Here is a 72,089-nt window from a genome sequence, read left to right as displayed (position 1 = left end):
TTTTGTGCCTTGGTTGCCCCTCTATACAATGAGATAATAATATTTTTCTTCTCCCACCTTTTGTCCATCTTGTCTAGTTAGATTGTCAGCTCTTTGGGGATAGGACAGTTGCTTAGCACAATAGGGACCTGATTTCAAATGGGACACTCCTGTCACCCAATGAATGATCCTTTAGAAGTCGGAATGTTTGTGGGGGGTTTACCTGTACTGAATATGTGTGCGGCACTGGAATGTGCATTTTACAATCTGTAAACAGAGGAGGTGCATCCACTACTATTGCCCATGGGGCAGGTGCTGGTGCGACATCAGAAGAGTCCACAAATCCACCTAGAGCAAAGGACTAAAGATCAGTCAGAAAAGACAGTGGTGCATTAGGGAGGATGGGAGGTTAGCATGGAATGGACAAAAACATCACCAGGCACCCCCTTTCACACGTGCGTTTCAGTGCTAGTGGAAGGTGCCAGGTTGATGGTAGTGAAGGAAACTGAGGGAAGCCGCTTATTCACAAAACAAATACAATTTAGACAGTGGCAGTTCAGATCTTATCCATTATAGCCCACCTTCCCAGGGGTGAGAGGTGCCAATTAGTACTGACTGGTGTCATGGTTCCTCTGATGCCAGCCTCTGTTTACTGGGCGGAGACCCACCTACTCATTCAAGAAAGACTACTGAATCCGTCAGCTGGGAAGGACTTTAGGTCTCTGCTAATCTGTGCTACATTCAAGTCCAAAACACATCAGAGTCATTGCACCACAGGAGGAGTTGCACCTTAGGAGGCATAAACCCTCTGTCAGATCTCCAGTGCTCAGAAGGAACATGGAAGCTGTGCCGTCTTTAAACATGTTGCCACCTCTTCCCTTCTCCTCTAGTAGCATGTTCTCTAATGCTGGAGATCAATGCCTGGCTTCATCCCATTTGGAATCATTTTCCTACAATTGTCGCTTGCCCTTTCACAGGGTGGATGGAGGAAAGCTCCTTGAACTTACCACCCCCAAGCCAACCCTTTACAGAGGCCAATCTGTTTTAATTAGATGAGAAAATGTCCCCAATTTAAAGCTTATATTTGCAACCATATGAGGTTGTATAACCTCAGTGTATTCAATTCTCTTCTCTTTCCCTTTGTACACCCATATCCCGGTCTCTAGACAATCTTCCCCCCTCTCCCCTTCTCCTTTTCTCTCTGAAGGCAGGAAGATGTTACAATCCATTTTACTCTGAGGTCAAAGTAAACTGGCCTCACTGTGCTTGAGCTAGTATGGAAGTTAATTGTATATCAGGAACTATGACTCCAGTGAGCAACTTCTGATATGTTAACAAACCTGCATCTGTCAGTGGAAATTGAAGCAAAGGAACATGCTGTTTCCTGAACTGGACTTTTTTTTTTTAATTATAAAAGACAATTACAATAAATGGTGGGAAAGGTTCTAAATGAATCTATTGCCCCAGCTTATATTTAGCTTGTGTGAATAACTCTGGGACCTGATCCACAGCCCACTGAAGTCCATGTAAATACTCCCATTCATTTACTGGGCTTTGCATCAGGCCCAGAGCAAACCAGCTTAGAAGAATCAAAAATATTAGTGGGCACATACAATGGACTGGCAGGAAGTTAGCTTTCACTTAGCTGGCCCCCATGATAACATTCACCTTCCACTTCCAATTTTCCTCACTTTTTCCTCTCCCTTCACCTTCCATTCTCCTCCATCTCTCTTCTTCCACTCTTGTCTTCTCCTACCTCTGTTTCTCCCCGACTTCCTCTCTCTCTTTCTTTTCCTTTCCTCTCTTCCCACCCTTCAACTGGCACTTTTATCTGATCTTCCCTCCCCATCATCTACCTCTTTGCTTCTCTCTCCCCAAAATAATACATACACAGAAATATTTTCCAATGGTTTTTCATTTAGGGAGGTGGGGATTGGACTAAAATGCCGGAATGGGATGCCAAACATATCATCACTGAGTTACTACAGGAGCACTAGCTTAAGCAGACTCACCTTGTTTCACTATCCAAAAGCCAAAGAGAAAATAAATGTCACAAAAGTTGACAGGCAAAGAAAAATAAATTATAATTTTTAAATCTTTTGATCTCCACCAATTTGGGCTGGATTTAAACTCGCCACCTAAACAGGTGAAAGGCTTAGTTATAAATCCGGTTCTCCATGCCTCTGAAATCAGGCCCTAGGAGACCTCAAGTTGGATTCCAAAACTGAGGCAATCAGAATCAGTAGCCATTTTTGAAAATATTGCCCCTTATGATTCTGCTAGTCTGTGTGCAGTTAAGGAGCATGTGGTCACTCGTTAAATCCATAAATCTACTAAGATAGTCATTCCCTGCCATAGTACATTCTACAGTGTTCACTCCGCTAAGTAAGAGCGCTAATATGCTTACCATTATAAGGCTCGCTGATCGGGAATGTTTCTCTGGTTTCAGTGAAGGTTTGCAGACGATACTGATAAGACCAAACAAAAGTCAACTTCAATGTAAAGCTGCTTCTTATTCTCTGCTAGGAGGTGAAGCAATTCTGGGCTTAATCCTGCTCCCTTTAAAAACAATGGTACAACCTATATTGACTTCAAGGAGAGTAGAATTGGTTCCTGCGTTTGGGTAATCAGAGCTGTTCTGATTTCAAAAGCAAGAGCTAGACAGAGCAATAAAATAGTTAAATTAATAAATGATTGCACTGTGGAGTAATAGCATGGAGAATGCTGTGTTCATCTGAGGCATAAGCAGTCTTGATATCACAGAGACATGCTAGCATGAGGCTGGGTGGGAGTGACCTGTGCTAAAAGTCATAGGTGAAACTTGGTGAAGATGCACATTGAGGGGCTCACTGCACTAGCATAAGTCACTTCAGTATTTGTTTTCTTTGCTGCTGCCTAACCACAATACTGATATCTTCCAGTCCAGTCATGTCTTCCAGTCCACCATGAAGAATCTATGAGATCAAGAACTTTTCAGACCAATTTTACATTTAGGGAAAAATTCATTCTCTTCTCTGGGATGTACTTTAGACACACACACACACACACACACACACACACACACACAGAGTCTCCTTAGTATAACGAGAGGAAGCACCATATTTTGGAGCAAAGGAAAATCTAACGGGCCTATCTTAGCTGTAAATGGCCAATTTTAGTGTGCATGTGTCTGGAGGGGGTGAGTTATGAAATGGGACCACTTTCAAATTGGTAACATGACAAATGCTGATTTTTTGAGGTTTTACATTTCGTTGCAAATATCTTGCCTACCTTCCCGTGATGAGTGTCTGTACGAGCCCTTGTCTACAATGGGGGGGTGGAGAAATCGATCTAAGTTACACAACTTCAGCTACATGAATAATATAGCTGAAGTCGACATACTTAGATCGATTTACCGTGGTGTCTTCACCGCGGTGAGTCCACTGCTGCCGCTCCACCATCGACTCCGCCTGCACCTCTTGAGGCTGGAGTACAGGAGTCGACAGGAGAGTGCTTGGGGATCAATTTATCGCATCTAGACTAGACATGATAAATTGATCCCCATTGGATCAATCACTGCCCATCAATCCAGCAGGTAGCATAGACATACCCTGAAACCGTAGATCGTTGCAGTTGGTATAGGAATAAGCCTATCAACTAAGCCTGCCATGCAATGCTAAATCTGGTCAGCTGTTTTCAATACTATTTGTACTTACTCTTAATGTGTTGAGCGGAGTCAGGTTCTGGACCACCATATGTTTTGCAGGGGCAATCAGATAGCAGCACTTATTGGCTATGTACTGTACTAAGGCTTCTCTGGCTACATGATCAGAAATAGCTAGAATGCTGGAAAAGGAAAGAAAAAATGTTTTGGTAAAAACTGGACAATTCACTTCACTCCCTGAGATTGAGGAAGAGGGGAAAAAATGTAAAACCATTGGCTACCATTTTCTTAAGTGGCTAGCAATATGGCATGCTTCATCTTTAGGTGCCTTGCTAAAGACACATTTGAAAAGGGTCTGATTTCTGAGGCTGCTGAGCCCCTCTGAAAAATCAAGTTGCTTTAAAATATCTTGTTGAGCCCCTAAAATTTGAGGTGCTCTAACTCACAAGTTACTTATGAAAATCATGGCCCTCACCCTAGATTACAGTTGTTTGTAAAGTCTGGACTAATTTGACGGTACACTGATGTTTCTGATGGCAAATAAAGGTCAGGAAAGGTCCAGATCAAATCCCTGAATCCAAAAACTCCTGAACATTGGGGCCATAAAAAAATTCAGATCTGATCAGACTCAGAGCCAAATTCCCAGATGTTCAGAATCAGTGTTTGAATTCAACAGAGCATAGAGATCAGTTCGAGCTGTTACTCTAATGCAAGGTTTGGACTCAGGATTCTGGTTCAGTGTCACCTCTTTTCTCTATGCTCTTTCTCTGGGCTAGATGGACTTTTGGTCTGACCCAGTATGGCCGTTCTTATGTTCTGTTTTCTTTTCCAGGGTAAGGTGAAAATGCGTTGTTCTGTTTTAGAAGATGTTTCTCTTCATAATGCTGCTGTTTTAAAGCAATGTGCACAAGGCTGTAGAAAGACAGGCAAAGGACAATTCTATAAGCTGCTAGTCAAAGATACTTAATGGGCTAAGCTCCCATTGACTTCAGTGGGATTAGAATCGGGTCCAAACTCAGATAACAGCAATCAGCATCCAAGCAATATGATAGATAGTATCCAGCATTAACCTATCTAGGTAAATACATCAATAAAACGTGGAAATTCAGGCTATGAATTTTACACTATGATTCCACCATCTTCCACAGACAATAATGTAAATGTGAGTTCAAAAAGAGTTTGCGCTCCCACACTGGAAACAGCACCTAAAAGGCATCTTACCTCCACTCTATCTGAGGTGGAATGGCATCACTGTGCTCTCCTTCAGGCAGCTGATCAGTTGGGGGAGGTAAACCTTTGTTTCCTACAGTGAAATAACAGCAAGAAAAGTTGAATTTAATAACTTGCATTGGCATAGTTCAATTTTCTGCTAGTTTGGGAAGATGCAGATGATGAGTTCAGAACTCTGCTTCTTATAATATAACTTGCTGGCTTTACTGATACCTCATCCTCCTGTGTCTTTTATTAGTCTCATTTACCTGTAGTATTGTATCATAACCTAGATCTTTGACTGTCTTTTTATTGTGTATCTCTTCAAGGCTAGCACAATAAAGATCTGTTCCTTGATTACTTTAACACTGTCTGCAATAGGCGGTTATTTAAAAGTGACAGACATTGCCCTGGACAAACAACCCTCATGTACTGTGGGAGATTGTACCAACCGTAGTCTCCTGAATCTTCCCCTTCATCTTCAGTGGCCCCATCCATCAGCTCCAAGGGGGGCGCACTGGGTTGTTCATGGGGTGAAGAATAAGGAGCAGGGGCATCTGCAACACATGAGTTAAAGAGAAGTGAATTCTGGTAGGGATCTAAAAGTACATACAGTAGACTGACAGTGCTTTGCAAGGAAACAGCCATTAACAATACAATAAAAACATCAAGAGGAGAGAACATATGAAGTCATTAATACCAGTTTGAAGTAATGATGGGAAACCTTCAGCAGAAGGTTCCAGGAAATGTGCTGTATTGATTAGATCTGGATTGGAAGTGATGTCTTCACAACAATGGTGTAGTTTGCAGACCAGTATACTGCAAGTTCCCAATCAGTTTGTCCTATCTCTATGGTACTTGTGGGTCACCAAGAACCATGTGTTTCTGCAAAATGATTAGTCCATATCTGAATTAGTTACCATTCCAGAACTGAATGTTTGGCTTGACTAGTCCTTCTAGGGTGTATTAACCATAGATCCCATGGACTGGGATACCCATGTGAACTGCCTAAGAAATGCCACAGAAGTAGAGGGCCATGGTATTGTGATGATGCAGAAGATGTGGGTTAAGGGGCAGTCTCAAAATTTCTGACTTTTAGGTTAATAGAGATCAGCCACATTGCAAAAATAACAGGATTGATCTTTGAATTACAAGATGGCCCCTTTCTGGACTATATAAAAACATATTATTCAATCATTCCCTTCTAGTCAGTCTATGAAGTGTTAGATGGTGGCCACAGGTAAGACTGTGCGGGTGGGAATCTCAAAGCAGTGAATGGGATCAAGCAAAATGAGGCAAAAGGCAGCACTGGAGCTGTCTATCTATCTAATCTAGCTCTCTAGTAGTCAAGGGAGGAAGGCAAAAATCTTTCATAGGAATCCACTCTAGCAGATCTGCCCAGCCAAAAGTACTTAACAACCCAGAGAGTTTACAAAGTCAATTGCTAAACTAACTTATTTCAGTAGCAAACAAACCTCCTCACTGTATTCAGAGTAAATTGACTGAGAGAGCAAAGTCCAAAGAGAATAAAAAACAATCACTGTTAATTTGTCTCAGAAACATCTCTGCCATGTTTCTGAGTACAGGAAGCAGATGTCAAGTTTGTTCTTTAAGCTCAGGAAGGTGTGGCAATGAGCAACACAGAATGCCACAGGACTCTTCCTCCTTTAACGGGAACTTTTGGGTTACTGCAGGTCAGAAACGTGGCAATATTGTTCTCATAAATATGCAGGCAGTGTGCTGTATACTTATACAGTTTGTACAGTATCTGCAGCACATGCCTGGCATATTCTTGGTTTTGTTACCCTTTACTATTGGTCAGCTTTATGCTACATGGTTAGCCACAATGCTGAGGAAGGAAAGGCCATTTTGTCTTTAAGGAACATGATTGTGAACATCTAGATTTTATTCTTTGCAACAGGTTTGTTTTCCATGTGCCCTTGGGAAAAACCCCTTAACTCCTCCATGCCTCAGTCTCCTCATCTGTAAAATGGACAGAATTCTATTTACGTGCCCACATCCACATTAGTGTAAGATCATCGCAAAATCAGCACACCATTTAGCACAGTTTAACAGCCTCTGCTCAAGATAGCTTCAGGACTGGACTAGTAGGAATGCTGCAAGTTACAGACATAGGTGCACTGGCAGAGCTGAGTGAGAGAAAGTTCCACAGCATCTGCCTTGTAACATGCCTGGCTCCATCTGGCACTATTAGTCACTCACTTTCAGAAGCATTAAATTTACTCACAAACTTTAAGTTAACTAAGGGCCCTGTTTGCACTGGTTACGGCCCCATGAAAATGTCCTGACGTCACTGGAGTTGTGCAGTGTGTAATTCTTGGCCCAGAATAACTAAAATAAGAGACTGGAATGCATGAATTTTTGCTTGTCTCACTTACCTGGTGTGCTGCAGATGTGACAGTGGTCTCTATCTTGCATCCTCTGCTGTACGGGGAAGACTCCTAACCTACTGTGACTCCAAATGAGTCAAGTCGACCGTGCTAGATAATATACCTAGGTCTGTTGTTAATATAACTGGATCTGTTGTTGCTGTTGTAAAACGTATTTTCACAATGTCAAAGAATGGGTAAATATTTGAATATGACTCCACCTTCTTTGAAAGTGCAGCTCAGGCATGGTAAAGGACAGGGGACTTTTTAGAGGGGAACAAGCATAACCATGTGGAGTTTCACAATGTGAGCTGCAATCATGACGATCAGCATGCCTGACTGCAAAAGGAAAAGCACTGACCGTCATGTGCTTTATGTGTCTCTCAGAAGAAAGCCTCAAACCTTCCTTCAGGTACACAGCATTTATCATTCAGGGCAGACCCTAAGAATTTGCAACATATTAGTATTTTCATGTACTATGAACTGTTATGTGCTTGGGTTATTCTTGTCTGACATACCAGCACGATGTCATTAAGAATGCTTCCAAAAACACACACAAAATCAAAACCTGGTCTATTTTAATTGTTACCGTTATTGCATACGATTTTTGAAGCTCAATGTTGTTCTTATTGAAGTCAACAAGGTGGGACAATGGTCTTTTCTTTTGTTTTCCTCATTTTTTAGACAGGACAGCAAACAAAGCTAAGGATTGTGGGTTGTTTAGCTCCTCGCAAATCTTGCTTGAAAACAGCCTGCTCAGTAGTTTAGATCTAATCTCAGGTAAACAGCTGCTAATTTACAAATACCATTGTCCATACCTTGTGCAACAGAGGGAGAAAGGAGACATTCACTTCCCAAATTCAGATGGTTTTCATTTCTGTTTGGAAGAATGCAAACAAAGAATATAATGAAACAAGCCCTCTGCTAGGAGAAGGGGATGCACAGCAAGGTCATGATTCATTATGATGTAGGATTAATGGTATTTATTACCCGCTTGCCCCTGGAGGCGGCCCCAACAGGATGAAGGTTGAGACACATGGCAGCGCAATTTAGGAGAAACTCATCCTGCTATTGCCTGTGCTGTGCTCTGCTTGTTGGGTGTGTTACTCTGAGTTGTGAGAATGTGGCAAAAAAAAAAAAAGCCCTGTGAATCGTCTATTGCATTTTTAAACCAATATGAATGTGTTCGCACCCCTTTTGCAAATCCTCCGGGAATTAGATTAGTGGTTGGCTGGAATGCTCGTGGAAACCGAGTTGGGTTTTTACTTTACATAAAAGTAAACAGAAGCCAGCTTCACCTCCTTAAAATGTTTCTTAACTGTGATTACCATAGCAAGTGCTTGCATAATATTGATTTTTTTTTCTCCTGCTAGCAATCTCACTACAAAACTGTCATTAATCATTCATTGGAAGCCAGTTCTGTTTTCAAGCCCTTAATCACTGGATTTTCCGTACTAACTTAACTGGTTGCACAATATCCTGTACAATGAGTGGATGGATGGAACAGCACTCTCCTGCTGAGGCCTCTCCTATTCCTGGCATGCCCCCAAAGCTGTGGGGCAATGGGGTAGAATGGCACAGAACTGGCTATCCACCGACTGCGCAAGCCAAAGATTCTCCCATTCCAGGGTAATCACCAGTTGCCTGATAAAGCAGTTGTATGGTCTCCTTGCCTTAGCAAAGTGGTACAGAGACTGTATTGTGGCCAAAGGTCTAGCCTAGTCTGAATTAAAAACCCAATAGTCAATCAGGTAGTCACCCGTGCAAGTCTTTAACCTGCTTTTTATCCCCTGTATAATTGTTCTGCTTTGTCCAGATACAAAGAGAGAGATTTCCAGCCTATTTGTGGGTCTTAAACCCCAGCACTCCTGTATGCTTTGCTGGAAGTTGTGCAGGTCTATGTGAGCTGAGAATATGCTTTCTAAATTAAACTGCTTCCCTCTGATATTTTGGTTGGTGTCTTGGTTCTCACCTGGGCTGAATCATTTTATAGCAGCTGTGAGCAACTATTTTAAGTCTCTCCTTTGCACGACTTTACTGGGGAAGTTTCTAAAACAGAGACTGAGGGATAGGAGTGTTGTATGTGAAGGTCACATCAGAACAAACTCATAGCATTTGATGGATGAAAAATGAGCAATGGGGACCTGAAGAGCAAAGGTGGTTTTGAATGATATATGGGGCCTTTCACTAGTAATTCATATGCAATCTGGGCCACAAGTGACAGACATCAATTGACTGTTGATGAACCATAGTTGGTAAAGATGATTTTTGGTATCTCGGTTCAGTTCCAAGAGGTCAGGTGTCCACATCATATTAAAGAATCATCACAATCAATGTGCCTAGCAGAGAAGGCAAGGACTGAGTGGCAATGAAGAATGAACAACTCTCATACATCTAGAGGTGGTCTCTCCAGGCCGGGCCTCAGGGGCACAGTGTGGATGTTTGCAGTGCCAGGGATCAAACTGTAACTGGGCAAAAGATAAATAAATGACTTCAGTGTTATCAGACTGGAACTTTTTGAAAGAACTACAAATGTGGCAGAGGCATAATGTCCAGAGGTGGATCATGAATTTCCCAGTGTTTAAGTGTTTCATATCCAAAGTTTTGGTTTGGCTCTACTTCAGCCTTCAAACTGTACTGAGCTACAGTTCAAAAGGCACAATATATAGAGAAGGGCAGGGTACACTAAAGCAACCTGTACCATACACTAAGCCAGGGGTAGGCAACCTATGGCACGGGTGCCGAAGGCGGCACGCAAGCTGATTTTTCAGTGGCACTCATGCTGCCTGGGTCCTGGTCATCAGTCCGGGGAGCTCTGCATTTTAATTCAATTTTAAATGAAGCATCTTAAACATTTTAAAAGCCTTATTTACTTGACATACAATAATAGTTTAGTTAAATGTTATAGACTTATAGAAAGAGACCTTCTAAAAACATTCAAATGTGTTACTTGCACGCAAACCCATAAATTGGAGTGAATGAATGAAGACGCGGCACAGCACTTCTGAAAGGTTGCGACCCCTGCACTAAGCTGTTCAGACGTCTTGTTTTAATGCATAGTGCCCCTTTCTTCCTTTTGTAGATCACTCCACCACTGATGGGTGGATATTTTTTAATCTTGATTCCAAGGGTGTGGAAACCTAAGACTTTCCCTTTATTGTTTGTATTTAACAATGTAGGTATAATACGATGTATTAAACACATAGCCGAATCTGTGTTGTAAATTTTAAAGTAACTTTGCTAGATGCTTGAAGCAGAGCTTACAGACACTTTGTAAACCAAAGTCTATAATGTTGTCATAAGTACCTTACCCTTGATAATAATTCTTTATTTCTTAAGCATTTCTCTAACAATCTCCATAAAAACCTCAACAAGAAGACCCAAAGACATAACATACCATAAAAAATAGCATAAAAAACTACTGATTTGAAAAAGGTCAAACCAGCAAACATGTCTGAGGTTTTTTATAGACATTGGATAATTTGCTGATTTAAAAAAGAGAACATGTCTGAGGTTTTTTATAGGCATTGGATAATTTGCTCTTGGTACCTGCTTAGAATCATTCCAGATGTCTGATTCTAAAAAGGAAATCCAAATAAGGTTAAAAATAAAAGGAGGAAGATTCCAAAATGGACTGTAAAGGTAATACCATTGCTATGACTAACAGTCCTGGCAGGCCAAATTTTTATCTCCTTTACACCCGTGTGATCTCTGAGTCACTGCCCAGAAGTCAACGGAGTTAGAGATAACCGTGTGTTGTTATAAATGAATGATGTGTGAATCTTAGAATGTTTATCTGAATCTCTGAAAAGGCTGTGCAGGAATTTTCCTAGCATTTCTGGTACTTCCTGCTCCCAGCTGGACTAGAAACATTGCAAAAATAGCCTCTCATCACATCCCAGGGAGAAGCATGTAATACAGAGGGGTGCAGAGCTTAAAATAAGGGGGAAAAGAAGTTAACTGAAACCTTATTCTAGTTAGCTGGCAGAGAGCTAAGAGAGACAATTTAACCTGTTCTGAAAACAGACTCCCCGACAGCATACATCATTGTCAAGGGAAACACTTGCAATGTTAGCCCAGATTATCAACTGGTGTAAAATAGCATAGGCTTCAATGGAGATACTTATTTGTACCAAGTGAGGATCTGGCCCATTGTGCTTCAAAGGATAAATGTATGCCTCCTGTTATTATTAGTAATGGAAGTTGCACATTTAAGTTAACATCCCAAGCACAGCACTGTTCAACAGATGGAAGGGGAACAAGGATAGCCCTACTTTAAGAAGGGTTAAAATGTACCACAATGTCCAGTTCCAAGCTGCATTTTGCAAAAATAATTGTGAGTCTTCACGTGATTCTTAAGCATCCTTTTGAAGGAAAACTACTGTGTTGTTCTATAATTAATACTCTAAACACAGTAATAGCATTGTTACATGCAGTTTTTAGGTATGTAACTGTACTGCAATCCTCAACTGTGAATTTCATTGTTTTTGATGAGTTTCATATAGGACTACATTTTCAAACCAGGGCATATTGCTACAGTGATAAAATGTGGGATTTTAAAGGTCTATCCACTGCAACCACATCTGAGAATATGGCCATTCACCTTCATAGACTATATGGTTTTGCCCCTAGTCTTGGGAAAGCGTCCATCATGCCTCACTCAGGAAAGATTTTATTTATCCTGAACAGCAAAAACCAGGAGTTTTTGATGGAAACTGTAACTGACTCATATACATATCATGGGATGAAGACATCGTTATACAACATAAAAAAGGCAATGCTGAGAATACTAACTGGCATTCACTAGAACTTTCCAGAGTTGGATGAAAAACTCCCTCTGACTTAGCAACAGCATAAACTGATAGAAAACTGTTTCGTTTTAAAAACATTACTCTTAACATTTAAAAACCAACTGAGACATTTCTACAAATTCTCCCCAAATTTTTACTTTTATTTGGATTAGAAAAACAAAAGTTTCATAGCTCACTTAATCAGCAACCTCCCTCTCTCTGCATTACTGTATTAAAATTGCATGCAGCAACTGTACGATTCCATGATTTTTCCAACATAGCAGAATGTTTGTACCTCTCCTTCACAAAAATACATTATTTCTTAAGCTCACCCAATCTGCAGCTCTTGCTCCATTGTTGTTGAAAGACACTGACTGCTGTTTGCTCAAGAAATGACACTTCCTGTGCTGTTGGTTAGCTCCCCCAAGGCCTCACACTTGGAGGAAGTTGCAGTGTCTGTACTAAATCTGCAAGTACAGGATCGCACAAATTCCTGTAGGGTTTCAACATGCCATCCCCCTAGTTTTAATCAGCAAGAGCCAGCTATTTAAAAAGTTGCTCTCTAAAGGCTTGATCCTGTGCCCAATTTAAAGACTCCCACCGACTTCAACAGGGATAAGGGCCTAGATCTCTTGGTCACTGACTGCTTCAGCCCACGGGGGTGTCTAGACTAGAGTAAAAACACATATTTCTAAAACTGTAGTCCAGACAAGCCCGCTTTTCCTTTTTCTGATCTGGGCCCCTGAATTTGTTACCTTGGAAACTCCTAGCTCTGATCTGAATGGGCTATATTGGAGGGTCTCACATTAACCCTGCTTTAGCGCAGCTGCTCTGCAACAGAAAAGAACCGCTATGGATTTATGTGGGGACGACTTCTCTGCAAACCCCATCCACACGAGCAGGCTTACTCTACAGCCCTTAATGACCATCTGGATGCTGTTACAGCATGGTGTCTCTGGGGCCAGTCATTCTACATATGAAGTGTTTCATATTGCATACTTCTCATGACAGTTCCCTGGGGTATCCTAGGTTGCAAGGCACCTTGCTATTACCTGCCCTTAACCTCTGACAACACAAGCGCCACCTGCCAGGCCTCTGCAGACCTTGCTCTCTCTGTTCAGGTTAGTGATAGCGACTCTCTAACCCGAGTCCTCCAAGTGTCCCTTTGCAGTGCTCTGTCCCTGTTCCACTGAACGTTCACAGAACTCTTTGATGCGCTGCTCCCAAAGCTTGGAAGAGTCAGCTTGGGATCACTACTTTGCATAACACGCAGTACACAGATATGGTTATAGTGAAAACAAGAATAAAGCTTATTATCAAAGGACAGAGATTCCAATAATAGGAAGTAAGAATATTGGAAACAAATGGTTCCATATCAAACAAAATCAAAATACACTTTCTAGAGCCTAAACTTAAATCACCAAACAGGCTTATCTCTTTCACCAACAGAAGTTGGTCCAATAAAAGATATTAACTCACCCACCTTGACTCTCTAATATCCTGGGACCGACACAGATACAACTACACTGCAGAAGATATTTCCCTGTCTCATATAAGATAGCTTAAAAAGTCTTTTCCCAGTATTTTCAGCCAGGTTGGCTGAGATCCTGCTTTCATAAAATCAAGCCCCCTGGCAGCTTGTCCTCACAGACTGGAGGATGCCTGGGAGGTCCATCTTACCTACATAGACCAGGCCAGACCTTTGATGTTCATCCGAAAATAGGATTCCAGTCTCCCTCTGTTGTTTACCTCTTCCTGTTCATCTCCTTCCACAGCATCCACAAGCTCTTCATTAGCATTTGTCTCCCTCGCTAATAGACTTCTATTGTTGAGATTCACAGTGGTCCACCACCCACTTTGTCTGGAGAAGTTTGTTGCATGGCATGCTAACTTTGTGTGACCTGCCTTTAACTGCAAGGCCTAGAGAACATAATTTTCAGCATATACACACAACTCCTCACGTTTTCAATATGTACATTTTATAATAACTGTGAGGACCAGTGTGACATAGGCTTTCAGCAGGGACTTTATCTTTATCTATCCCTGTACCCATATGTACCCCTAAGCCATCTGCCAGTTGGCATCCTTGGGTCACACATATATTTGAGTCGTTACATGCATTTTATTAACACTTTTGGTATAACAGTTCAGACTCTAAAATGGTAAACTCCCTGGAGTAGGATTATTTGCTTGGCAAAATTGTTAGTAAGCAGCATATTGCATACACCACCTGATGGAAAGATTTCAAGATTGAGTCCCAGATTCTGATCTCATTGATACAGGCAAATTCCAGGATAAGTCTCTTAGGCCTGATTCTTCTCTCTCTATAAGTGGTATACAAGTGCAATTCCAGTGAATTTCAGTGGAGTTAGACCAGAATCTGGCTGTGCACAGCCAGCCCATGGGAACCTCCACCAAAAACTCAAACTGCAGCTCTCCAGGCTTGAGAAAGTTTGGCTAACTTTTGTTTTTCATTTTCTTAGGCCTCTGTACATTATGGTTCTCTAAGTGGCAAAATGGCAATATGGCCGCTATTTCTACTTTACATCCACCTCCATCAGAAACAACAAGTTCTGCTGGCAAAATTTTGTCTTGGGAAATCCAGCCCAAATAGGGAGAACAAAGATTTATGAATAGCTAAGTCAAAAAAGGTGGAGATTTGTCATCTGAGCAGCACAGACCATGGCGACACTCTCTCACTCTCATGCACATTCAGAGCAATTCCATTGAAGTTACGCATTGAAGACACAAAATGTTTAATTAAAGTCAATGTACATCGTGTTACACTTGTTTAAAATGGGTGTGAATGAGAACAGAAAAAGGCCCCATCGGCTTGTTGGCAGAAAAAGGGGAACCATTTGTGTTTGTATTGATAAAATCATACACTAGATGGCACTGCAGAACTAATAAATGGTACATTGAAACTAGCAGATAAGAAATTACTATTGGAAGCGAGCCTTATACTATTATTTATTCATAAATGTATTATTACAATAAACTAAACACATTTTCCTCCCTTGCAGACATACCTTGAAAACTGGCAACTGGTGTTGCTCTTTGCTCTTTCCATATATTGTAGTGCCATCAACATTTATGGGAAAAGTAAATCTGACGTGATGAAATATCTTTCCAGTTTTAAAAAGACAGGATATATAGTCTAGGACAATAATGTAGTAAAACCTCATTCTGTGTCTCTTGTTTTAAATGTTGTATTGCTTATCTGTATATGCACCTAAACAATATTCCTCCTATGCTCTTCCCTGAAAAGATGTGGGGTAAAATTTTCAAAAGCTCCTAAGGCCCATTTTCAAAACAGACTTAGGACCCTGAGACCCACTGACTTTCAGTGGGACTTAGGTTCTTTAATTGCTTAAGGCTGTTTTGGGGATTTAGGTTAAGTAAATCTATGAAAGGGATGGATGCTCCATTTCATAGAGGATTTCAAGATCTCAAATTTGGCTTCATTTCAAATTGGAATGCAAACCAAATCTTTTTAAATTCTCTGCAAAGGAAGATTTTGAAGAATTTCCCCTGTCAGGTGGGCCAAAATGTTTTAGTTTTGACTTCAAAAAAATACTTTATAATACAAAATAAAAACAATTCAAAACAAAATGTGGTTTCAAAGTAAAACAAAAAATATCAAAACTTTTTCCCAGTTTTCTTCCACAATTAAATTCCAGCAAAATTGACCTGATTTAGCAGAGCATTTTTATTTTGACAGCACTATATATTGTGATGGACTATGGTTTTCTTGAAGTTTCACCAGACAGACAGCTCTACTTCTAAATCACTGAGGCACTTTTGAAAAAATAACATTTGATTGGCTGAAAAGATCCTGGTTAAAGATTTTAAAAACAAAGACTATCCAAAAATACCACAAGGAGAACCATTCAGAGCCATATTTTTTAAATTATTCAGCCTGTTCAAATTTTTCCAGCACACATACACATTCGTCTGGGAAAGATGGGATTGGGGCAAAGGAGTAGCTAGTTTAGCCACATAATACTGCTGTTGAAAAATCAGACAAATTACATTAATTTCAGATTCTGATCTTAGTTTCATTGATGTAAATACAGAATAATTTTTCTGAAGTCAATGGAGCTCATTGAGATTTATAATCAAAATGCTCACCCCAGACACTTGTATCAATTCTAATACAGAACAAGCCCTCTTTTACCTTAGATGTATAAGCAAAGGGTACCAGAGTCTGTTAAATTCTGATCCATTTCCCATCCTAACTTACATTCACTATCAGAAAAGAGGTGCTTTCTAAACATCCCTGAATTTAAAGCTGACTGTTTATAATTGGTGAAGTGTTACAAACATACTAATAAGATTAGTGCTGTGGCATCAAAAATAACCCGATCCTGACTCCTGGTATCAGAAGCTCAATTATTCTGTTTATGGTGACTAATACTTTGGGTTTTCATCGCAGAAGTCATTTGCAGCAATAAATTGGTCTGAAAGTGGTTTTTGCTCAGAAAATATTAGGTAAGAAACACTGTTACCCAAGTAAATATTAAACGTAGGTTAACATTTTCAAAAGCACCTAAGTGACTTAGGAGTCCATGTTTAATGAGACGAGGGTGCTTTTGAAAATTTTACCCATGCAGTCATTAGCACTGGTTCGTCTAGGTCACTTCCAAGTGAGTCACCAAACCTGATGGCCTTTCCCTGTCCTATGCAAAATTGGTTAGTGATTTCAGTCCTTTTCCTAGAGGACAAAACCAGCAAAATTGGATTGTAAACTCTTACTTAGATTGTAAGTTCTTTTGGGCAGGGGCTCACTTTTTGTTCTGGATTTGTACAGTGCCTAGCACAGTGGGGTCCTGGTCCATGAGTGGGGCTCCCGTGCAACACAACTAATAGTAATAACAATCAACTGACACCAGTTAGAACTATTGACTATCTTAGCAGAGGACAAAGACTGAGTGGTATGGCAGCTGGGCTACCATCTTAGCCCCAGAGTTGATCCCTCCAGGTCAAGGTTAGGACACACTGACAATGTGTTAGCAGAACAGGAGGATGTTTAAACTCCCATGGCTTATACTGGATATGTGAACAAATAGCTTCTCTGGAGCTCTGATCACAATCACTAAATCCCACTTCACTATTTAAAAGAACAATGCAGTCCACCCTGGTTATATCCCATCTACAAAAACTGGATTTGACAAGCACGTGCAAGTAAACACTTGGGCATTAGTACTATGGTGTTGTTGGCACAACTGCCCAGATAAATTTATTCTTTACAGGAATACTACCTAGTCATCTTTTATTACTATGACATTTGTACAGAAAGAGAAACTATAGATGTGTGTGTGTGTGTATCACAGTCACATGGCAAATGAGGTATGATCCAAACATGCTGAAAACTCAGCAGCAAGAAAGATTAGAATTTGATAGTGGGTGATTAACAATATGCATTAAAGACCTGATCCACTGAAGTCATGGAAAGATTCATATTGACTTCAAAAGGCTTTTTGGTCATGTCCTATATGCTTAATTTTAAAAAAAAATCCACAATTTGTCCTATTTCCTTCTCTGTTTAGCTTCATTTGGAGATTCTATTAGAAGAGTTAAAATGCTGCCTCTGTGTTTCCCACAGACAAGATTATTGATGGCTGAACCAACAAGCCAAGCACTGCAGTGGAGACAGACATTCTAAAAGTGTCAGATGCGTCACTACCATCCACATGCTGTTTGCTGAGCTAGTCGCAAATTCTGAAGGTTCACAACAAAACCTTTTCAACTTGTGCCTGGTACCATATTATCACTGAACTCTCAGTTGTGGTAAGAATAAAAGAATCCACAAACAACAAAGAGAAATGTGTAGTCAGCATTACTGGAGTGCAGCCACATACTAACCACCACTGCTTGATCCACTCCGATGTTAGTATCTTCAGTCCAAAATTTGGTTTGATTTACACTGGTCCAACTTCACTGAAGTCAGTGGGTTTCCCTAATGTAACACAGAGCAGACTGTTGGGTCACATCATTTTTACTACTACTGATAATGGAGGACAAAGATCTAGGACCTGTTTTCCTTGTATTTCCTTACTCATAAAAATTTAGACCTTATTAACACCAGGAGACCCAGTGAAGCCTGAGTAAAAGTGGATTAGGCCAGGCCCACACAAAGTGTAGAAACTGAATGGTATTGTAATCCAAAATTGAGTTTGCATTTACCAGTGGCAAGGGTGGGACGGGGAGATCCACAGCAAACCCCCAGCGGCCTACAGAGACTGTGACATACATATAGGATACAGTCCTGGAACAGAATAATCAACTTGACAAACCTTTTGCTCCCCTGTTTTCTTCCTGCTGCAGCCTGCCCCATACATGCAAATCAATGAACTTCTATTGACCAAAACAAAACCAAAATAGCACTAGATTAATCCTTTCCTTGTATGTTTCTGGACAACAGCCATTGGCCTTGGCATTCTGAGAAGAGATCAGTCAGTCACATAATGGAGCAGCAGCACTTTTCGGGGTAGTTCTCTGCATACACCCTATTTTCATCTCCATACACATAATAGGAATACTGTTTCCCTTGCCATTCGTATTCCACTTTAGTAAGAGGAATCAGCTCAATAGTTTGCCTCTGGAATAAAGAGAGAGACAGAAAATACAAGGATAATGAAGCTAAATCTATACAATACAGGAGCATTTGTAAGCTTTCTTGGTGGCCTTTTCAAAAGCACTTTATGTAGCGCTATGCATGTTTGAAGACCAGTGTAAACGTTAAAAAAATTAATCCACACCACACCCCTGGGTAAGAAAGCATGATAAGTCCCATTTTGCACATGTGGAAACTGATGCACATAGAGACATGAGGTGACCTACCCACAGGCAATCAATGGCAGAGTTGAGAGTCTAACCCAGGGAGTTCCTGTCTCCCAGTACCACATCCTATCTCACTGGCAGTTCTCTTATGCTCACTTCTAATAATACTGCATTTGTCTTTATTATTACACTCGCCCCCCATCCCCACCCCCATTCCAAATCAAATTAAAGATGTTTTAAAGGTCTTGGTGTGCAGACACTTAAGAAAATCCAGTCCCTTTAAAGTTAATAGTCATTGTCCACCTAATGGAAAATCTTTTGCGCTGGTGCTTGAAGAATGGTTTCAAATGGTTCAATAAAAAAGGGCACAGTGAGACTTGCATAAATGCTAAGCTGCTACAGTCTGATGTCCACAAACTAGTTGCTTTGCCTCCTCTTGTTAGACGTGGGCTGTAGTGCACTCACCTGTCTCAGTATACGAGATGTGGATGCAAACTGAGTGTGATGTTGCACAAGAGCATTTTGGGAAGCCTGACTTATGGAAGGATCAGGAAAATTCACAACAGGGTGAACCTGGAGAAATGGAAAACATTTAAGACACACAAATAGGAAGGAGATCACAATTACTTCCAAATATCAGGCCAGTCTCAGTCCTGAGGTCTCTCGTGACCTATCTCCACAGGGACACTCAGGAAAATTAATCTGAATTAACTACAGGTGGGAATTTTAAGTGGATAATGTTAAACTTCATTAAACCTGTGTGTGGACACCGTAATTCAGAATTAAAGTGGCTGTAATTTGGTTTAGCTCAATTCATTTCCAGAGTGAATTACGGCCACTTCAGTTCTCAATTACAGTGCATTCAGACAGGGCTTTAATGCCGTTTAACTAATCCATTTAAAATTTAACCCATAGTCAATTCAGATTAATTTTCCTGAGTGTCGCAGTGGAGACAAACCTCACTCACATGAGTAATCTTTATTCACAGCAGTGGAACAGATCAATGGAGCTATGCCAGTTTACATCAATAAGGATCTGGCCAGTGAGGTCAATGGAATTGCTTGCATAAAGAAAAGCGACTCACGTGAGTATGGTTTTGTAGGACATTTTGTACCAGCTGTAAAGAAAACAAAAGCATTCTTCCTTAGTATCTTTTTCAGCAGTCTTCACTGCTGCTAGGTGTTGCAGTTGCTAAAAACTAAGGGCCCGTCTGTGCTAGGTTTCAAAAGGGGGTTAGTCACACTAGTGCAAGCCATGTCTTACACCATCTACACTGGGGCAGAAAGTATACACAAACCCTACAGGCTAAATCTTGAAAAGCAATATGCTCTGGATTTCCAGGGTAGTCACCTAATTGCACTTGATTGTGGATTCCTTGGCAGGATCTACAAGAATCACTGCTATCAACTGCAGGAAATCAATATGTATCATTCATTTTGTAGCTCCTCCAAAAGTGGGTGGTTAAGAAGGACTTGGAGTGTGTTATGAAATACCAAGCCACCTCAAACATGCGTGCTGCTATTATTATTATTTGTATTATGGCCGCACCTAGAAGCCCCAGACATGGGTTCAAACACAGAACCAGTCTGAGATTAACAAACTATGATAGGTGCTATGCAGGGGTGCCAGGTCCCTGGAGAACCTCTAAAGGGTTAGCCACCAGGAGGATCAGAAGACATTGCATTTATATTTGCTATTTAAAAGCTCCTGCAAATATGTAACCATGAGAGGAACAAAGCTGCAAAATTTAGATCTGGATTTCCAACATCACAAAGCCGGATGCTGTTTAGGTCTGGGTTTTTTCTTTGGGACCATCTCTAATGTAAACTGCATGTAACTAAATATATTTGACATTTATTTTTTTGCATGTGAGCGCTGGGAATTTATATGAGCCCAGTGACTATAAACCCATACACTGCTAGCCCAATAGATATATAACCGACAGGCCAAATGCAGGGAAAGTGTGGCTTTCAATCCACAGGTGTAGAAATGGGACGACATTATCTGCTAGTGTTAATTAGCACAGCTTAAATGGAACGGCATCAGTTTATGCTAACAGAGGATTTGGCCCATTTTTGTGGGAAATAGAATGAGATCCATGTTGCAGGGATTTACAGGACTTTCCCCTGGTCTGAATAGTAAAAGGTGTTGAACATCTCTCACTCCCATTGACTTCATTTGGGATTTGCGGGTGAGCAGCACCTCTGGTCATCAAGCCAAAGAGGTGAACTGATACACACACAAAATATCCCAAACCAGCAATTGGCCCTGAGTCCTTTCATAAAAGGAAAATCCTACTGTAGATGACATTTGAGAATTAACTAATTTAGTTACATTAGTAACCAGAAAAACAGAGCGCTGCATTCTCAAACGTCTTTTTCCTCTTTTGATACTTTAAATTCTTAGTAAACTCCACCTCAGGCTATGTGAGTTGTTCTGTTTCCAGACCTGTCATTTTGCTACTTCAAGAGGTGATAGAGTCTAGAATTTCATTACCATGGACTGTTCATCAACAAACATCTTCAGCCCAGTGACTTTCTTGAAGCGATCAGCAGGAAACCCAGATCTTTGGTCCGCCACGTATTCAAAAATGTTATTCTTCCTATAGGAACAAGGACACAAATATTGCCACCTATTGTACCTCCCCTTACTCAAATGGATTTTAGATGGCCCTTCTTTATGTGTTTCTTGTGCTACAAAAACATCAAACTCCACAAGGCAGAGTTGTTAAATAAGCTCTCTGATCTGTACTGAGGTTCCTGGTGGTAGAGCTTTAAACATAACACATGGTATTCTTTGTACTTTTCTAATGATAATATGGAGGCATGCTATGCTAAAATGCAAACTTTGAGACTTTGGCATTCAAATTCCAGTTGTAGTGGATCCAACTGAAATGCTAAGATGGTTTATTTATATTTGTTCTTTGGAACAATCCTCTTACAAAATCCATCAAGTGATATTAAAATAAAATGCCTTTAAAAATTACAAATATTAAAATAACAATGGCTGAACATTTTTAAGTCAGTGACTGGGCCAACAGAGGATAACAGGGGTTTAATTCAGACCAATGTAAAACAATCTGGGAACTCTAACCCAATCTGGGGCCTGAGAAGTTGAAGAAGATACTGCACTACAGAAGATTAGCAAAGGGAGAGGATACAAAGCAAGAGGTAAGACTGCTGTTCTGCAAGGCACTTGTTAGATCACCCTGTCTGGTACTCCATGTACTACCTTGGGCATTGAATCAGGGAAGGACATTTCTCCTCCTTCATATGAAACACAGTGTAGAACAATGAGGATCTCATTAATTAAATAAGCAGGGAATAACTCTCCTATTCTCTACTGTCGCTCTTCCTTAAGAAGTCATCAATGATTAAACAGCCAGTGATGTGATACTGAGTCTAGTCCTAATCTATGTTTCTGGTACAACATCAGAGAGATGAGCTGCTGACATGCCCATAGCTTTGATCCTATCTTGGTACAGAGCCACAACTAAGCTTTCAACTTCACTGTGATTATTGTACATTTTCATGAAGCTTGTCTCCTCCAACATAGAATCATAGATTATTAGGGTCAGAAGGGACCTCAGGAGATCATCCAGTCCAACCCCCTGCTCAAAGCAGGACCAGTCCCCAAATGGCTCCCTCAAGAATTGAACTCACAACCCTGGGTTTAGCAGCCCAATGCTCAAACCACTGAGCTACCCCTCCCCCCATCATGCCTAAGATGCTGCTCTCTTCTGGAGCTTTCTGGTAAATTTCAACAGACTTTTGGAAATGATAATTAGCTGGTATGGATTTGTGTATAGCCCACCTTTGTGAAACTGCTAATGTTCTTGGAATCCTAACAGCCCCCTTCCCGAGGGAAAGCAATACATCACAATCTGGCCTGTCAGACCATTGCCGATTTAACCCTGTATGCACCACGGTAAGGACGAAGGAGCTTTTCTGTAATTATTTAAAGTTTTATTAGACTTGCCATTTGACTTGAAGCTCAATGTAGTACAGCAACTGTCCTATTCCTGCACAAGTTATGCAGGTTTCGTGGCCTGAACCAGAACAACTGTCGCATCTGTAAACAAAAAGATGATAATTACAGTGGATGGTGAGAAACTATTACCACACTGATTTCGGATACATACACTGTGTGCGTGCATGCACACATATACATCACACTTCATTTGGCATCACACTGGAGATCCAGTCCAGCCGAGGCTTACTATTTGCCATCGTGTCTACTACGAGGAGTTGTCTCACTGAAGAACATGACCTCAGTAAAGTCACCGATCTATTGACTCATGGTAGTAAGTACTTTATCCGTTAGTAAGTTGTCATAGCTTTCCTACTCAGTTCTGAACCTTAGAGTTCAGAAAATAAGATGCTAGCATGAAACCTCCAAGCTTAATTACCAGCTTAGATCTGATATCGCTGCCACCAGACAGGAATTTCAGTGCCTGCCTCACTCTGTCTCCCCCCAAAACCGCCCTGGACCCCAAACTCAGATCCCTGGTCTCACAATCAAGGGAAATAACCCACTTCCTTTCCCCCTCTTAACCTCTTCCCAGGCTTCCCCTCGCTGGTTTACCCTGGAAATACTGTACTTAAAACTCCTTGAATACAAAACAAAGGACAATTCACCTTCCCCCTCCTTCTGTTTCCCCTCCCAGTTCCTGGAGAGAACAGTAACCTGCACAGAGATTCCTATCCCCTTGGCCTCAACTAAAAAGAAAATCAACAAGGGTTTTAAAAAAAAGATTAAGCTTTATAAAAAAGAAAGAAAAAGACATAAATGGTCATCTGTATAAGTTGAAATATACAGGGTAGCGTTAAAAAAAAGATGAAAAAAACAGCTTATCCAAAAAGATACAATTAAAACCATTCCAGCAAAATACCACACTGTAAACAAACACAATAAAACCTATATTGTTTACCTGTACTTACATCTGGGAAACAGAAGATTATAAGCCTGAAGTAGAAAGATCTCTCCTTAGAGCCGAGAGCACAAAGTCACAGACAATTAAGACAACACCCAAAAATTCTCCTTCCAGCTTTTGAAAATCGTTCCTGATGGTCCTCTGTCAGGTGTGTTCCCTTTGTTAACCTTTACTACAGGTAAAGAACATTAACCCTTAGCTATCTATTTATGACATAAGTATTTATATATTGGTCCTAATCGGTATTTTATATGTATGGTAAGCCATGGAGTCTACTCTCTGTTCCAGTCACAAGTTTATTCCCACTTAGCCTGATTCTATGAGTGTTCCAGCAGAACTAGACAGCTTCACTGCAATTCTAGGTAGCTAATGCCACCAAAGCACTGGGAAACATTGTCCAAGCACAAGGTTCAGTTTCATGTACAAGTGGTTCTACCACTGAGGCACTGCCACCCGCTCAGAAAAATGAGATGTTAATCACAGTAAACACTGACACTATTCGCAGCTGTGAATTTCAAAGAATAGTCTTCCAGAGCTAGGCTGCAGCTGGGTTGAACTCTCCCACTACCCTCCTGCCTTGGAGAGAATTGCTTCCCTGTAACTCATGGTTCCCTAGGAAGCCTCTTGAAGGCAGTAAATCTTCACAAACGACAAGGAGTGTCAACAGAGGCTTGCAGGCAGGAAGTAACCAGTGGAGGGAAACTCCATGCTACGCAAAGAATGGAGAGGAGCTTACTCCTAGGTGGGAAGGAAGCTGGGATGGATCTACAGTCTAGTTTTGAAGAGCGCACTAAAAAACTCCGGATCAGCCCCAGCCCCAGAATGAATATTACATTTTGCTATTCCAGCAGGAGTTTCAACGGCAACAGCTGGATTTCATTGATTATCCTGGGCAGCCGCAGCCAGTACTGAGGGGCATTTTCACAAACAACCAATACCTGTACAGCTACGTTGGCTAGCTGAGCCCACCTAAGAATCTGACCTTGAACTGTCCCTGAATGTAGCATTATTCCACCCCTGCTGCCAGACGGCCATAGTTTTGAGGCTGATGCTAATTAAAATATGCTTGTCAGGTGGCTTCTCCTTGAGTATTGACTCACCTGCTCCTCCAGAACCTCTGCAGTGTGTGCACCAGTCCTCACTCAGTTGTTCTCCCGAGCCGTGACAAATCCAGCACCATACCTGCATTAATTAGATGGAAACTCAGAGCCATATTACTTTGCCAGACAGTTTGCCGCTGTTGCAACCTTCATTTCCTCACGGTGGAAACAGATTGTAACTTATAAGACTTACAGATCTTTAAGTCCGAGAAGGGGTCATTAGATCTCTAATCTGTATAACACAGGCCATAGATTTCACAGAGTTACCCCTGTATTGAGTCCTGTAATGTGTTTGACCAAAGAACTCCTAATAAGCATAAATAAATCTTTAGGCCCTACTTCAAATGTCCATTGCACTCAGCACCTTACTGCACAAGTAGTCCCCATGAGCTGCTTGAGAGATGCTTAGATCTCTGAGCTCTTTGTGACAGACTGTCTTTTTGTTCTGTGTTTGTACAGCGCTACGCCACCTAGGGTCCTGGTCCAGACAGAGACTCCGAGCACTCTACAATCATACAATATAAATAACAATATGCTATAAAACAGAGCACATCCAATTGTGAACTCTTCACAGCCAACCTCACTCGCCTTCTAACCTCCAAAGCTATTTGATTTCGGATCTTCGCCTGGTCTTATCGACACCTTTCCCCAGAATGAATTCAGTCCTAAACCAAGATCCCCTTAGCCATGGTTACTCACCGTTCCTCTTCATCACAGTTTGTGCAGCGAATTGTACCCGAACATTGACAATTATGGCAGCCCTTAAATCAAAGGAAAAATTTTAAAGGCAGTCAGTGTTTGACATTCTTTAAGTAGCTGTTTATGTTACTACCTGGACACCTCTTGGTATCCCCTCCCCCCCCCCCCCCCCCCAAAAAAGACAATAAGATTTTTTTTTTCTTCTTTTGTGGAAACATTCTAGAGAAACCTCATTCTTTACACTTTTATAAGGCCTTTCATTCAAGGTTCTTAAAGCTACCTACAGCCTAATTACAACTACCCTTCTACAGGTGGAATTGGGAGAGAAGTTATTAAGTGTGTCTTCTGTTTTGCAAAGTAGCTGTAAGCTCATTGGTGCCAACACCCCAAGGTCCATCCAATCAGGTGAGAGAGTGATTTTGAATGACAGCCCAAGTAAGCACTTCTATAATTTGTTTGAAGTAAGGCTAAAACATTCAGCCCATGTTTATACTAGGGAATTTTAGGAGGGGAAGCTGTCACCAGTGATAACACTGGTTCAACTAGACCCTGGGGTAGCACTAGTGAGAGCCTTGGTGTAGACAAAAAATCATGATAAACCAGTATTAGCACAGGTGGTAGAGAAGCAAGAAGGGAACAGTCTATGTGAGAGCATGAATGCTCAGTCTGTATGCTGGAGCTCTCATCGGGCAGGTCTACATCTGTGAGTTACAATCTGCTCTTTGCTTACGGATTCTAATTTCCCTCCCAAAGAAAATCTCCACACAAATAAATTAACTAGGATACCATGTTCTGTGACTCTGTCAGTTCATTTCTTTCCCTATAAGGGGATAACTGGAATTCAAACATTCCTGACTACAATGAAGCACTTATGGATTATTGTAACAGATAGGTAAACTGAGGCACAGAGCAGAACTTGCCCAAAGTGAGACTGTGTCAGAGCTGGGACTAGCACTCAGGAGTAATGATCCCCAGCTCACTTGCTTTACCCATTAGACAATAATACCTTCCATATCACAGCATATATTAGACTCCTATTCAGTTTGCTCTTCGTCTTTCTTCATGGCAGTGTATTGCCCATTTTACCCCCTCTCACTTCTCCCCACCTTTAAGAAGTAAGGTTTAAATGGTGGAAGAGGTCAGATATTTAAAGTGAGATAACGCTCTCAAAATTCCTTTCTTATTACAGAAGCAAGGGAAAGAAAAATATCTATTAAATCACATCCCATTAAAATGTCCCAAAGCATCTCTTTTCCTGGACTATACCACTGCTTTCCCAAAAGACAGGGCTTTTTCTCACCAAATACCAGTCCCTCTTGGGCACGATTTTACAAAACACAAAAAAATGGCTCAAGGGAAGCAGAAAGTGATGCTTCCATATTTGGATAACAATTTTAAATAGAAATAAAAACGTTCAAAAAACAAATAACTCTCTTGCTTATAAATTAAATTATTTGGGATTCTAATAGCGCTAATTCATCTTGATATAAAAATGATCCTAAACCTGCCACATACCTTTAACAAACTTATCCAGTCCTGTAGGTTCAATCTCTCTCTCTCTCTCTCTGAAATAATACCTCACTCCTATAAAGCACTTTTCCCTCATAGATCTAAGACCACTTTACAAAGGAGGTAAGTATCAGCTATGGTTATATTAGCTTTTACACTCCACATATACACACATTGGGCTTGATTCATGATTGTCCTAAGAACCCTAAATGGGAATGGGGTATCTCCTGACCTGCAGATGGTGCAATACTGGCATAACTGGCTCTATGCGTCTTCCCCTCCACTCTGCACTGAAGCCCTCACAGTAGAGTGTGCATCAGAGGGATTCTTTAGAAGTGAAAGTGGCTACCGTGTTCCCCTGCCCCAGCTATCATAAAAGCCCATTAGGGAAGCAGGTTTACACAGCTCAGTTCAAATTAGAGCAGCCCTGAGGCTGAGGATGTCCCCAGCTGGTCAAAGACAGAGGAGCATAAACTCTGGCAAATGAAGTATAAAAATATAAGTCAGAAGGCCAAAAAAGAACCTGAAGAACAGCTAGACAGAGTATTAGCAAAAAAAGTATTAGCAAAAAAAATTTAAATATATCAGAAGCAGGAAGCCTGCTAAACAACCAATGGGGCCACTGGACAATCGAGATGCTAAAGGAGCACTCATGGTTGATAAGGCCATTGCAGAGAAATGAGATGAATTATTTGCATTGGTCTTCACAGCTGACGATGTGAGGGAGATTCCCAAACCTGAGCCATTCTTTTTAGGTGACAAGTCTGAGGAACTGTCCCAGACTAAGGTGTCATTAGAGGAGGTTTTGGAACAAATTGATAAACTAAATAGTAATAAGTCAAGAAGATCAGATGGTATTCCCCCCAAAGAGTTCTGAAGGAATTCAAACGTGAAATTTCAGGACTAATAACTGTAGTCTGTAACCTATCATTTAAATCAGCATCCATACCAAATGACTGAAGGATAGCTAATGTGACGCCAATTATTAAAAAAAGGCTCCAGAGGTGACCGAGGCAAATACAGGCCAGTAAGCCTGACTTCAGTGCTGGCCAAACTGGTTGAAACTACAGTAAAGAATAAAATTGTCAGATACATAGATGAATATAATTTGTTCAGGAAGAGTCAACATGGTTTTTGTAAAGGGAAATCATGCCTCACCAATCTACACGAATTCTTTGAGTGGGTCGACAGGCATGTAGACAAGGGGGATCCAGTGGATACAGTGCATTTAGATTTTCATAAAGACTTTGACAAAGTCCCTCTCCAAAGGCTCTTAAGCAAAGTAAACAATCATGGAGTAAGAGGGAAGGTCCTCTCATGGATTGGTAACTGGTTAAAAGATAGGAAACAATGGGTAAGAATAAATGGTCAGGTTTCAGAATGGAGAGATGTAAATTCTGGTGTCCCCCAGGGGTCTGTACTGGCCCAGTCCTATTCAAATATTCATAAATGATCTGGAAAAAGGGGTAAACAGTGAAGTGGCAAAATTTGGAGATGATACAAAACTACTCAAGATAGTTAAGTCCCAGGCAGACTGCGAAGAGCTACAAAAGGATCTCTCAAAACTGGGTGAGTGAGCAACAAAATGGCAGATGAAATTCAGTGTTGATAAATGCACATTGGAAAACATAATCCCAACTGTACATATAAAATGATGGGGTCTAAATTGGCTGTTACCAGTCAAGAAAGAGATCTTGGAGTCATTGTGAATAGTTCTCTGAAAACATCCACTAATTGTGCAGCGGCAGTCAAAATGGTGAACGAACACTGGGAATCATTAAGAAAGGGATAGATAATAAGGCAGAAAATATCATATTGCCTCTATATAAATCCATGGTATGGCCACATCTTCAATACTGTGTGCAGATGTGGTCGCCCTATCTCATAAAAGATACATTGGAATTGAAAAAGATTCAGAAAAGGGCAACAAAATGATTAGGGGTATGGACACGTGTTGCCAATGAGGATGAGATTAATAAACTGGATTTTTCAGCATGAGTGGTGTGAGAAAGTAAATAGGGTTATTTTCTCCTTCCATAACACAAGAACAAGGGGTCACCAAATGAAATTAATAGGCAGAAGGTTTAAAACAAACAAAAGGAAGTATTTTTTCACACGAGCCACAGTTAACCTACTGAACTTCTTGCCAGAGGATGTTGTGAAGGCCAAGTCTATAACAGGGTTCAAAAAAGAACTAGATACTTCATGGAGCATAGGTCCATAAATGACTATTAGCCAGTGCAGGAATGATGGTCCCTAGCCTCTGTCTACCAAAGCTGGGAATGGCAACAGGGGATGGATCACTTGATGATTACCTGTTCTGTTCATTCCCTCTGGGCACCTGGCACTGGCCACGTGTGGAGAACGGTACTGGCATGATACTTGGTCGACCCATATGGCGTTACTTATGTCTTATATGGTTGGTGTCAAAAGTAACTTAAAGCTGCCTTAGGCATCACTCAGTCCCGTGAATGAAATGTGGCCCCTTATAACAGTGGTCTCTCATAAGATGGGGCCCCTCCTATAGGGAAATACAGAGGAACATTTGGGGAGGTGCAGCAGGGCCCCAACTCTGCTCCAGCCCAACTCCGCCTCAGCACTGGTTTCTGTCCCCAGCTGCGCCCAGCCTTGTCTCCTGGCTTCCGACCCAGCCAAACTCCGGCCATAGCATTGACCCTGGCCCAACTGTGGCCATGCTCCTGACTCTGCTCCTAATGTGCTTGGGTTGGGCCGGGCAGGGTCGGAAGGGCACACAGTGAAAAATTTGGGGTACCATGCATTATAAGTTTGCTCGTGCACCACCGAAGTCAATGGCAAAATATTCCACTGACTTGAGTGGGCAGTAGGGACCAAGTACATACGTGTGTAGATTGCAGGGGAAATGAAACATATTGGTCTAATCTTCTATTCAAATCAGAGTCAAAAGGAGTGGATGCTCCTGTCTCTGCAAATAAGTCGGTCTTTCTAGTAGTATTAATATGTGCTCAGAGTAGAAGTTTTGCAGACTGAATCTCAGCACCTAGCACACTGCAGCTTTAGCGAGCATATAGCACTTTTGAGTACCTTCAAATTTTACACCAGCTCACTAGGAAAAACAAACGCATCATTAACTCCCTTTGTTTTTGCTGTTGTATCTGCCGAAGATAGATATCACCAGAGCCGCATCATAAAACTACAAATGGCCAGTATCAAATTCACAGAAATACATCCATCATAAAAATGAATAAGTGTCCTAAGTTTCCCATACAGCCAATTCTGAGTGGGGCTGTGTGCCTGCAACGTTGTGAGACAGGATAGCAGCACCCCCAGGATTTCCACAGCTATTTAAAGCTGGGAAAAGATATTCATGTTTGTGACATTCAGGAGTATGCCTAACAGTTTAAATGCCTCTTGTTAATAAAGCAGACCTTGGTTATAGAGCAGCTAGTCTATCACACTCATAGTCCCTAAATGGAGACTAAATGCTGGCACAGTGGCTGTGCACTCAGAAACAGCTGTCACGCCTTTCTGGTCTGATAAAATGCTTGATCTTGCAACTCTTACTAAGTTTACTCGGTGTGATAATTCTTACCCATCTAGTATTCCCACTGAGGTCGGGCAAGTGGATGTTATGAGTATAATAATATATCTCACTGAAAGGTGACAGGGCCAGAGAGTTAATAACTGATCTGACCCATGGCGTGAACTTTTAAAAAATGGTTAGCAAGATGTGTAATGAATAGAGCTTTGAAATGCAAGTCTGCATTGTTAGAGGTAGAAGGGGAGGTGTTTGTCTAGGTCTTGGATGCCAGCAAACAAGTCTGTCTATTGCTATTAGTTTTAATTCAAAGATCAAAAAGGATATTGAGTTTAAGATGATACTTGAGTGAAATAGTATTATTGTCTATGTGTCTCTTGAGGTGTGGTAACCTGTATCTTGACTGTTTAATGGATAAATCTCTGTGCTAATTGCCAGGATGTTGGGAGGAGTTAAGCCTATGTTTTTCAGCCGAAGGCTGCTGGAAATGTAATAGAAGCCGGACACCGATCCTTCTTCATCTCAGATCTGCTTTGGGTTTCAAGAGGGGGAACCTTAAGCCACAAGGAGCCACCCTGAATATGGACATTGGATTATAACCTATGGACTATTCTAAAGACTTTTGGCAACTACAAACTCACCTCTACTATGTATCTGAACCTTAAGAATTGAATTCAAATCTTATTGTCGTATTGATCTTTTAACCAACACTCTCTCCTCTTTTCTTTCTAATAAATTTTAGCTTAGTTAATAAGAATTTAGCTATAGCAGTATTTTGGTAAGATCTAAGTTAAATTGGACCTGGGTATGTGGCTATTCCTTTGGGATTGGAAGAACCTTTCTTTTATATGATGAGATAAGATTTTCAGAAATCATCATCATTGTTTGACAAGTGTGTCTGGACGGAGGCCTGAGGCTGGGCACTTTAAGGGAACTGCGTGGTTTAAACTTCTAAGTAACCAGTGAGGTACAATAGAAGCTGTTTTGTGCTGGCTTGGTAAATCTAAGTAGTGGAATAACCACCAGCATTTGGGATTTGTCTGCCCTGTTTTGTCTGCAGTTCACCCTGATTGAGTGACCTCAGCTGGCTCCCACGGGCAGCACTGTCACAGCAAGTGGGGATTAATCACGTGAGTAAGGGTTGCAGGATCAGAGCCTAGAACCCATTTTGTTGAGCAACAGCACATAGCTTGGGACAGCTGCCTTCACTTCTCTCTCTTGGAGGATGGAGTTTTCAAAATCACTTAGCACTGGCCTCACTCTGCTCCCATTGAACTCTCTCTTAAAAACCCCATTAACTTCAGTGAGAATACAGCTAGGCCATCACAGTGCTTTTGTAAATCCCACCATTTTCTTGTGAGACTATTGACAATTTAACTTCCACCTGTAAAATCAGCGGCCATGAGCTGAGAAGACTCTCCCCTAACCTCTCATTCAAAGATCAGAAAATACCTGTTGGCTAGATGCTTGTTTCTGTGGTACATTTCTATTGATAGAAACAATGGCAGAATGTGACTGAGATGCCATAGAAAAATACCGGACTGCGATGGGGTGTTCACCCCACACTTGCCATGAAAGGGTTAATGAAGACTAAGAAGGGAGCTAATTAATTCAACAGGCCACCAGTGACAAAATCAGGTGGCTAAGTAATTCCTGGATTGAGTGAGGGAGTCCAGCGTGGGCAGAACAAGCTGGGTTTGGGCTATAAAGGCAGGAAATTGGCAGCAGAAAGGGGCTGCTGGGAAAGTCTGCAGTCATTCCCCAGGAGAAAGGAGGTGTGTTTGGGCTGGCAAACCAGTGATAGGAGAAGACAGGAAGGCAGGACCGGGCTCAGGAAAAGGCAGTAAGGTCTAAGACAGAACAAAACCTGACTGGTGGCAAGAGGATCCCTGAGGCAAAACCTAGAGTAGTGGTTCCCCTGCCAGCCACTGAGGGAGTGGCGGTACGAGGAAGTGAACAGGAAGACTGCCTAGCACTGCTGGCAAGGAAAGATTTTCCAGCTCTGGAAGGGAAACCATTTTGTGACCTGGCCAAAGGGCCAACTCGTGATGAGGCAGCAGCAGCTCATGGAGCAAGAGAAGGGCCACAGGCCCCGAGAGGGAGGCAGAGGATGGCATGCAACTGCAGGAAGGAGCGTGAGCCTCGCGAGCTATTCCCAGAGTGACCAGGAGAAGGTACCATCCTAACAGTGAGTGGAGCACCCTGTTACACAGTCTCATTCATTTTTAAATATATGTATTTATATAAATGTAAACTCACCAAAGCACACGATGAGGAGATTTATCATCAGTTAAGCACTGGAATAAATTGCCTAGGGAGGCTGCGGAATCTCCATCATCGGAGATTTTTAAGAGCAAGTTAGACAAACACCTGTCAGGGATAGTCTAGATAATACTTAATCCTGCCTTGAGTGCAGGGAACTGGACTAGATGACCTATCGAAGTCCCTTCCAGTCCTACAATTCTATGATTCTATGATTACAATACCTTTAATGAAGACGTGTGAGGCACTTTGAATCTGGTTATGTTGTCTGTGAACATGGTAGGAACTTCCACTTGTATAGTCCATGGCAAAGGAGCTGGCCCAAGCAAAAAAGAGTCAACAAATTCACCTGAAGCAGAGACAAAACTGTACTGAGTATGAACATCAGATATTTCCTGACACCTGCAATTAAATCATGTCACACCTGTATCTGTTATGTTGATCCCAGTTAACGTGATTAACTAAAATAAATATCACTTTTATGTCAAAGAGTTCCTTGTTTATCAACCATAATTTCTTTCCAAAAAGGAAAATTTTATAGAGTATTTTGCAAACACAAACAAATCCAGCTAAAATATTCAACCAAAATGGTGTTAATGCATCATAGTCAAATTTCCTCTGAGAAATTAAGATTACAAAAATCGTTGTTTCCAAAATTCAGTGAAAAACACTTCTTGTGAGCTCTAATACTGCAAACACTTTTCTGCATTCTTATCTTTACTACTATGGGTAGTCCCAATTGAAATCAAGGTTAGCAAAGTTAAGCAAACGCCTAAGTGTTTGCAGGATAAGGAACTTATTAGTTACAAGCAATTGTGTTCAATAAATCTTGGCTTCATGTCCCCAATGAATGGAATGGGTAGTGGTTATGAAAAAGAAAAATAAATCCCTAAACTGAGAGACAGTCAAGTAAAATCCTTTTTTTCCTTTTTTTTTTTTTTTGTGCTCTGCTTCCCTCAGGAGGAATAGAATCACTCCACACCAGTTTGACAAACCCCCAAATCAAAATCCTCCATGATTACTAGAGCCAGTCAAAAAGAGGTTGCAAAATATCTTGAAATTTTCAGTCACCCATTCACCCATTTTGCAAGTTGCAAAAAGGAGTGATTACTGTTTGTTTGAAATTTTTCATAAAATCAAGAATTTTCAGGGCTTAGGTCTTTGATCTCCCTTCCCAGGCCTTTTTTTTCTCCATCAGCCCCCACCTCTCTTTTTCCCCTTTCTTTTTCTTCTCCCTCCATTCCTTTCTTTTTTTTTCTTTTGGCTGTCAAAAAGAGGAGGAAAAGGAAAAAACAAAAACTGAGGAAAAACTGAAAACTGAAAATGATTCATTCCCAGTTAAATGAATAAATCAGAAATTTTATTAAAGATTTTGGGGGGGCAAAATTTTCCATTTTTGGAAAAAAAAAGGCCATTTTTCAAGAAAAATGTTTGCTTTGAAAAATTTCAACCAACTCTATATGACGTGTTGCTTGAAGTCTACCAGAACCCAAATCTCTTCTGGTTTGCCAACTCCTAATAATTCTGAAATGTTGGCTGTCACCTAGTTTCTATAACATTTGCCTTACGATGTACTGCAGTGTTCCCCCCATTTACACTAAAACTATGAATTAGGCACAAAGTCCTCAGTAAGCTCCAGTACACACCAGAACGTTCACATTCCTATGGAGTTAGAACGCTTCCTTCAAGAATCTCGTTTATTTCAACTTCCAAACTACATAAATCACATACCCTACTCATAAATTAACTGGCTTATTGTGCTTAAGGTGTGTAATGAATTGTCACCGTATTTTTATCCAGGCATGTGTTTTATTTTATTTTCAATAACTGCAGTTCGGCAGCTGAGGAGGAAGGTAACTTTTCTCGTGCACATTTTTCATTAGTTTTTGGCAGAAATGCACAACACAACAGTTAGACCTGTACCATAGAAGACGCCGCTCTCACAAGATTCTTACTTGACATCAGAATCCTACTTACCCTTGTAAGGTGTTGTCTTCCACTCACGTGATCTGGATTCAGTGAAGGTCTCTAGCCGATACTAAAAAATTAATTAATTAACATGCAACAAAAACCTCTAACAAACTCAAAGTGGGAGTGATTGGGCATTCAAAGCACTGGGACTGCAATCTGGAGTTTAAGAAAGCAGATTTACACTAGCCAAAATAATGACCAGTCTCACTGTTGACAGAGTGAGGTGGTATCTTCATAGAATGCTGTATTATGGGCCTGAGCTGAAGTCTATCAAATTCAACAGGAGACTTTCCATTGTTATCAATGGTCTTTTGATCAGGCCCCATATTTGCTCTATACCAGCGGTTCTCCACCCACAGCCTGCAGGCCGCATGTGGCCCTGTTAGCACATAGCTGCAGCCCAGCACACCCATGTGCCAAAGGCCATGGGCTACGGGCTCCTGGCTGCCTTGCTGCATGGCGGGCTCCGGGGTCGGGGTCCTGGCTGCACCCTGACCCCTTGCGGTGGGGTCTGGGCAGTCAGCTACCCTGCCGCACGGTCTGCTCTGGGGTCCAAGCTGCTGGCTACTGCCCAGCCCTGCATGGCAGGGTCTGGGGTCAGGGTCCTGGTTGCCCCTTGGTCCCACACAGCTGGGTCAGGGGTCCCTGCACAGCATGGTCTGGGGTCAGGGTCCCTGCCCTACACCCAGCTCTCTGCTCCTGGCCCCACTCTGTGGAGGGGTCTCTGGGCAGAGGCTGCAGAGCATAGAGGCTTGTGGGGGTGGGATTAGGTGGGGGACACTGTGGTTCTCAACCTGCAGCCCAGGTAACACTATATGGGCTGCATATGCAGCCCACAGTGAGAAATAGGTTAAGAACTGCTGCTCTATGCTCTAAAAACCAAAAATGCCAATAAGACCATTGCACCTGCTCTATTTAATTTCCCTATTTCTTTTTGTTTTAGTCATTCGCTTCTTCTTTATTTACCTTCTCATTTGGCTATTTTCCTCATATCCCCTCCCTCTCTTCTATTCCCACATACTTTTCCTCTTCACTTTAGTTTCACCTAATGCTAGCTATCTATGGGTTTCTAGAGGACAAGTCGCCATGGAATATTTGCTGTTGTCTGGAATTCAGTGATTGGTCCTATTAATTAACAATGGCTCTATCCAAAAGTTGATTCTCTCTCTGACATTGTCTATGCTGTCAGTTTTTCAGTTCAGAATATCACCCACTGTTCACTGCCAATGGCGCAACTGCAATGGTTCTAGTAGTGGTGGCTACCTATGTAGACTGGCTGCTGACCTTTTCACCCCCAGTCCTTACCCTATTTGGATCAGGAATCAAAATGGAATATATACTTTTAAAAAACTTGACACTGGCAAAAAGGTCCATAGCAATGGAATCAAATTATGAACCTACATTTTCCAGATTCTAAACCAAGCCATCATTGAAAAGTTACGAAGTGGAAGTAGCTCTTTGCTGTCATTCTAAAGATTACGTTCCTTTATGATTCCCCAGATGTTCAGAGCGTGGAAACACAATTCCAAACTGAAGCTAGCCCCACCATCCCAATGGGAGTTTCTCAGTAAGGGGCTATTGGGTGGGTAAGAGTAATGTGCAGCACTTGGTAGCTGTCTGATCCCAGTCAAATGCCCAGCTCCTACTGAAGTTAATGGACAAACTCATTGAGCTGCAAAAGATGAACATACTCTGTAGGTGCTGAATGGCTGCAGAGTCCGAAACACCATTTCCTTGGCAGGGGCCGAGCTGTAGCAGCACGTACTGGCTGCGTACTCTATAAGAGCTTCTTTGGCTGCATCTTCTGAAACAGCAGGAATGCTACCGGAAAGAGATAAGAAAGCGTGGACCGCTTTGTAATTGGCTTTCAATTTTCAGAGCAACTTTGACATCCCAACATCACACATTCTCCCATAAAAGACCTCTCCCTAATTTACACAGCACTCCACTGCACTGACAGAAAAATGCTGGATAAGATGACAGGTTTGGAAAAACCTAGATGCTCTTAGAGATTCAAATCCCAGCCAGGGTAACTCAAGCCTTCATCTCTCTCAAGTAGAGAGGCAGTTTAGGATGAGAGGTGTTTAGGATGCAACATTAACAAGTGAGGTCCTGTCAGAATGTCATGGACACTGGCACCTGATTTTCAACTATCAGGTCAGCATGTATTTGAGAACGTGAACACTTATGCCTATTGTGCACCTCAGATGTGTGCATGTAAAATCCCTGAATTCGCTCACCTGTGGCTAAGTGCATGCTTATCTACTCAGCAGCATATGCTGATCATGGCTTTGTGCACACATATCTTGATGTGTAAGGTAGGCACTCACATGCTGGCTGGCAGAGCTGAAAATGGGGAAGGCCTAATGCTCCCATAGCACCATTGATAAGAGCAGTGTCTGACCCCACGTCACTGGCCAAAAAATTCCCTCTGCTCTCTTGTGTGCAGTGTGCCAGTTGGCTGCCACCCTCTCATCAGCGGCAGGGCCGGCTCCAGGCACCAGCTTAGCAAGCAGGTGCTTGAGGCAGCCACTCCGGAGAAGGGCAGCTGGTCCAGGTATTCGGCGGCAATTTGGCGGAAGGTCCCTCACTCCCGCTCAGACACAAAGGACCTCCCGCTGAATTGCCGCAGATCGCAATCTCAGCTTTTTTTTTCCTTTTTTGTCTGCTTGGGGCAGCCAAACCCCTGGAGCCGGCCCTGATCAGCGGCGTTGATTGCGCTTAGTTTGCAAAGGATGCAAGGTAACTCTTAATCATCATCATTACATTTGAAAGCACATCTTACTTCCAGTCTGTTTGAGCTGGAGGGAGACCACCTCCGCGATCAGTCACCAGATCTGATGGAGGCGGTAAACCTTTTCCTCCTGCGAGAAATGAAAAGGCAGAAGTTGGTATTTTACAGGTTTAGAGAGACACACTAATTTGCTACTTGTCCTTCAATTCCTGTCTGCTTTTGAAATAAGGCCAAAATCACTGGTTTGTGTCTTGTTCTAATGAACAGCCTCTGACCAGCACAGGACACACACAAAATATCAGAGGAAAACTGATCTTTTAGAGAAAAAGAGAGAAATCAGGGGTACATTCATTGGATGGTTCAGCAGGGATAGAGAGGCAATAGTTTGGCACAGCAGGGGTAAAGGGTTGTGGCATAGGTCGGGGTAACTTGCAACTCTTGGCAGCTGCTTGATCCCAGTGGAATCTCTCTCCCATCCTATCACTTGGGAAAATGCCTCAGATAATAAGATTACATTCAGGAATATAGAAAATACAGTGTCAATCAACTGGTACAAAATGCTCTACACTGACTTCGTTTTAAAGAGACAGTCTCAGGAAAAAAGAATAGTCTGTGGGTTTATGTACTAACCACCATCATCCAGAGCTGTGCCTTCATAGCCAGAGACATCGTCCATGGGATAAGCAGGGGGAGCAGATGGTTCTTCTTCACTAGTAATGTCATCAGGAACGATGGCACCTACAGCATAAAGAGTTTAGCAATAGAAAGTTGTCATAATGTCCTCACTCAAACATGCAATGAACCAGCTAGGGTCCTGGATATACAGAATGCTTTATATTGGGCCCATTTCTCCTCCCAGTCACATCAGAGCTGAACTAGCATAAAACTGGTGTGAGAGGAGACTCAGACTGCTAGTCTTTAATCAAATAAGTGTTTGAGATATGCAAGGAAGTTTTGCCATAAAAACGGTAGCAATGGGTGACCTCTGTCATGCACGTGGAAACTACTGATGAGTAAACTTCCATAAGGTTTGGGGTGTGGCCAGGATAAACACCTATGAATCGAGATGTCTGCTTGACTCTCTTCGAAATAAGAGTCTGCAAAATAGGCCTGAAAATCTTATAAGAAAATCTGTGTTCCTGTGATTCTGTTTGATTCTCACTGCAACGGAAGTACCACAAAAGCCTCTCCTGTGGTATTTCATTCCTTTTGCTTATGGCTTAAGACAGAATGAGAACTCACAGAGATTAAGTCAACTCAGGGAAAAATACTATCTGAGCACTTTTTCGTTTTAATCCAACCAAAATTTCAGTAAAGTTTTGGACAGAGATTTGAATCAATGCTTACCAGAGCAAGTTGATGAAATCTGAATGTCGGTAGCTGAAACTGACATTTAAGGAGGACTCAGAGCCTGTTTGAATACACTTGTAGCAAACTATGACTCATGTTACTCAGTAGTAGAAATACTGTTTCAGGAATGACACTGAGGAACTCTAGAGGGACCCATGCCTACCCTTGTTATCTATCACAAGCAGGAACTGAAGATGGAGAGAAAGAAAATAAATAGATCCTTATGACCAGAGAACTGAGCTCTTGTGAAGAAATGAAAGTCTCTTGCACGCTCTCATTCTGAATTTTGGCATAGTGGTTCAATTGCAATTGTTTAATTGCAAGCATTTTAATTGCTGAACCACAAACACAATTCACTCAGCAGGAAGGAATGTACATTACTTTATGCTGCTTCCCATTAACTAACTAGATGTTGGCGTTTATTCACAAAAATGGGAAGAAATCTGCATTTAAGAGGACAATGCATTATGCAATTTGTGCATTAATCTCTTCATGACTCCGCACTCCTTCTGCGGAGTCAAAATTCCCACTGACTTCAAGTAAGGAGTGCAGGATTGGGAACGCTCAGTTGAAAAGGGACCCTGGCAGCTCCAGTCAGCACTGCTGACTGGGCTGTTAAGAGTCTGGTTGGCGGCACTGCAGGGCTGGCAGACTCTCTAACTTCGCTCCACACGGCTCCCAGAAGCAGCTGGCATGTCCAACCCTAATCCTGCGCACAGGGGCAGCCAGGTGGCTCCACGCCCATGGGTGCTGCCCCTGCAGCTCCCATTGGCTGTGGTTCCTGGCCAATGGGAGCTGCTGAGCCACCGCTTGGGGTGGGGGCAGCGCACAGAGCTTTCCTGATCACTCTTGCACTTAGGGGCTGGCCATTTCTGGAAGCTGCGCAGAGCCAGGTACAGAGCCTGCCTTAGCTCTGCTGTGCCGCCAACCGGGAGCTGCCTGAGGTAAGCACCATCTGGGTGGAGCCCGCACCCCACATGCAAACTCCCTGCCTCAGCCCTGAGCACCCGCCCATCCAAATCCCCTCCCAGTGCCCGCACCCCGAATCCTCTCCCATGCCCAAACTCCTTGCCCCAGCTCAGAACCCCCCCCACACTCCGAACCCCTCAGCCTCAGTCCACAACCCTCTCCTACACCCCAAACCCTTCATCCACAGCCCCACCCCAAAGTCACAACCCAAGCCAGGGCCCTCACCCCCTCCCGCACCTCAACCCCCTGCCCCAGCCCAGTAAAAGTGACTGACAGTGGGAGAGAACAAGCGACAGGGGGAGGGGGATGGAGTCAGTGGGGGATGGGACCATGGGGAAGGGGCGGGGCCTCTGGGGAATGGGCAGGGTAAGGGCTGGGGCAAGGGTGTTCAGTTTTGTGCGATTAGAAAGTTGGCAACCCTAGATTGGGTCCATTCTGATCTCCCTGGCAAAGACTGACATCCAAGAACTGACTCAGCCAGCAACGCAAACATCAGTGTCATCGGCGTCATTGATTGCTAGGGTTTCATACCAAAATATCCTTCAGCAGAGGCATGAGACATCTGATCAACAGCTCCATAACTCTGGCTGGAAACTCTGATCAAAAAAAGTAAAAGAAAACAGGCAATCTGAGTGTTAAGGAATAAACAGGTAGAAAGACGGCAATAGGGAACTGGACATGGAGAAATGAGAGACCTGGAGCAATAGTGAAGGGCAAATGTAGAGAGATCGCAAGAAGAATCTCTTTGCTCTAAAGACATTTTACGGATTCTTTGGAATTTATGGAAACACTGATATGCTTTGTGCTCAGCACTTTTGAAAATCAGGCCACTTATTTAGGTAGCTAAATCAGGATCTGAGTAACTAATTTATGCATTGACTTTTGTAAATCTCAGCCACTGTGCCTAATTTGGACAGAGACATTTTTTTCCCCTTTAAAGCACCCTGGCCATACCAGTCCAGAGTATGCTTTATAACTGAGAAGGCATGAACTGCTGTAGCTTTGCATTTCATATGCCAAGATATTATTTTATTTAGGAGACTACTGAACCTAGGCTGCAAAACAATATGACACACTTAGCTTGATGGATACTCCTATATAAATTCCAAAAGGCCGTTATGATGCCACTTAATATCCATTCTTTATTGGGAAATATTTTCAAGATCACAAATGACCTCAAATTATAGACATACTACTCAAGATGCTCCACCAAAAGCCTTCATTTGCATTTCCCTGCTGACACCTAGTTTTGGGGGTGTAAAATCTGTCTGAAAAAATTGATCTGCACTGGAAAGTTGTACCAAATCAGTGTCGTATTAGCCTGTGCAATAACACTGACATTTTGCATGTCTTAATAACTTCTGTGTTAGAGAATCACTATGCTTGTCCACAAAGTGAGAAAGTTTTTCACTGTTTGAAGGATGCATTTAAAAACTATTATATTAGAAACTTAACACACAAGCAAAACCACCTTTATGTAAGCAAAATTAGGAGCCATATAATACATCAGGGGTTGGCAACCTTTCAGAAGTGGTGTGCCGAGTCTTCATTTATTCACTCTAATTTAAGGTTCGAGTGCCGGAAATACATTTTAACATTTTTAGAAGATCTCTTTCTGTAAGTCTATAATATATAACTAAACTATTGTTGTATGTAAAGTAAATAAGGTTTTTAAAATGTTTAAGAAACTTCGTTTAAAATTAAATTAAAATGCAGAGCCCCCTTGACTGGTGGCCAGGACTTTGGCATTGTGAGTGCCACTGAAAATCAGCTCTTGTGCCGCCTTCGGCACGCATGCCATAGGTTGCCTACCCCTGTAATACATTAATGGAGGTAAAGTAATTCTATAGTTTCATGATCAACACTTGAAAAGCAGCAAGTCTCAGCTCAGTGTATCTACTGAATACTCAAAAAGAACAGGAGTACTTGTGGCACCTTAGAGACTAACAAATTTATTTGAGCATAAGCTTTCGTGGGCTATAGCCCACTTCATCGGACGCATAGAATGGAACATATAGTGAGGAGATATATACATTCTATGCATCTGATGAAGTGGGCTGTAGCCCACAAAAGCTTATGCTCAAATAACTTTGTTAGTTTCTAAGGTGCCACAAGTACTCCTGTTCTTTTTGCAGATACAGACTAACATAGCTGCTAATCTGAAACCTATTGAATACTGCTGACAGCACTGCATCACCTTCACAGAACCAGCTGGTTCTTTGCCATCCAAGGGCGAAGATCAGCACCTGGATGAAGAGTAGCTGAATGGCAGGAGGGAAAGTGAAAAATCCCAGAACCTTTGCTGGTGTAAGTCATGTATTTCAATGGAGTTACACTGCTCTACACCAGCAGTGGATCTGGCCCCATATCTTTTGGGCACACTTCTCACTTGCGGAGGAAAGGTGAGGGGGGACTGGCTAGATCACCCACTCCGTAGCTAAAACCCTGTGGCCCACTCCCACTTCCTAGTCAAGCTAACACCAAAGCCGGCTACACGAGCTGAGACACGCTCCCCCCCGGGGAAAACTTTGGGCTGCTCTGTGCGCAACTGATTGTGCTGCGCGTCCGCTGCTTCCCTGGGCTCACCCTGGGGGAAGCGATTGCCCGGTTCGTTGTTACGGCCCCAGCCCAGGGGATGTGCGTATTGATCGGAGGAGCAGAGGGGTGATGATGAGAGCGTCATATGGAGGGGACCGCTGGGCGCTCCAGATCTCTGGGTCCCTTGGGTCCCCCAGTCGCTGTTGTCTCGGATCGGTGCGTTTCGAGGGCCGCTGTGCCACCCCAGAGCACGCGGGGCCGCAGCGAACAGAAACGAACGTGAAAGGCAGGAAGGCTGAGCTCTCCCCAAAGAGTCTCCGGACCGGTCCCAAAGCGAAGGCGAAGTTAAAAGCCCTCACCTGATCTCCTGGCCCGCCGCTGCCATCGCTCCCGGGCGGCTGGGGGGTCCTGAACGCTGGTGCTGGTCTGCTCCGCTTCGCCTCCCCGCCAAACTTTTCCTTGGAGGAAGCCAGCCCCCTGATTTCGGTTACATCCTCCGCACCCTTCCTTTGCTGGTTTGGTTGGAGAAGTTACTCGCTGTCTGTGCAGAGGTTGATGCCTGGAGCATTTAAAGTGTAAATTTACCCTAATTCGCAATGCCTGAGGGACAGTCTTCAGACATTGATACACTGTGCTTTCCACAACCAGCTCTCTGCACAACTTTTCGTGAGGGTTGTACCCGAATACTTGGCTGCTAATAGCTAAACTTTATTCTTAAATGTATTCACCTAAATCTGGGTTATTGCTGAGTGTGTACTCTCTGTACCATATGACTTTTAAAAACAAACTTTGTGGATAATCGAAATATTATACCCAGATGTATTATCTGTATCTTTTCTCAACCTCTGTATTATACAATTTTAACATTAGCTTTAATAAAAAAAATTGTAAATATGTAGGTAGTGCATCCTCCTCCATTACTTTAAACCAACCAGGGCACTGAATTCTGCCAGATGTTAGTCCTTATTGAGTGTCGATGTCACAGTGCCTGGTCCCAGGTGCAGAGATTAGTGGAGCTGATCCTGGGTGCAGCTGTTACTTTGCTGGTATATTTATTGTGGAAAGTTGGTGGTTGCCGGTGCTGTTTTGAACAAGTACAGAGTCAAAATGCATAGTGTCATTGGCATTGGGTGGTCTTGGCCCGTATGTACTGAGTTCTCTTGTGCCACTTAGATGCACACCTCTAGGGACACCACTTGGTCACTATGAAGATTGATGGTGTTGGTGCTAAGGGCTGTGTATAAAAAAAAAATTGCTTGTTCTGCATCAGTAATACACACAGAGCTGCTAGAAGGTTATTGTCAGCTGTTGGATTTTGAATCAGAGGTATAGAACAAATATTTTTTCTAAGGAGATCCCTAAGAGTATTTACATGGGGATTCCTAGAATATTTTTTAACTCTTTCAGTGCTGCATGCCCTAGCATGCTTTCACAGGACCTGATTCCACTGTCATTGCATGCTAGAAACTTTCACTGGCTTCAGTAGGAGTACTGCATGAAGTGTAGATTTGGAATCATGCCAGAGGTGCTGGTGAGTGATTGGATAGAGATGGAAGATACACAGTTTATACAACATGGCTTCTGGTTTCAAATATGATCAGTAATTTGGAGTGGCTCAAATTGAGAGTGCCTACTTAAGTCAGAAATTGAGGCTCCCAAAATGATTGTTACTGAATATTTGGGTCTGTATGACCAAGGACCCCTGTCATGGGGTTGATTAATTTTCTTTTCCATAATAATTATAAATTATTTTAAAGATTTTGGATTTCAGAGGAAGGAATGCTCTGGACACAAGATTTCCAGATTTACCATGGACTTCCTGTGTGAACTTGGTCAGGTGACTTAACTTCACCATGCATGAATTCCCTATTTCTATGGGGTTAAGTGTACTTCCTGTCCCAGCACTAGGGAAGCACATGTATCTCACTGGACCTCATGCTCCAGCACACATGGCTGCTCTTAGAATAGCAAGAAAAATGCACATACAGGAAAAATAATAAAGAATCAAATGTAATTAGATTTCATCCTGCAATATAAATGAGGGCAGAACCATAAATAGAACAGGAAATAACTCTGGAGCCTACAATGTCCAAGGATTCTGAATGGGAAGGATCTTCAATTGAAAATGGAACATGTTGGAATGAGCACATTGGGGCAATGTCTCTTTAAAGTGAAGGGTTTTGGTGACCATTTAGGATGGAACCTGCCACCTGGAGTGGTGGGGAATAAGCTAGACTTAGTCCAGCATCCACCCCATAACAAATGAATGGTGCTCTGACTGAGCAGGAGGAATATGGCATGGCTGGCAGTGATAACTAGAACAGATACCGCTGCAGATAGCAGGGTTTGTGGAACAGGAGCTCTGCCAGGATAACCTGGTGGGGCTGCCATTGAGTGACAATAACACTGATTCCACAACCTCTCCACTAGCTTTGCTTCTGCCCTAAAAGAGTGTCAAGTGATTCAGTAGAAGGGCGGACTTAGACTGGGCCTCAAGAGGTGGATTCAACTCCAGGCTCTTCCACAGCCTTCCTGTGTGATCTTGAATATTATTTATTTGTCATATGATTGTAGCACCTAAGAACTCCAGTTGTGGACCAGGATCCCGTCATGCTACGCGCTGTACAAAACACAAAACAAAAAGACAGGCCCTGCCACAACCACCTTACAATCTCGGTCTAAGCCAAGAGACAACAGGTGGATACAGATGCACCAACAGAAGAATAAAAGGAAACAAAAAGACAGTGTTGGTCAGCATGATCGGCAGTGATCGTAGCACACCAGCTATCTACATGGGGCTAACGGTTCCCTACTTCTCAGGGTTGTTGAGAGGATAACTTCACTAATGTTTCTAAGGCTCTCATATTCTGTGATGATGGGGGCCATATCAATAACGAAATGACTTTGCTTTTAAGGAACTCCAGGGTTCCAAAACTGTATCTTGAATTATTATGGAATAATTTATTCTGTTACAATACTGAGATAACACTAGAGGTCTTAGGTGAAATCCTGGCTCTGTTGAAGTCAATGGAAGTTTTGCCACTGATTTCAGTGGAGCCAGGATTTCATCCTTTATCTACAGAAGTTCTCAGCTGCAGGACCTCCCTCAGCAAGACAACCACAGCTAAAAGCTTTTAAAAATAGAGCACATAGGCATGACACTTTTTGAAGGAAAGAGAATTAGCTACTGGATATGAGACAGTTTTATTGGCTTTTGTATTCCTGAATGCAGTAACGTGCCTTGTAACCTGTTCAAAAATGTACTGGACCTGCTTATTCACACAGAGTGGCGCAATGCAAATGATGTCTAGTCTGCAAAACATTTCTCTTGTTTTGACCAATGAGGCCACGTAAGCCCATCACACATATTCCCTTTTGCAAATGTAAATGCAAATACCCAACTGAGTTCCACTTCTAGCCTAACTCAAGAACTCCATGGATCAGCTCAGTAAGCAAAGCAGTACAACTGCATTGCTAAAGAATCAAGTGTGTCTATAAATACAGCATGACATAGAGATAATGGCTGCAATTTATTTTATGTTGGCAACAGAGTAAAAGTCAAAGAAAAGAAGGCACAACAACAAAAAATGGAATAACTCTGTGATGAAATTGGACATGTACTTGTATGCTGAACACCTAAACAAAATGTAATTAATACATTTTATTTAAAAAACAGAACGAAATAGCAAAGCAAATTGAACTGAAGCACAAATCAAAAGCCAATTTGTTCCTGTCAACCTAATTCTGTATGGAACAGAATAAAACAAGTGGTCTTGCTGTTGTTGTTTCTGCTGTTTAACACTGTACTCTTTGTTTCTGTGTTTCAAAGACTTTAGGGATCAAGAGATCACACTAGGTTCATGGACTTAGGACACACCACCGTAGATCTGTTTGATGGGGGCAGGCAATATTTCTCTGGAGAGATGCAGAATCTTCTCTGGCAATATAGTCTGGCTGGATCAGATGGTACAAACAATCTCTGGGGTAGATGAAGACCTTGGTTTCTTTTCGTGCTACTGTATCTGTGTCAGTTTATGTCTATGGTGCTGTTTAGTGTCCATCACTGTAGTAGACTAGAATCTGTGCTGCACCTCCCAGGAGTCAAACAGCACAGACATAGCTACTGTTTCATGCCTCCATAATTCTAACTGCTCCAGAGGTTGTTATGGTCCCTGTCATAATTTAGAGCAACCCCAGAGTTGCTCTAATTTATACCAGGCGAACCATAACATATAGGCTAATCTGGCCATTCCCTGCTCGTTCTCTTATTGTGACCACTCCCACTCCCTGTCCTGCCTGCAGTACACCCCTACACCAGGGGCTATAGAGGAGCATGGCATAAGAATGTGCATCTTGGGGAAAATTTATATGGGCCAGAGTAGGGCTGAATCTGGCCCAGTATCTAGCCCAGTGATTCCCTGACTGAAAGATAGGTGGTTATAGTAATTCTGAATTAGAAAATAGATGGCAAAAATGAAAACAGGGGCTTAATCCTTGTGTACCTAAAACTCCCAGAAATGAAAAGGGAGCTTTTGTGGAATGCTGGGTTAAGTCTCAAGTCAGCAGAAAAAACTACATCCTGAATTAGATAACTGTGTGGTAAATGTTCAACTGCACCACTTACACACCCTCTAAAGGATGATCTTATCTACACGTAATCTGAGCCTCTGAACATACCTCATCTAAGCAATATTCAATAAAGCCTTTAATACACGTTGAGAGCAATCTTGCAGCAATGTCTTCCAAACTTGTATTATCGTTCAGTATTTATGAGGGGTAAAAACCTTGCAATCTCCAGCGTCAGCCTTGGGCACCCTATTCAGAAACTTCATGAACCTGCTTATTCACACAGAATGGGACAATGCAAATGATGGCTGAGTTTGCAAAACTGGACAACTCTGAGTTTGTGGGGAGTAGAATTGTGTCCATTCACCACTGAGCTATGGAAAACGCATTTTTCCTTGGATTTGTAAAGGGGAATGTTGCTTAACAGGTCTGAAGGAATTCCCAATGAGGAGTAACATCAAGGAAAAAGTCAGCAGTTGGACATACAAACCATAAAGGCATTATCAACTAGGGCACTGGCTTTCAGCCTCTGGTCTGCAGACCCCTGGAAATCTGCAGACTATGTCTAAGTTTTCCAAAGGGATCCTCACCTCCATTCAAAAGTTTTCAGGGGTCCACAGATGAAAAGAAGGTTGAAAACCACTGATCTAGTGCTTAGAGGAAGGGAACGGGACAGTGAGCCAGGACTTCTGGGTATTACTCCCAACTCTGTGTGTGTAACTCTGAACAAATTACATTACCTCTCTGTATTTCCATTGCCCCATTTGTAAAATAATAATACTCCCCTAGCTCAAAAAGGTACTGTGAACTCAGACATTCTTTGTAAAGATGTCTAGGCCCCTTTGTAAAGAACAGGTGCTATGTGAATTCACATGATTATAGTCACTGGGGGCTTTATTATAAATTAAAAAAGAGAGAAGCCCGACCCTACCTATTAGCTCAGAATCCTAGAATTGTAGGAGTGGAAAAGACCTCAAGAGATCACCTAGTCCAGTCCCCTGCACTGAGGCAGGACTAAGTATTATCTAAAACAGTGGTCCCCAGATTTTTTACCTCATGGCTCCTCAAGGATTGAACTCACAAATCTGGGTTTAGCAGGCCAATGCTCAAACCCACTGAGTGATCCCTTGCCCCTAAAACTTGAAATCTGTTATCATGTTCCCCCCTCCATATTCTCTTCTCCGGACTAAACAAACCCAATGTTTTCATTTTTCCCTCTTAAGTCTAGACCTTTAATCATTTGTGTTTTTCTTCTCTGGACTTTCTCCAGTTTGTCCACATCACTCCTGAAATGTGGTACCCAGCACTGGACACAGTACTCCAGTTGAGGCTTAATCAGTACAGAGTGGAGCAGAAAAATTACTTCTTGTGTCTTGCTTACAATACTTCTGATAAGACATCCCAGAATGATGTTTGCTTTTCTTGCAACAGTGTTACACTGATATTTCGCTTGCCATCCACTTGGACCCCCACATTCCTTTCCGCAATACTCCTTCCTAGGCAGTCATTTCCCATTTTGTATGTGTGCAACTGATCGTTCCTTCCTAAGTGGAGTACTTTGCATTTGTCCTTATTGAATTCATCCCCTATTTACTTCAGACCATTTCTCCAGTTTGTCCAGATCATTTTGAATTTTAATCCTATCCTCCCAAAGCACTTGAAACCTCTCCCAACTTGGTATTGTCTGCAAACTTTATAAGTGTACTCTATGTGCCATTATCTAAATCATTGATGAAGATGTTGAACAGAACCGGACCCAGAACTGATCCCTGCAGGACCTCACTTGATATGCCCTTCCATCTTGACTGTGAACCACAGATAACTATTCTCTGGGAACGGTTTTCCAACCCGTTATGCACCCACCTTATAGTAGCTCCATCAAGGTTGTATTTCCCTAGTTTGTTTAAGGAAGACATGCAAGACAGTATCAAAAGCCTTCCTAAAGTCAAGCTATACCACATCTACCACTTCCCCCATCCACAAGGCTTGTTACCCTGTTGCTACCTGCCCCATTAATCCTTTAGCTATTCCAGCCATGATCACGCACTTGACCACTTCTCCCATATCACGTTCGTGCAGTCTCCCAATACATCCAGTGAACAGCCTCCTCAACAAAGTTTGAAACCACAACCCTGTTCCTCTTCAGATCTCTCTATAAAACTTACTTTGACCATGATGCCTGCAGAATGCTGATAATGAGCAGGCAGGTGGAGAGCTGAAACGATCTCTAATGATCTGCTCATTTGTCTCCATTAACACAGATGAGAGTCCCCCTGGGGGTTAGTGAAGGGGACCCCCAGTCTCAAGCCCCAACAACAAAATCGCTATGTATGAGCTGTGCACACAGTTAGTCTATGAAGATACTTGTGCATGTTACAGTGAACCTGTCCTCCTCCCATATAGTCCAGCCCATTAATATGTGGGTTTTGCCTATTATCTCTTATCTTAAAATAAGATTGCAAACTATTTGGGACAGAGCCCAGGGAGTTGTCTTTTACCATGTCTCCAACCTGATAGAGGTTATGAGGACCTTCTAGGTGCTACGATAATACAAATTATAAATAATAATTTTTACTGGTATAATTTGAGAGCAAAATTTGATTTAACCCTAGAATCTTAAAAGGAACATAACTGATTTTTTTGCAATTGAGGCAAATTATGCTATAGAATGGAACTGTAATATAAGAAAATAAATCTTTGTCTCTTGGCCCTGGTTTATCCCAGTTGTTAAGAGCTCTTTATGAAATTGTTGCCATCGGGGGAGCTTACTGTAAAGAAGGACTTTGGAACCGCTACGTGTGTGTAGCATTTCCACATTGCAGCTGCTGCCTAAATTTGCAAAGTTAAACAACACAGGAAAGTTTCATACCTTTGAATTGCAAAACAGGTACCGTTCTGTAAATACAACTGATAGAATCACAGTGTCGGGCACTTTGGGATAAATGAAAGCATCATCTCTACCTCCTGGGCTGCCTGTAAGAGACAGGAGTACCTGTCTGCACACTGAGGAGATACACATTTGATTATGGTGGGGGGAAGCAAAGTGAGAAAGACAATGTGCTCAAATGCAGGTAAACAGCTGTTCAGGATCTGTTCCACTCTGCTGCATAATGCTATGTAGTTTGTGGCTGCCTGGAGCCATTGTGTAGGTAGGCAATTAGGGGGCATTAGAGGAAAAGTTAAAAAGAGTAGTATAGTACACAAATAAAGATCACTCAGGCCTGGTCTACACTTCAGCTATGGGAATAACTGAAGGCTCCCCCGTTGACTCCGCCTGTGCCTCTTGTGGCGGTGGAGTACAGGAGTCGACAGGCGAGCGCTCAGGGATTGATTTATCACGTCTAGACTAGACTAGACGCGATAAATTGTCCCCCACTGGATCGATCACTGCCCGCCGATTCAGTAGATAGTGTAGACTTACCTTCAGTTGCTCCTTCCTCTGATGTCCTGAGACTCTGTACGATCAACAGTCTGGCCTGCTTCAGAGCTCTGAATCCTGATCCCACCAGGGAGTGTGTCCCTGGCATGAAGCTCCAGTTGTTACAATTAATTCAAATTAAGGGCCAAAAGACAGCACAGAAGGTGGATCATAAACAGTTTTCACCCTCTTGTTCCAAGTCAAAATAAAGCACCATGACTGGTCCTGAGCTGGATCAGATATATTGATACCATGTTCAACTGTAATAAGTGGTGTTTCTTCCCTCAAGCTCCCCGCACTCTCTACCCCCCAAAACTCTCATTCTGGATCATATCGAGACACTGACTATGACTCAACATTTCTTCCCACAAAGTCCCACCATGCTGTCTTACTCAATCTGTATGACCTCCATTCCTCGAAAGCATCCCCATCAAGGGTTAAAATAAAGGGAGGCAGGGGAGAATACAGCCCTGCTGTTAAAAGCAGGGCTCCCTTTTCTCCTTGGCTGGTGATGCTAAAAGTATAAAGAACGCTTTCCCCATTCCCTGGCTTGGATGAGCTCCCCACTGCTCCCTGTCCCCTATGGTGGTGTTATGAGAGCACCCCCTTTTCAGTCTCCTTTAACCACTGTTCCTCCCAGACTAAAACTGACATCCAGGGCCACATTTCCAAACCAGATAGATGTACAGTTGCGTTTACAACTGCCTCAAAAGGGAAAAAATGCATTAAAATGTTCACTTTCCTGCTCTGCTCCTGTTGCTGCAGGGCTTTTGTGGCTTGCTCTTTCATCAGCAGCCTTCTCTTCTGTTTCTCTGATTGCAGCTTGGTATAAAATGGTACTTGTTTTAGGAGTGACCAGAGTCTGCTGCACACTGGTGATAATTTCTTTCGTTGTCCTGACTCCTGGTAGAGTTAGAGAAATGTAGACCTGGCAGGGAACGCAAGTCAAGTCTTCTGCACTGAGGTGTGACCTTCCCTGACAGGTGTTTGTCCAGCCTGTTCTTAAAAACCTCCAATGTTGGGGATTCCACAACCTTCCTTGGAAGCCCATTCCAATGTTCAACTATGTTTCTAGTTACCATTTTTTTTCCAAATATCTAACTTAAATCTCCCTTGCTGGAGATTAAGCAGATTGCTTCTTGGCCGATCTTTAATGAACATGGAGAACAATTGATTACCATGATGCTTGTAACCACTTTCCTGCAGTTTGTGTGTGTGTGTGTGTGTGTGTGTGTTTTCGTCTCTTGGGGAGAAATTATTATTAATTATAATTATTAAATAAATAAATCATAATAATAATTTTTTCTTATGTTGCTGCATTTTGGCAATAGGGCATGAATGAATAAAAACTAGCTAAAGCTCCCCCCACCAAGATAAATAAGAGCTGATTCCAACACATTGACAATAGTTTTCTGACCAGCAGCATACAAACTGGTTTAATCTAGTTTAATTACTATCCGATTGGTAAAGTCATTGGTGGTAAATCAACAAAAGTCTCCATAAGGAAAAGACAAGTGAATCTATATTATGAAGTGAAATTCAAGAGAGAAATATATACATAAAGGGGGGAATAAGACGAAGCTGAAGACAGATATAAATTCAAGCTAAAAAGCTCTGCTCCAAAACTTCCATTTTATGCTCTCATCGGGCCAGAGATTTGCTGTGATTTTTCAAAAAACTTGATGTTGAAGTAGCCTTTTAAAATTAGTTTGGCACCACCGTGTGGTAGACATGTGCACTGCTGCTTCATGAAAAATTCTACAATCTTCATCTAACGTTATTAAAATAATGTCATCTTTGTTAGATGCCCTCTTGGTGAGCAAATAATGTTCAAAGATTTGTGTGTGAATCAATACGCTTCCCGTTCTGGCTTGATAAAAATACAGCTGGGATTTTTGGCCTTGTAAATGAAACAATCAGCTAATCAGCCCTGGTTTATATAATTAATATTCCAACTAAGACGAATTATTACCTTTTATTATGTTGTTTCACTCAAGTAACTAGAAAAAGTGTGGCTTGTAACCACTGCTTGGATTAGATAAACAACCAGTAGTGCTGCCATACAAAGCAATACTAATCGGGACTAAGCATATTGGTAGAAAAGAACCAGCAACCTAGAGGGTATTAAATAAACATTTGCACTCCCCCATGCTACTGCTTTGAATTCACATTTCACTTTCTGTTAAAGGCAATGATTTTGATCCTGACTGAATTTTTTGTAGTTATTAATCATTTAATCCAGCTGTATGTGGCTGAAACTGAATGTTTACGATTTAAGCACCGCAGAAGTCACACCCATGAAATACACATGACCATGAAACTTTGCTGCAGGATGTCAGATGATTTCAGAAAAGTTCCTGCCTTTAATCATATCCTCTTCTTTCGTGTCTAATTTTTTTATGATAAAGGGCAGAGTTATTTGTTCAATTTTTTTGGCTTTAGCAGCAACAGTAGTGAGATTTAAAAGAAAGCAGTAAATATGTGGCACTCTTACTTATAATCCTGATTAGTGTCTTGTGGGAACAATGCAAATAATAATAGGAAACACAGTTGTATTTGTCTTTGTGTTTTATACAGCACTCAGTTCATTGTCACCATTAAACAAATAACATTTAATGATAATAACAACTAGGGACTATACAACATTGTGGGTTATTTTTAACCTAATATTGTCTCAGCAATAACTCTATGTACATGCTATTCATCTGCCTAACTTCTCTCATTTTTGTAAGAAAGGGCTGCCAGTTCCAGTAGCTGTTTATCAGGGTTTACCACCCCACTTCACAGTACTGTCAGTCTGAGCTAATACAACAGTAGATAATAAAACAAAATCACACAAACCAGTGTTAACTGGAGAGGTGGAACTTTTGGTAAGAGGTTTCAATTACATAGTGCTTGTCCCTCTGTCGAGTCCCACGGCACATCACAGAGATGGGTAAATACCTCATTTGAGTGCTTTAGGTCCACATTTTCAAAAGCAGACTGCAGTTTTGTTGGCCTGCATTTCTGAGTGTCTCGGGCCAGACTGGTCAAGGAGCTGAGCACCCTCAGCTGAGTCTGAAATTCAGACAGGCTTTCCTGAGACCGTCTCCCTGTGCACAGTCCTGAATCTTGCCACAGTAGTCTGTGCTTTCATGCTAGTCCACAGCCTGCTTGTGCTTGGATTCAGCTGTAATATTAATATTGTCCTGTTTTTGTTTTTCTATTAAGCAGGAAATCTATCCGACCCTGCAGTAGTACAAACATCCATGCTAGCAGATCCCATTGCAAAACTAGGCATGAAAGAGTTTTTCTTAGGTGAGGTACAACTGCTGTGCCTTATCCATCCACTCTCATCTCACAGCCCAAAACTCTTCTTTCCTGTTCTGCAGTGATGGGCTCAAATCTGAATAAAGACTATCGTGTCCTCTAACCTATTCTAGGTTCCTATTATACATCTCTCATTACTCTCCCCAAATCTCACCTGATTTGGAAAAACCATTATAATTTTTGTCCTAAACAATTGCCATCAGTGGAACATCAGCATCTGTAAGGCATTTCTCTGTAAAGAGTGTCTTATTTAATCTCCTCTCCTAACATAAACATTTCCATAAATGCAAAGAGAACATAAGAACGTAGATATGGGGTCAGATCAAAGGTCCATCTAGCCCAGTATCCTGTCTTCAACAGTGGCCAATGCCAGGTGCCGCAAAGGGAATGAATGGAACAGGTAATCACCAAGCGATCCATCTCCTGTCACCCATTCCCAGCTTCTGGCAAACAGAGGCTAGAGACACCATCTCTGTCCATCCTGGCTAATAGTTATTGATGGACCTATCCTCCATGAATTTATCTAGCTCCTTTTTGAGCCCTGTTATAATCTTGGCCTTCACAACATCCCCTAGCAAGGAATTCCACAGGTTGACTGTGTGTTGTGTGGAAAAATACTTCCTTTTGTTTCTTTTAAACCTGCTGCCTATTAATTTCATTTGGTGACCCCCTAGTTCTTGTGTTCTGAGAAGAAGTAAATAACAGTTCCTTATTTACTTTCTTGACACCAGTCACGATTTTATAAACCTCTATCATAGCTCCTTTTAGTTGTCTCTTTTCCAAGCTGAAAAGTCCCAGTCTTATTAATCTCTCCTCATACGGCAGCCATTTCATATCCCTAATCATTTTTGTTGCCTTTTTCTGGATTTAAACAGCGGCCATATGATATTTTCTATCTTATTATCTATTCCTTTCTTAATGATGAGTGGGTTTTGCCACTAGGGCATGGGTTTGATTTTTCAAAGGCTTCCTCTTTCTCTCAAGTCCCAAACTGCTTTAAATTCAAAAGTGCTAAGGAAAAGACTTAACTTTAATAATAAATAGATGTTTTTGTACCTCCTCCACTATGAATTTAAAATTTTAATTGATGTTAAATACAACAGAGTTTCTCTTTGAGCTTTTTGTTTGCAACGTACATTTTCCAGCTCTGTCTGAAAGGTAATGGTGTTAATGCCCTAGTACACTGAGCAGCTTCAGTCTTCATTAGCACTTGGAGGCTCCTTGAATTCAAACTGAGAAATAAAAGGCTGCAAAGACCCCAGGCCTTTCATAAAAGAATATTGTGAGTCAGGGCAATTTGGTTTCCAAGGCCATTGCTACAGTGCTTTGTTTGCTGTACCTGCTTGCAAACGTTCCTTCAGCAGGAAAACTTGGTGCCAGCTAAGAGTCTCAGTCCTATGGGCACTAATTGTCTCATCTGAGTGATCAGATATTAACAAAGCATTGTAGTAAGGTTGGACTTCTCTTCCAGATTAATAGATGCAGTCCTACTGAGAGAAGAGAAAGTCCAGACAGACCCTGAACAGGACCGGTGCTAGGGTTTCTGGCGCCCTAGGCGCCGGGACATTTCGCCGCCCCGCGCGTGGGTCTTGCGGCTCCGTGACCCCAGGGGGTGGGGTGCCCTGGGGTGCCGGGTCGCGGCGGCGACTGCTCCCTGACCCGGGGGGGAAGAGCACCCTGGGCTGCGGCGGCGGCTCCCTGACCCCGGGGGGCGGGGGGCGCCTGGACTGCCGGGTTGCGCGGTGCTCCCTGACCCGGGGGGGGGGGGGGACGCCCTGGGCTTGCCCGGAATGTGGCGCAGCGCTCGCTGACACCAGGGGCAGGGGCGCCCTGGGCTCTCGGCGGCGCCTCGTGCTGACCCGGGGCGGGGGCGCCCTGGGCTGCGGCGGTGGCTCCCTGACGCGGGGGGCGCCCTGGGCTGCCGGGTTGCAGCGGCAACGCACTGACCCAGGGGACACCTTGGGCTGCCGGCTGCAGGCAGCTGCTGCCGCCAGCAGCTCAGCCCCTCCAGCAGCAGCAGTTGCAACCATTTAAAAAAAACTTTTTGGCGCCCCCAAATCTTGGCGCCCTAGGCAACTGCCTAGTTGGCCTAAATGGTTGCACCAGCCCTGACCCTGAAGATGGAGAAGAAAAGGTTTGTGATCAAGATGAGATTTCTGAAGATAAGGGTCCTCTGGTGGAGAATAGGGGCCCTAAAGCTAGAAAATAAATATTTTTGGTAGGTAAATGGGGGAGATCAATTCCTAAAATGTCCTTTGTAACTTTAAAGCAGATGTAATTCCCTGAAGCATACTTAAAATATGTTGCTAGAAAACTGTGTAACAATGCAAACTTCTAACTTGGCACATCTGTTCCCCATGTGTCTTTAAACCCGATTTGCTGGCTTGAATGGCATAATTAGGTTTTTACTACCTTTTACAGCTAGGGTGACAAATGGTATGGAAGAGCTAGCTGAACTCCATTGTGCCTCATGTGGCATGAACAAAATTGTCAGCTACACTCCAAAGGGACAGTCTCTCAATCCGGTGAGAAAGACAAAGGCAGAATCCAGCTTTGTCTGCAGATTCCTGGTTGAGTTTTCAGATTTAGCAGTTCCAAAAGCAGGGCATATTCAGCCCAGGTGCAACTCCTTTGCACCCCTTAACATTGGGTGTTTTGTCACTTTAACATGAGGTCCTAATTTATAAGCATTACTTTTCTGCCTGGTTTCCCTTTCCCACTCATAACACATCCCAGGCTTCAGAGGGGTAGCTGTGTTAGTCTGGATCAGTAAAAGCAGCAAAGTGTCCTGTGGCACCTTATAAACTAACAGATGTATTGGAGCATGAGCTTTCGTGGGTGAATACCCACTTCGTCGGATGCATGTAGTGGAAATTTCTAGAGGCAGGTATAAATATGCAAGCAAGAATCAGGCTAGAAATAACAAGGATAACTCAATGTCAAAGCTTTTCAGCTCCCCAAATTCCTTTTCTCTTTATTACCCCCTGTGGCCCGGGCCTCTTTGGTTGCTCATGAGCTTTGATTTTTCTGCAGGTTTGGTTTATTTCTGTCTGTTTTATTTCTTCTCTAATCTAGAGCAATATGCTTCCTTTGTAGATCTAAGGAAACAGGAGCCCTCTAGGTTTAGGATGTAAATAGATCTATCCCATGGAACAATTGAGGGAGCTGATGATGTGTTTACAAATGGGATCCCCACTGCCTGGTTGGAATTAGGAATGTAATCAGGGGTTCTAGTTCATGAGATGAATGCTAGATAGTACTAGTAAAGAGTTTAACTATCAATAGATTTTTGGGCAGTGATTTTCAAAGGAACCTAAACAACTGAGGCACCCATCTCCTACTGAATTTCAGCGTTAGTCGGGCCCCTTATTCTCTTAGGTGCCTTTGAAAATCCTAGCTGTAGTGTCCTGTACTCCCAGTAATACAGGGGGAAGGATCTAATGGTCACAGTATCCAGCTCTGAGAATCCAAACTAGGCAATTATTTCATAGCTTCCACTTTGGAGTAGAAACATTAAGTAGGGAATGGGTTTGTGCATGTCAGTCCAGCAGTGGAACCAATGAGCACCCCTGATAATTCCATTATTTTCAGACTCTTTATTTACTTTCCTTTGAGACAATTCCTTTGACATTGCCTGTTGTTCTGAAACATTTAATGCACCACATAGAACATTCCCAGGTCAAATATGTTTCTATAAGCCCCCAAAGGGCAGGAAGTTGAAACACTGTTCTAACAACACTTTGCAAACTTGTGCCTTGAAATGCATGAGGCATGCACCTTTAGTTCATAGTAAAGGCCTATCCTGTTGTTGTGCAGAACGGGCCGCTCTCTAATGCAAACACTTTGCAAAAAGGCCATGAGCATCAGGAGAAGTCTTGGTTCCTCCCCTATTGGTCAAGAAGCAGCATTGGCCCTGGCCCCTTCCCTGCTTTCTAAACATCCTTCAGTCAAGGTGCAAGGAGCCTCCATAGAACACCGCCCTGTGGCAGTTAGTGATGCAGACTTGCAGCCTGGCAGAAACACACCAGTTTCATTGCATCCAAGACCTTCCCAATTTACCCTAAAAGGCATAAATCTACATAACAGTGTCCGCTGGCCCTAAAGCCATGAAACAAAACCAAATATAATCTGAATTATTACACCAGGAAAGTTAAATCTGAATAAATGGAGCTCTCCCAGCTCTTCTCCTGACCTTTATGGTTTAATTAGACAGCCCACTCCACAGCATATTGTAGTTATAAACTCATGGAGCATCCCAGTCTTTATACCCCAGTCAAAATGGTGTTATTTCCCTCAGGAAAAAGTGCAATGGTAATTCCAGGGTCTCGGGTGTCTTTCACTCATGTGGCCTACTCGTTGCTGTTTGTTCTGTGTGTCAGCATCTCAGAAGTGATCCATAAATATCACCAGCAGAGATGGGAGTTGGAAATTAGCTCCTATTTCTACACCCGCAGGCATTCACACCCCAACCCCAGAGAATGGGGATTTTTTTGGGTAAGCTGTGACTTTGCCTGACTTTCAGTCAGCATTTTCTTAGGGTCAGGCTAGCAGATGAATGAAGTGAAGAAAATGACCCAACATCTGGGCTGAGATTGGCCTTTTGGGGAAGCGATTTCTCTCCCTGAAATAGCAGGCAGGGGGAGGTGGCATTGCATTGTTGATTGAAATGAATAACTGGAAATAGTTCTTTGGAAGGATGGATTGGTTTCCACGAGGGACTGATTCATAGGGTGTGGGAGTCTCTTCTGGGTAAGCTGTGACTTTTCCTGACTTTCAGTCAGCATTTTCTTAGGGTCAGGCTAGCAGATGAATGAAGTGAAGAAAATGACTCAACATCTGGGCTGAGATTGGCCTTTTGGGGAAGCGATTTCTCTCCCTGAAATGGCAGGCAGGGGGAGGTGGCATTGCATTGTTGATTGAAATGAATAACTGGAAATAGTTCTTTGGAAGGATGGATTGGTTTCCACGAAGGACTGATTCATAGGGTGTGGGAGTCTCTTCTGGGTAAGCTGTGACTTTTCCTGACTTTCAGTCAGCATTTTCTTAGGGGTTAGGAGACTGAAGAGAACAAGTAGAGAAAAATGTCCAAGGTCTATAGCAATAATTAATGAGTTGGGGATTCTTTTATGTTTAATATTTCTTTTTTTAAAAAAAAAAAAAGAAAAATTGCCCTACAGACCTGGAGTCAAAGTTCCACCTATTCTACAGACAGGCTGAGGGGGAGAGAAGATAGTTCTAAGCCAAAACAGCCCTCAGTGTAACATAGAGCAGTCTCAGGCTGTTCTATCTTCCCCCACCAAGGAACTGTCAGAGCACAAGGTACTGAGCACTGCCCTTGGATTGACCCCATCTTGCCCCCAACATGCCCATCATTCAGGGTGGAGAGGGATAGGAGTTGGTTGCACCACTTATGTTATCACCAGAGGATTCCCCTCTGATGCGGGCGTCTTCAGCTGCTCCTTTCTAGCAGTTTTTCAGCTTTTTTTGTGGTGGTGTTGAACAGGAAGCTCAGGATCAGGGTCATCATTTTTTATAGGAAATCAGTGATATTCCACATGGCAGGGCAGGGGGGATTTTAATGACCTGAGACTGTAGCACACAACACAGAAAGTTGGTATGAATGACACATGTAGCAGAGCTATACACTATAAAATGCAATGCAACAGTGTAATATGTAGAAGATGGTAGACACATACCGCAGAGACCCATGTGTAGCCTTCCACCTAGCATGCACAAGCCCTGTGTCCTGTGCTGTACATCAGACCGAAGTTAAATAGCAGGACCTTTAGGCTGATACAGCTGTCTGTCCCCAAGCATCTGTCATAAACAGATAGCTAAGGGTTAATGTTTCTTTTACCTGTAAAGGGTTAACAAAGGGAACCACACACCTGACCAGAGGACCAATCAGGAAACCGGATTTTTCAAAGTTCAGGGGAGGAATTTTGGGTGTGTGTCTTTTGTCTGTCTCTCTGTTCTGTTGCTCTCGCTTTGAGAGTGGACGTCTCTCTTTCAAGCTTTTCTAATCTTCTGTTCCAAGTGTAAGTACAAAAGGTAGAAGACAATAGGTTTTTATATTGTTTTTGTTACATGTGTGTAGTTTGCTGGAATGTTTTAAATTGTATTTCTTTTTGAATAAGCTGTTTATCATTTTTCTTTTAGCAGTTGACCTGTATATTTGTCAACCTTGATACAGAGAACACTTTTATGCTTTTTCTTTCTTTTTATATAAAGCTTTCTTTTTAAGGACCTGTTGGATTTTTTTTTTAGTGGGACTCAAGGGGATGAGCCTGCAGCTCACAGGGAATTGTGGGGGGAAAAGAAGGAGGGGGGAAGGTAAATTGTCCTCTCTGTTTTCTAATTCAAGGAGTTTAAGTACAGTAATCTCCTAGTGTACCCAGGGCAGGAAAAGCCTGGGAGGGGTAACAGGAGGGAGGAAATGGTTTATTTCTCCTTGTTTTAAGAATCCAAGGGATTTGGGTTCTTGGGGTCCCCCAGAGAAGGTTTTGGGGAGACCAGAGTAAGGCAGGCACTGTAATTCCTGTCTGGTGGCAGCGCTATCATATTCAAGCTGGTAATTAAGCTTGGAGGGTTCATGCAGGCACCCACATTTTGGACGCTAAGGTTCAGAATTGGGATTTATGCTTATAACAGCATCCCCATCCATTATGGTCTCCCAAGCCAGGCAAGTCCAGTACACTACAGCTTCCATGGTCTTTTATTTATTTTGCTATTAAATTCAATAGAGTATCCACCCCTCTCGCACCTCCCACCCCAATTTTCATTGTTAAGTGTGCCGCAGGTTTTTGTATGAACGATGAATAACCATTGTGGAAGTTGGTGGGCCGGGGGTGGGGGTGGAGGTGGGGGTGAGGTAGCTGAAGTTTTGGCCAGCTGGGGAAGCTGGTGCTTTTGGTGCTCAGGAATGTGTGGCAAGTGGATTTGGATTTTGGCAACCGGGAGGGTAGGGACAAAGGAGAAAGACATTCAGCTCTAGATTACTGCTGACCTTAAGAAAGTCTGCCAAGAGTTCTTTTAGCTCCCACCTTATGTGGCATAGGAAGCACCAATATTAGCCCTTCCACCCCCTAGGGCCAAGAAGTATTTACAAGCCCCGCCCCCCAATTACATAGAATCTGAGGTGCTCATAAACACTAGCAGATTTATCCTCACCCCGCCCTGTGAGGGAAAGATATTTTATCTCCTTGTTACAGACGGGGAACTGGGGCACAGAGACACAGTCATTTGCCCAAGGTCACACCTGGAGTCTGTGGCAGAGCCAGGAATCTTACTCAGACCTTCCTGCTCCCAAGCCTTGCCTTTATCACAAAACTATCTGAGTAACTTCCCCTTCCTCTTAAATCAAGGAGAGTTTTTTGTGTCTGTGTGTGCATGGGGGCGGAGGGGGGATTAAGTCTCCTGGGGCATAAAGACAGTGACTGACTACCATCATGAGACATCCTAGAGAGAGAAGCGTGGGGGCAGGGCACAGGCAAAGTAGGGGAGAGTGCGTGCTGCACCCTTTCAAACTATGTTACAGCCTCTGCTCTGGCATTCTCACGTCCTCATTGCTCCTAAAGGCATTCTGGCCCAGTCAGCTAGAATACTTTCAGGGTCTGCTAGTGGGCTGGAGCATCTTCAGACCAGCCCTTTGCCTTCTCTCCCCTCTACCCCACCTGCTAGTGCATGTACTGCTGGTAAAAACCAGAGCGGAGCCCTTAACATTATCATTGCTCAGTGTCAAAGACAGGATTGCTACTGGGGGAAAATATCCCAGATCACCCCCTTCTCTATCTGTCAGAAGATAGTATTGCTCAGAACAGCTGTGTTTCCGAATTTCACCGCCCGTTCTCTGGATCCCTGCCAGACAAGCATTGCTCTTCCGTGAGATTTATATTGCTCATACATTTTCAGCGATCAACTCCACTGCTAGGGCTCTGGAGTGAAATGACTGATTGCACTGGGAAGTGTGTGTCCCAACCCCCGAGCAAGACAAAAATAGTTTCCTTTGGATCTGTCCTGGGTAGCACGGATTTACACAATTTAAAAGCTGCTTCCTTCTCTCCCAGACATGGCTGCGTTTCAGCAACAGATTGTGTATCTAATTCATAATATCTGTTTTTGGATCCATGATTTTGTACCCTTAATGCATTGCACCCACAGTTCTGTGCCCATACTTCATTTGGACATTTTGTTAGCAGTACATTGCAGCCAAAGACCTGAGGGGGGAGGGCACAGTTCATCGCAGGCATCAAACACAAATGGAGACCCAACTTGCCTGTAGACTGCTAACGAATTTGCCTCAGGTTGCAGAAGGAAGCCTGTGGTAAAGACAGAAACTTACCTGAAGTATCCCAACTTTGGAGGTGTAGGGTCATCACTCTCCTCCTTCCTATTCCTTCGGTCTCTGGAAGCCTCTTTACTCTCCTGAACTTTGTACATATTTGGTATGTTAACAAATGGACGCTTAATACAGAACTGACAAGTCCTATCTTGGGTAGCAGTTCAAAGGAAGCAGCAGTGAGCCTGCCCATTCCCCCATGATCTGCCTGCAAAAGGAAGCCTTCCAGTATGCACTTCCCACTCCCACATGGAAAGGAGGGTCAACCATCTCCACAGCGCCATCTCCCTGTTCTCAGATGGCATGGCACGCACTCCACAGGTCTGATGATCCATTCAAGCCCAATGGGTGTGTACTGGGTGTGAAGGTCATCATTTTTCCACTCCCCCCCGCCCGAGGAAGTATGGTCTGTGGGTGCATCACTTTTCTGCACTTTTCTCCCACTCAGGTGGGATCTTGAATGCCGAGGGTGGTCCTGGGGGGCTTCCAGGGCCCAGAAGGTGGAGCTCCAGCAGGGTGACCAGACAGCAAATGTGAAAAATTGGGACAGAGTGTGTGGAGAGGGGGGGAGGTAATAGGAGCCTATATAAGAAAAAGACCCAAAAATCAGGACTGTCCCTATAAAATCAGAACATCTGGTCACCTAAGCTCCAGTAAGTTACCAAGTTACATTTTTGACTTTAAACACTTGATTAAGCACATGCTTAACTTTAAGCATGTGAGCACTGAAGACACTAGGACGATGTATTTGTATACCTTGCTGAATTTGGGCCTGAATTGGGGAGGGAACCAGGGTGCGGGGGATTATTTCCATAAAACTCACTGGCCAGTGTGGATTACAGTCTGCCTTTGTGCCAATCCTGAAATGGTTTGAGTTTGTCACAGCCCCCAGCTAGGTGATGGAGGCTCTTTAACTCACGCCATAGCAGCTCATGCTTTTAGCTTTGGAGGTGCCTGGTTCAATCCCACGTGTGTTAGCCAAGATGGCGGCCATCACATATGACCTAATGGTGATCCCCTTAAACATGCTGAAGATATCTTTTTCCTTGGGTGATTCCATTGACTTCAAAATGAAAACCAGTATGGTGCACTCTAGAGTTCAAGCCAGCAGAAGGTGGCTGGAATTCCATCAGGTCCCTAACAGTACAAAAGGTGCCCTCATAGGAGAGATGGTTACAAAAGGCCTGTCACGTTTCAACCAATGAAAGAGAGAATGAAATCTGGTTTTAGTGCTTCATTATACAAACTGCTTTAAAGAGGTAGTTAAGGAGAAAGGGTTTGTACAGAAAATACCTAAGCACTGATAACCTCAAACATCAAAGACTGTTGTTGATGAAAGCAGCAGAGGCACTGTGTTGGGGGTGCTGAAGCTGATGGGAATATGTTTTTTTGCTGTTGTGATTTTGCTTACATAATAAAAATCTTCACTATAAATCCCAACGCTTATTTGGTAGTTGCTTGTGTCTCTAGGCAATGATCTTTTTCCTTTTTCCTACTGCTTTAATTATGCAGTTTCATCATCATAAGCTCTAAATCAGACTCTCTCTGCATGGCAGATTTTTGACCTGGAAAGAACTTTTTACCAACAAGATGCTTGTAAAGGAAAAAATCCATAAAACCGGAACACATTGTCCAGTAGTAAATCATAGGCCCGAGGGAGCTGATGTTGGAAAGCACTCCAGCCTATGTGTCTATGACTTCAGCAGAACCAGCTGACTGAATTAAAGCTGTACTTTTCACTGTAGACTATTTGAATTTGGTCTATTTTGATCATTGATTTATGTCACAACACACTGTTTGAGTACAGACTGTGTTTGGTTTATCTAACTCCACTGCATTATAATAGGCCAGACAGACAGCAGCTTTGTTGTGGGAATCTGCTGCTTGTGCAGTAGCTAACTATCTCTGTTCAGTGTCCATTGGAAGAAAGAATCCAACACATGAAGATTTCAGAAAGTTATAAGGGGAAGTGATTGCATAACCTGCTACCAGCACTTGCTCAGATCATGCTAGGGATAATCAGCTGAAATGCACAGCAGGCAGAGTCTGATTTTCAGAGGTGCAGAGCACCTACTGACTTCAGCTGTAGCTATAGATGCTCAGCACTTCTGCAAATCAGGCCCTGCCACACTTGTGAGTCTGGGACCTGAATCTGCATTTCTGTAAATGAAGTCAGTGGAGTCAGACTGGTGCACAATCTGAGACCAAAACCAAGTCTGTAGGTAACTAGACTAGTCATATCCAATTATACATAGGCACGTTAGGACAGTGACTGTAAATTTTTGCCATTAATAGTTTCCTCCATTCACCTGCCATTTCTCACTCTTTGTGGACCTATTGAAAACACCCCTTCCAAACCTCCAACGCATCCCAAATCTCCCTTCACACACACAACATGCAGACACAAATGTCTATGTACACACACACATACACACAGAGACACTTTGAAGTGTTGCCTCTTGGGAGAAGTCACAGAATGTGTGAAATCTCACATTTGCACTAGTGTTATGGCTTTGGCATCATCTTGCAACACAGCTTGTCTCAGCTGAGGGAAGAAAAATCTTTCATTAGATAGACACACCCATCCAACATGGCCACCGTTGCCTACCATAGAGAATAGAATTATGACATACTAATAAGTTCCTTTTCTGTGTTTAGCTGTGATCTTAGCTTCATTTGTGTGAAAAATAAACTGAACAGATCTCAACTAGAAATCTATTAACCCATGTAAATGAAAACATTACTATGCTGCAAATTCCACAAATCCTTTGCTGAATCCATTCACCAGTCCAGCCAATGAAACTGGCAAATGAATCCCTAGTGACACAGACTGCTCAGAAGGGTTGGAAGACATCTTCATGTGTGACTCCTTGGGTTTTGTAGGACTGGTTACACTCATTTTGCTCCCTCTTCACTCAGTTGTAATGGTTACATGAGGTACAAAGCAAGGGAGAATCAGGCCCTTCCTTCTTTATATGCTAGCCATTACTATTTGCCTTACTGTACCATCCTCTGACAGTGTGAATCATTCATTTGCTTTTCACTGTAGATTATTTGAATTTGGCCCATTTTGAGTGTTGATTTATGTCACAACACACTGTTTGTGAACAGACCATGTTCATCTTATCTAACTCCACTAGATTATAATAGGCCAACCAGACAGCAGCTTTCTTGTGGGAATCTGCTATTTGTGCAGCAGCTAATGTAGGTAATATTGGCAACCCTATTAGTGAAAATCTAAAACTTAAAAATAACTCTTGTTTTGTTGTTTATTCCACAATACCACATGATAGCACAATGCGGGGAACTAGACTGTTGATCTAGTGATGATTTAGTGAGGTCCTTCCAATCCCTACATGTCTATGGTAGGAGAAAATAATGATTAGTTATTGTCCAGATAGTCTGTGTAATTCCTTCAAATTAAGATGTGTGCAAACGTATTTTTTTCATATTGGAATTTTTTTACACTACGTTTAGAATAAATGTGTTAACTTAGTGACCAGAACCTACAAAGCACTGGAAAGAGATAGTAGATAGATATTTAACTGCAATAAATGTTCAAAGAATCCTAATTAATATAGTTATGATGGCTCTTTGCCTAACTTTCTAAGGAGACAAGTATCTCTGAGTATGTGCCCTTCTTGATTTGTGATGTTGATTATTTCTGTTTGTTTGAAATTTTCTTTACATGAAAAAGCTAGAAGACTCCAAGTTCCTTCCCCGAGACTATATATATTTTGGCTGACTTTTAAAAGGACTCTGGGGATTTGTTCGGCTGTTCTGTGACAATATGGCTTCTTTGGAGATATTTATAGACCACGATCTGCCTCCCCTGAGTCACTTCTTTGACAGGCTCCAAATAACTCTATTTGCCTCAGTCTCTCATATGGTCTTGCTCTCTGATCTATGTATCATTTTTGTTGCTTTCTTCTGTCTCCTTTGGTAATGAGGTGCTGGAAGGATGTGTAAAATACAACCTTACTGATACTGGTGTTGCACGGAGCATAGTTCATCATGGTGCTGCCTGCTGTTCGCAGTTAGTGCTGACCTGTGTTGGAGGGAGTGCAAAGCTGCAAAGCTTCAGTGGGAGCAATGGGATGTATCATGCTGCCTCCCGGTAGCACAGGGAAACATTGTGCTCCACCATACAGAGGAGCGCATGCTTGCTACACAATCCCTCAGGAACAGATTGTATGCATTTCTCCCTTCCCTCGTTGTCACCCAGATAGTTAGCTAGCGTGTAGGATGCAGGGCCTTCAGCCCACCTCACCTTCCTTACCCGTTTGTGGGGTGCCGTGAGACCCAAGAGTTATTGTCAGGGAGCAGGCTCCACACCTACTCAAACACTAGCCACTATCTGGCCCATAATGTTGCTTGTACGTTTCTTGGTGGGCTTACATTCTTCCACTGGGCACACTGAAGGATGAATGAGTGATGCCATGGTCCAGATTGTGGCTGGCCTTACAAAGGTGTACAACAGGCGAGGAGGCACAAGCTGACTTCCTATCCCCTCCCTCTGCAGTGGGATCAGTCCTGACACTGCATTAGTCTAGCACAGCCACCAGCGTTAGACTGTGCATGTGGGAGTAGGATAGTCCAAGCCCCCTCTGCAGTCGCCAGTGGAGCTGAACCAGAAGTGTGTGATCATACTGCACTCTGGAAATGGATGCTAAGTTCCTATTCCAGCATGCACCCCTGCAGAGCCCCTGACGTTCTCTGTTCTATACTCTGAACTAACACCCCCCTAGAGTGCAGTCCCATTAAAGCCACCAATAATATATTCTGGAACATTTTCTCTTTAAAATTACCCTTCTTCAATCTCTCTATGAATCATCCAGGCCAACTCCTTTGAAAAGATAGCTCTATGGTGTGAAAGCATAGATGAGTCCAGTGCCCCTTTAAGGAATGTTTTCAGGCCTCAGTGTGAGCTACACTATTAATTTTAGCTTGGAGGTTTGCCACAGGCAGATTTCACAGAGGGTCTTGAAGCTATAGCGAGGCAGCTGTTCTCTGGTATCCAGGGTGGGGTTTGCTAACTAAAGAAGAGCACAAAGCTTGAGACACTGAATGCACAACTTTCTTTCGAGGTATTTTGCCAGCAGAGCAAGGGTTCTGGGTCTTTTTTTAAATTGACTTGTGCCATTCTATCGAGACACTATGGCAGAAGAGCAAACGGGACTTGAGGAGAGGATAATAATAAGGGACCAGCACACAAAGGAAATAGACCTGGTGAACAGAGATCCAAAGCACATTAATGAAGATGTTATAAAGGTACATTTTCTGAGCACCTTTGATTTTTATAAGCATCTCTACATTTTAGTGCAATAAATCTATTGGTAGTTTGCTTTTGTATCAGGCTCCAATTCTATAGTATGTTTAACTCACTAAATATAGTGTGTAGCTGGACAATATGACAGAGGAAGAGGGATTATCGAGGACAGTAGTTCGAAAATGTGCTGTAGGGGGAAATCCTGCATTGCCAGGGAGATGCATACACTCACTAGGTGATTTCATGTGGCTTTCCCATCTCTGATAAATGTGCTTGTTTAATTCTTTGAACATACTCACTCCAAGGTCGGTGACTGTAGCTTGCCAATTGACTGACATTTTTCCATTAGTCTTGGGGAACAGGAAGTCAAATATAAAACAGAGCCTCACGCCCAGGTCTTGCTAAAGAATTAAAGTGAACCGTTAAAAAAAACCTCTGCCAAAATTCTTGACACTGACTGTCTCTGCAAGTTGTTCCTGTTCGGTGCAGCACAGGATATGATGGGGCTGCTGAATGTGTTCACAGTGTCACAGTGTTATTCAGAACAGAATTGTTTCTCCCTCATACTGACATGCCCTGATTAACAGAGACACCAAGGAAGGAATACTAGACTGAACCTCAAAAGGGCGTTGTCTCTAACTTTGACCATTGAAGCGTGTGGGCTTGGTGCAACTCTATCCTCTTAGGGTGACTTTGGCCCCAGAAGGGCCCCGAGAAGATTGAAAAGGCTCTGTTAAATTATTCTTTTTCCTTAAAGCGTCACAGGAATTCAGATGAGATAAATGAGTGTGGATTGAACCTCTTCTTAAAGTCAATAGAGGAGGTCTTGGAATGTGAGCTTTGGTTTCTCCATTTAGAAAAAGAGCCACCATTGAAAACAGGTGACACAAAGGCCAGGTTAGTATTCGAAGTGGGAGGCTCACTGATCGGCCACCAAGTGCAACAGCTAGCATGCTGCAGATGGACATTCAATGAGCAGGGCAAAATGGGATTGGGACAGCTGGGTAGTGGATTTATATCCTGCATATGTTCCCCACCCAACATGCATTCTTGTATCTCTCTGCACATCACTATCTGTTTTGTTAGTACCAGTAAATATATTAGTCCAGACACTGCACTTAGCTATACCAATGTACATATGGAGTAAGGCTATTTTTGATTATATAGGGGGATAAACATAGGCCAGACTGGTATATACTTTGGCTGTGTCTCCACACCTAAATGAAAAAGAGAGAATGAAAAGATGTATCGTTGCTACAGATGGAACGATAGGATTTTATCAGTATTACATCAAAGAATCGGTTTGAAATTTCCAGGAGGAAGATGGTATTAGACTGAAGTGAGATTAAAAGCAGCCTTGTGGCTGAAAGATCTGTGCTTCTACAGATCTAACACAATTACTTGTATGTTAAGATTCCATCTTCAGAAACTGAAGCCTTATGCCACTGCTTGTTACATGGCCCTGAAGGTAGCAAAATGCAGTTGTTTAGGTCCCAGTCCTGTGGAGTGTGGGAAAGTGTGGTTCCTGCATTCTCCCTCTGGCTCCCAGACACCACTGAAGCCCAAGAGGATCTGCAGCTTTGAGGTATATACAGGGAGTGGGAGAGACTGGGGAAGAAGTCATGCTAAGTCACATGCTTCCCTCGGGTCCAAGTGGATTTCCATTTACAAATCTCCAAGGCCTTACTGTGCGGGCTGAATCTGTGTCCCTTGCTTGAGTTAAGCAGAGACTTAATCACTGCTCTTTGTCAATGCCCTTAGGCTTTGTGGCTGTCACTTTCAGAAGAATAAGGGAAATGCATATTATTGGCTGCCATGCAGTTTCCTAACAAGTAGAAGAGGTCAACTGATAGCATGCCTAAGTTAGGGGACCCAAGTCCATATTAGGACACTCAAGTCAGCAGTTAGATGCTCATATAAATATGTACTCTATGCACCTAAGATCCAAACTGAATCTCAAGCAAAGTGCTCAGTGCCTTCAACTCCTGTTAGAGCCAGTTGACTTCAGATGTGTACTGGATGATGGCTAGAGTTCCTGCTGTAGGGTTTACTCTCCATCCAAGTATTATTGACTATGTGAAGCACTTCTAGGTCATCGGTAATACAACAATTACCTCCGGTGGAACCTCATCTGTGCTCCCTGAGCCTGTCTGCACCAGAACAGAACAAATGGGGATTGTTAAGGGCACTCCACTCCCTGAAGAATTAGGACCAGGAGCACCCTTCTTTGAAAAAGGGGCTCCCCACTAGAAAGTCAAAAAGTTAAAGTTAGGCACATGCTGATGTACTTTCTGGCTTCAAAATCAGGCATGCACCTAAGTATTTTGGATGCAATTCTGGCTCCCCTGGTGTCCTTTTGACTTCGGAGCCAGGTTATCACTCCTCCACTTCAATAGGACTACTCATGTACTTAAAGTCTGGCATGTCCTTAAACTCCTTATTGAATCAGAGCCTAGGTCAAGCATAAAACTATTCTCTCATGCTCAGTCATGCCCAGAGGTTCTTTAATGTGGAGAATCAGCAAGCACAATTTATAACGGTTTCATAATAAAATGACAAATGCCTTTTAACCTGTTTATCATCCATGATTAATATTTTTTGTCAACGCTACAGTGATAAATGCAGCTGATGAATACATTACCCACAAGAAATACGTCAGCTCCTGCTTTCTCGCAGACGTATCTTAATCTCAACTAAGCAGATTTGTAATTAAAAGAAACCCCGCCTCAAAATTCTGCCGGGTAGCAACAATGTCCCTGGGAGATGTGGAGCGGAAAGTGGATCTACCTCCCTCAGAGTGTGTAAAGCTGATTAACTGTGCTCTGAATATTTAAAAATAATAATAATAAATCAGGTTTGTGGGCATTTTATGAGTGCAGTCCTCCTCTTAGCAGCCAGCCCGCCAATGCCCTTGAAGGCTCGAAAAGGTAGGAATAGGCGGCGTGTGTTATTTCCAAAGTAAACAGTTTCACAGCACATTTCCTGCCCCGGGTGCTCAAGGTGATGGACCTGTGAGTGGTGTGGTGGGGGGTGACAAAGCGCTATGGGGACAAAGACCTGCATGTTTGGAACCCACCTCCCTGAGTCATCTAGTGTCACCTGGTGGCAATTCAGACTGCACGAGATACTAAAAAAACATGCCTAGCATTGAACCCTTATGACCAATTCAAGAGCCTCCCCAGCTGAGGGCCCTTGTCTTTGGGATTTGTGAGGCAACCAATGCTGTAGACTGGCGCATGTCCGTGAATATTGTTTTTAATTTAATTTAGTCTTTATGTATCTTCCTTTTCCAGTGGGGAGCTTTGTGTTTCTCTGTTTCTTATGCCTGCATAATCAAGGTATCTAAGCACCAAGAGCTAGATGAATAAAGGCAATGATTTTCCACAAAAAGCACCTCAACTCTCTGGGTCAGGATCTTGTGTGTTACAGCCCCTTTGTGCAGCTCAATGAAGAAGAGCCATTATCCAGCTGCAAATGAGAATTTCCCCTTGGCATGGAGTAACTCTCTGCAGCATCTGGGCCCACCAACACCCCCAACATAGAGGGGAGGGAAGAGGGGCTGGAAAGGGGTCGTGATGGAGTGGAGCTCCATTCCACCAATCCTCCATTGTTATAGAGTCCGTGTAGGGCCCTACATCAGAGCTGCTACTTAGAACTGCCCAGCAGTAGCTCTAAGTGGTGTTACGGTTGGATCAGGAAGATACAGCTTGCTCCCCAGTATTCACCCCTACGTCTCTTTGAGCCAGCCTCTCCGTGCGCCTCCTGTTTTTAGCTCTGATATTTCCTGGGGCAGTATCACCCTTCCCAAGAACAGCATCGCAAGCTGCTGCATTATCTCCATGCAGGATCAGAATCAGAAGTGCAGACCTCACTAAACAGCTGCTCTAGTGGCATTTCAGACCCAAGGAGAAGCAGGATGTAGGGGAAATCTCACCACAAATCTGACCTGGTTGAGTCCCCACTCATTTCAGCAGGTGCAATATCTTAGAATGTACCTGGATATGGTTTAGCTGCATCCTTACCTTTTTTTCATTGCACAGACCAAACCACTGTGGGATGCATTTTCATTACTCAGATATTAAATCATATATGAAAAGGAAGCATCCCAAGAGCAGTAAATATGTTTCAGACACCAATTGTTTTTGCTCTTGCATGCTCTTCATTATATAACTGCCTTCACGTTTCCTTCCCAACACCCAAATCAATCTAATTGTTCTATTTTGTAGTAGTGGTATTCAACAGTTTAAAGTGCGGGGACTACCTGCTTACACCAATCATACTTTAGCTAATGGTAAAAACATTGTCATCAAAATTAAACCATGATTTAGGGGTAGCTCCTGCATCAACGTAGGAGGTAAAAATGTGTTGTGCCCCATAACAGGCATGCTCAGAGGCAACCCAGGTGTGGACCCTGTTATGTCTGACCATACATTTATGCCATATGATGTAAGAAAAACACAGTGATTTGGTGAAGAACTGGTGAAGGACTCAACATTTTGCAGCTAATTTTGGCCCCCAAACTCAAGTGTGAAGTAGACCTTTCGGACAACGGCAGTTACTCTGGCCCAGCTGCACTAGAGCCAGCTGATGGAGAAGTGAATGGAGAGTAGGGCAGACACTTTCACCTTCCACACAGGACCCATTTTCCACTGGTTCTTGGCTTCGGCCCTTTATTTTGGAAGGGGTACAGAATCTGATATCAGATACCTAATTTCCTTCACTGTACCCTCTATTTTCTCCAGTTCTTCGGAATCATCACTAGTAGAATAGGGGCGTGCCTATGTATGACAGCTCTCAGCTGGCCAATAAACGG

General features: G+C 42.7%; 3 protein-coding genes across 4 annotated transcripts in view; 1 reads left to right on the top strand and 2 right to left on the bottom strand.

Moving 5' to 3' along the window:
* Window positions 1–12,409, bottom strand: part of LOC116827052 (protein SSUH2 homolog) — a 21,665-nt gene extending 9,256 nt beyond the window's left edge. Inside the window, exons 1-7 of one of the 2 annotated variants that reach the window (XM_032784205.2) lie at window positions 12,344–12,409; window positions 8,040–8,098; window positions 5,284–5,388; window positions 4,844–4,925; window positions 3,675–3,804; window positions 2,387–2,447; window positions 203–327 (exon numbers count right to left, since the gene is read on the bottom strand). In XM_032784205.2, the coding sequence (XP_032640096.1) occupies window positions 203–327; window positions 2,387–2,447; window positions 3,675–3,804; window positions 4,844–4,925; window positions 5,284–5,388; window positions 8,040–8,098; window positions 12,344–12,366 (585 nt within the window). In that variant the 5' untranslated portion in view covers window positions 12,367–12,409. Of the gene's footprint in view, window positions 1–202; window positions 328–2,386; window positions 2,448–3,674; window positions 3,805–4,843; window positions 4,926–5,283; window positions 5,617–8,039; window positions 8,099–12,343 lie in introns of those variants that run through there. The other variant, XM_032784206.2, reaches the window with a different exon arrangement.
* A 2,341-nt stretch (window positions 12,410–14,750) lies between these two features.
* LOC116827053 (protein SSUH2 homolog) lies at window positions 14,751–42,921 on the bottom strand. The gene is given in 13 exon segments (XM_075073106.1): window positions 14,751–18,612; window positions 19,260–19,367; window positions 21,291–21,392; window positions 22,769–22,865; window positions 24,824–24,909; window positions 25,523–25,588; window positions 33,039–33,163; window positions 34,792–34,852; window positions 36,477–36,606; window positions 37,571–37,649; window positions 38,150–38,257; window positions 40,370–40,434; window positions 42,736–42,921. Coding segments are annotated over 13 exon segments (1,194 nt in total). The 5' UTR covers window positions 42,762–42,921; the 3' UTR covers window positions 14,751–18,471.
* A 24,100-nt stretch (window positions 42,922–67,021) lies between these two features.
* CAV3 (caveolin 3) overlaps window positions 67,022–72,089 on the top strand; it is a 6,162-nt gene continuing 1,094 nt past the window's right edge. Inside the window, exon 1 of the mRNA XM_032784164.2 lies at window positions 67,022–67,278. Coding sequence (XP_032640055.1) covers window positions 67,165–67,278 — 114 coding nt within the window. The 5' untranslated portion in view covers window positions 67,022–67,164. The remainder of the gene's footprint in view (window positions 67,279–72,089) is intronic.

This window comes from Chelonoidis abingdonii, chromosome 17, assembly GCF_003597395.2.
Source record: "Chelonoidis abingdonii isolate Lonesome George chromosome 17, CheloAbing_2.0, whole genome shotgun sequence".
Taxonomy (NCBI): domain Eukaryota; kingdom Metazoa; phylum Chordata; order Testudines; family Testudinidae; genus Chelonoidis; species Chelonoidis abingdonii.
The sequence above is the reverse complement of the archived record's forward strand: the minus strand, read 5'-3'. Positions and strand labels throughout refer to the sequence as shown.